General features: G+C 33.6%; 1 protein-coding gene and 1 long non-coding RNA gene across 3 annotated transcripts; one reads left to right on the forward strand and one right to left on the reverse strand.

Annotated features, from left to right (window-relative positions):
* Positions 1-9,106: 9,106 nt before the first annotated feature.
* On the forward strand, positions 9,107-31,986 carry LOC120178852. Its single transcript, XR_005521557.1, has 4 exons — positions 9,107-9,118; positions 9,457-9,461; positions 16,413-16,420; positions 31,843-31,986. It is a non-coding gene; the product is annotated as an uncharacterized LOC120178852 (long non-coding RNA).
* Positions 31,165-35,346, reverse strand: LOC120178850 (transcription factor MYB88-like). 2 transcript variants are annotated; one of them, XM_039184627.1, is made up of 12 exons: positions 35,162-35,339; positions 34,999-35,045; positions 34,840-34,896; positions 34,658-34,730; positions 34,314-34,369; positions 34,011-34,190; positions 33,737-33,921; positions 33,451-33,596; positions 33,138-33,280; positions 32,847-33,055; positions 32,587-32,732; positions 31,165-31,966 (listed from the first exon to the last, which is right to left on the reverse strand). In XM_039184627.1, the coding sequence occupies exons 1-12, from the start codon at positions 35,252-35,254 to the stop codon at positions 31,859-31,861; spliced, it is 1,443 nt and encodes a 480-aa protein (XP_039040558.1). In that variant the 5' UTR covers positions 35,255-35,339; the 3' UTR covers positions 31,165-31,858. The 2 variants fall into 2 exon arrangements, with proteins under 2 accessions (XP_039040558.1, XP_039040559.1); XM_039184628.1 differs by lacking the exons at positions 31,165-31,966; positions 32,587-32,732; positions 32,847-33,055 and having other exon boundaries at positions 33,134-33,280; positions 35,162-35,346.
* Between the last annotated feature and the right edge of the window lie 36,743 nt (positions 35,347-72,089).

Raw genomic sequence — 72,089 nt, forward strand, 5'->3', positions numbered from 1 at the left:
ATCTAAATTCGAAGCGAAAAAAATATAATTTCCATCTGGTCCGAACTCGACTTCCTTTTTTAGATAAAATTTGAACTAATTTGATTCGAAATAATATATTTATTAAAAATATTATTTCTAAATAAAAAATGAAGTTAATTGAAACTATATATAGAGATAGAGATATTATTGTAATTATCTCTAAATATATAAGGTAATATTATAAATTTTTTCGGGTGTGGTATTTTCCACCCTAACTTAAATCCAACTCGAACTCGATTTTTTTTGAAAAAATCAACCCAATCAGGTCGGGACCCATCGGGTTCATGCCCATCCCTAGGCATGCATTTGGTCGAGTCAAGTTAAAATTTGGCTTAATATACTTTTAAGTGCCTAAACTATACATTAAATTACGGTTTGGTGCCTAAATATATATATTTTTTTTGCTAATAATAGGTGCCTAACATTAAAACCATTACAATTTTAGGTACATGGGTCATAACCATCATTAAATTTGACCGTTAAGTGACACATGTCACACATATAAAAATTTTAAAAAATTTAAAAAGTCATATTATAATTTTAAAAACCCTATAATTTCTCAAATCTTAAAAACCTAAAACTTTAAAAACCCTAATTTTAATCCCTATATCCAGGTCAATCGTACCTTTTTGGCGTTGATGTTGTCATAGACCGAACCTAACCCTGACCATGCCTCCACCTGATGGCCAACCACATGAGGAATAGCCACATATGAACCTCAAATTATGATTTAAACAAACAATGACAAGAAAAAATAAAATTTGTGCACGACTCCACGGGCCACGAAGATGCAATCAACGACAAGGAAGGCAATGAGCAAGAAGGGAAGATGCGATCAACGACAAGGAAGGCAATGAGCAAGAAGGGATGGAAATGGTGATGTCGACGTTGGTGGCCATTGGTGGCAAGGAAGAAATAAGGGTTAGGGTTGGATTTATGTTTTCCCCCTCTAATTTTAGATATATTAGGGTTTTTATAAATATAATAAAATTTTTATTTTGTTTGAAATTACTAAAATATGACACGTAATGATCAATTTTAATGGCGGGTATGGCCCGACACCTAAAATGGTAACGGATGTAACATTAGACACCTATTATTAGTCAAAAAAATTAGGCATGAAAACGTAATTTAAGATATAATTTAGACACTTAAAAGTGTATTAAGCATTAAATTTTTTAAAATTATTTTAGTTAATGAGTCTTATTTTATAATTTAACTTTTATTTGATTTTTAATGAAGTTAAGTTATTTAAGTTTTTATTTAAATTTAATTATAAATATTTATAATGTTATGATACTATTTGATGACATTTTAAATGTTTTTTTATATCCGTATATAATATAAATATATATTTTTCATATGTGATATACATATATCATGTAAGTTGAGAGACTCGACTCAAACTTGAAAATCATCTCACTAATTATTAAAAAAAATTGAATTATTCAAGTTTTATTTTATAACTTGACTCGAATTTAAAATTTTTAATCGAACTAAGTTTATGAAATCACGAGTCAAATCAATATTTTTCATGTTAAATCAGAAAATTGAAATTTTAAATCGAGTCAAATCATGTTCATCCCTAACCAATGAATTTGGATGTTTTATAGTTCAGATGGGATTGGTTTGCCTCATTGCTTTGGTGGGGCAGAATCTAAAAATACTATCATCGGCTCCACAACGAAGTAGAGTACCCATATCATTTTCATGGGCTTACATATAGCCCAATTGAATACATAACCAACAAAGTTAGGGAAAGTTTGTGAAATAAATTAATTATGAAGCATGGATCTTAGGAAATTATTTAGATAAATATTATGAATGTTACAATATCTTTTGAATTTGTTGGAGTGAATAGTGGAGGAGGATTTTGTCGGAGGACACCAACGAAAGATATTGTCCGAAGATATTAACGAAAGGTATTGGTCGTAAGACCTCAAGTAGGAGAAGATGCAGAGAGTTAGGTTGGTCCATCTATTAATAAGTGTGACACATTATAGAGCCACAAAATATAAGAGCCTCATATTTTGAGAAAATCTGCTAACACAAAAAAATATTTTTCTTATTGTACGCAAATGTGAAGAAAATTCAGTGAAGAAAATTTAATCTCATATGTTTGATTTTTTTTTATTTTGTAAGAAACAATAGTAATATGATAAATTTTGATATTTTATAATTTTATCTCGTTATAAAATATTTTAGGGACCTCGTTTTAAAAAGTAACATATGACCTCCACATCTTTTAGAACAAACCTAAAATTAGGTGTATTGTTTGATGATTACTTATGCAAATACGTCGGCTTTGTTAGATACTCGCTCATGCATAATATAGGGGTAAGTGATCAGATATTCATGAATCATACTACTCGAAGTTATGTAGACCAAGTTCGCACTATATGGGGAGTCATGTGAGGGTTGTCTGATGTTGTATGGACCAAACAACATACCACTCTTTTGTATAATGCTTTGTGGATCGGACACCATTCTGCTCTAATACTTGATGTTATGTTGACTGAACATATTTATGGATTATTGGTCTGATGCTTAGTGGACCGGACCCTATGATCCAACTACGTCTATTTTGTGTTGTGTGATGTTCATATTATTAGTTATGCATGACATGTTATCATGAGACATACGGTGAGATGATTCATGATTATTGTTGCTCATACATCCATGTCTTTACATGTATAGCTTGAACTGTAGTAGGTTAGTTGTGTGTCACTGATCTTGTCAAGTTCAGAGTTTGAATGTTTTCTTTCACGTGTGGTTAGTTTGGATAACATCCAAGGAGCTTATCATAGAGGGATTCCAACACCAAAATGTTTTTGAAGTATAATACTTCTTATACTATGTATTCAAAGAATCTTAAAGGTTTTGTTTATGGCATGTAACTCTATTATTTTGATATATATGGATTTAAACTATAAAATTTAGTATTTTTGATGTATCTTATAGTTAATCACTTCAATAAATTTCGTGTTGTACTTGGATTCTTTGGATTTAGACATGATTAAATTTAATATGTTATAGAAATAATATACCCCATTAACACGATTGTTTGAATCTTAGACTTATAAGAAGAACATTTTCGTTACCTCGATGAATCGAGTGATCTTTTTCTTTATTCCCATTAGTAAATCCTATCCACAAAGTAGGAAAAGAGATGGAAGTGTTACATTTGCATAGGGTGTTATTAAATTAAAAACCCCCATTAGTTATTTTTTTGAACAATAACCCCCTTAGTAGGTTTGTTAGAAAAATAACCCCCAAAGTACACACATAGGACTAACTCCCGTTCTACCCAGCGCGTGAACATGTCTCGCGTTCTACAAGACGTGAGGTACCATGTAAAGCCCTAAATTGGGATGATATCACCGTCATTGCATGCCAACTTTTTTTCCTCATCATTGCTTTGTCTTCTTTCTCTCTTCTTGTCATCTTCTTTTTCCCCAAGAATTCAATAAAGGTATAAGCTTTAAGAAATCAAATATTCATTGTGAATTCTAAGGTGAGAGCAACTTCCTACATCTTCTAAGCTTCAATTTGAGCTCTTATTTGCAAGGTTTGAGTGATATACCCAAAAACAAGTTTAGTAGGGGTTTATAGAATCCTAAGTTCTTGTTCGTTTTATGAATTTTAAGTTGTAAGAAAACATTTCTAGCTTCTTTCTAAGGTTCAAAATGAGTCAACAACTCATTTGTTGATTTGATTAGTGCAAGAGCAAGAGGAGAGCTTAAAAGCTAGAGGCAAGGAAACACTAGTCCTTGGGTGATTTGAGGACGTTTTTCAGTCACCTAGCTTCAAGGTAATACGTTTCTAACTTGACCATATTGTATGTAGGTGATGGTATGTGCATTTTTGTAAGTTCATGAAGCATGTTAGAGTAAATTCATGGTGAAATTCGTATTGGTGTGTTACAAGCATGAAAGTTTACAACTTTTTAACTCTAAGACGCTAAATAAGACTTTAAAAATATTTGTTAGTCTTAGGGGAATAAATGAGTGAGATTTGGGTATGTTTTCATACTCAAACCTTAGAACCCATGTTTGTCAGTATCGAAACTGGAAGAACAATATTGATATTGTTCTTCGTGGAAGGCAAAAACTAAGTAATTTTTAAGGGGAATATCAATACCCCTTCAAGGAGTATCAATACTTGAGGTCCAATATCGATACTTAGATGGTTAAAATCAATACTGAGGTATTTTTGAAAACATCGAAGCTAAATATGGTATCCATACTCATAGGAGTATCGATACCCAGGGTAGAGTATCAATACTCCCCATAGAGGTATCAATACCATATTATTTTTCAAAATTCGAAGAAAATTTTGGTATAGATACAGTGGGCATGGTATCGATACCCATGGTAATTTTTGGGCAATTTTGGGTAATTGATTTGGGTATTCGGGTTGAGGTGTTTTGAGTTCGTATAAGCTATAAGTATTTAATACAAGTGAAAACAATCAAGATTGTTAATTTCTCACCTAGAAATCAAGAAAGATAAGACGACATAAGATTGGCCTTTGTGTGACACTCGGGAAATACTTCAAACACCTGAGTTACTCTAGCACTATGACGATCATCCTTTGTTGTGAGTATCTGAATATTGTTTGATGGTATGCATCTGATGCACATAAATTATGGGTTGTTCTGGTACGAAATCCAATGCACGTAAGTTCTAGAATCGTACCTTATGCTCGACTAGGTTTGGGATATGAGCTTCCGATGCATGTTGAATTCAGATCGTTACCCAACCTCTCAAGAATCTGTAATAAACTAAGAGCCCTAAGATATGATACATATAAGATTTCGATTCTTACCCCGAGGCTATCACATCTAGGTAGGCTAGTGTATGTCCGAGATGCACATAAATTCCCCCGACTACATCTAGGCCTATCTCATGTTTGTTTTTTACTTAACATGTTCATAACTTACACGCCGGCATGTTCATGTAATGAATGCATGTGGTATTGTTTAGTTATTCTTGTGGCACTGATCTTGTGATCTCAATGTATGAAATGTGCTTCTGTGCGCATGTTAGTATATGAATCGTTGAGGAAACTATCGCGTAAATACATTCCAGACCAAATGATTTGTAGAGTATGTCTTGAGTAATTGTTGAAGGCATGTATTTTATATGATTAGTACAATCAAGTCATTACTATATTTTGGTTTATACTCAATGTATGTATTTGTACATATTGAGAGACTCTCATATTTTTTAAACTTGATTTCAATTTCGAACAGTTTATGATGAATGATTTTGATGTTATTAAATGTTTTGAAAAGATAATTTTGGGTTAACCATTTTTAATGGTTTCGTGTGACATCGTAATCCATGGATCCTCGGGTCAGACTCGATTAGGGTGTTACATTTAGTAGTATTAGAAAGTCTAGGTTTAGTTGTTCTTAGGACCCACGGGTCAGAGTTAGTAAGTGCCTATGTGAGTACACGCCCCTAGAGTGTCAAGAATACTTAAGAGTTTGGAATGGCGTTAGTGACCTCTCTTTCCTTTCTAATTTTAGGATTCGATTATGGATGACGATGATGTTTATAGTCATGAGGGCCAGGAGGAGAGTCGTGCCTCATTGGTCGGAGATTTTGGTGATAAGTATGCCCCAGATTCTGAGCAGGAGATGTTTGCGAAAGCTGGAGTCGACGATGCGACCTTTTTCTGTAATATAACCTCGACCCTTAGGCAAATAGTTGGCACTATTTTGAATCTGTCCGATATGCCACCTCTCTCTCCTGTGCCACCCGTTCAGCCTGTTGTAGTGGCTCATGAGTCACCTATCAGAGGCTTCGAGTTATCAGACAATTGGCTTCTATGGATTTGGGGACGACGATCCTATCTCTATAGATTACTAGCTTAGAGAGATACTCAGCACGTTATGTTAGTTGCACCTCACTCTCGAGGGCAAGCTTGAGTGATTCACTACCCTTCTGAAAGGTGACATGATAGATTGGTGGGAGACTATTGAGATGGCAATGAGTCAGAGAGCCCCACTTAAGAGCTCTTCCTGATTGAGTTCAGGGAGAAGTACATTGGAGAGTTCCATACTAATGATCTGAGGGACCAGTTTCTACATTTGACGTAGGGTGACAAGACCATGCTTGAGTACGAGAAGGAATTTCTTTGGTTAAGTAAGTATGGGCCAAAGTTCATTTCGACGGAGGCTCACTGATATCAGAGGTTCAGGAAGGGCCTGTACTTGGATATTTAGACTTAGTTGGCAGTAGATCCCCCTCGTGTTTTTGTGGACTTGACTCGTCAGGCTAAGGTAGTTAAGAGAATTATGCTCAAGAAAACTCAAATAGCGAGTGACTCAGCATGTTAGAGTCAAGGGCTCCAAAGATTATAAGGTCGTCTCAACCATCAGTGAAGCGAGCCAATGGGCCATAGAGTTCAGGGAGACTGTCAGCATGGCCGTCTAGAGGGGAAACTGAAAGATCGGATCATAGAGGTAGATCTGACTCATATATGAGGCTTTTATCATCAGCTTGTGGTTTGAGTGCTAATAGGTCTAAATAGACACTAGCTCACCCAGTATGTGCGAGTTACGAGTGTAGACACCCCGAAGAGTGTTACCGAACGATCGAAGGTTGCTTCATCTTTGGGTCTTTAGACCATTTTGTCTGAGACTACTCCCAAGCTCAGGTCCTGTTTTATCTCAGAGATATGTGACATTCGTTTAGCATGGTTGAGGGTCCTTTAGTGGCATATCTGCTTTAGGATAATACAATAGGTTATCACCAGATTTCAGACCGTTCAAGAGCCTAGAGTAGCCTCGTACCAGTATGTCTTGCGTGCTAAGGAGTAGTGAGATCATGTGGATATGATTTCAGGTATCTTTATAGTTTTCTATATTCCTATCACTGCATTAGTAGATCTAGATTTCACCACTCCTATGTATGTTATGAACTTTCTCGAGAAAAGAATATTCTAATTGAGGATTTAGAAATAGGTCAGAGTGTCTAGTCCCCTAGGATTAGATGTATTGGCTGACAAGGTTCACCGTCGTTGCCCCGTGGAGCTTCAAGATAAAGTTTTCTTAGGCGACTTAATAGAGCTACTGGTTTGGGAGTTCGATGTGATCTTGGGTAAAGATTGGCTTACCAAGCATGATGCAAGTTTGAGGTGCAAGGTGAGATAACTCAAACTTCACAAGGATGATGAGACTAAGGTAGTGATGACCAGTGGGAGCTCGTTTTACTACCAAAGTCATTACGATGATTAAGGCTTAGAGGTTTTTGAGTCAGGGGTGTAAGGCTTTCTTAGCTCATGTTGTGGATATGTGGGTTTCTATTCTGATACTTGAATATATTCGTACCGTATGAGAGTTCTATGATGTGTTCCCAGAGGAGTTACCAGGGTTACCTCCTGACCGTGAGGTCGAGTTCAGCATAGACGTTATGCCAGGTTCAGCTCAGGTTTTCATTGTACCCTATCGCATGGCACCGACGGAGTTGAAGGAACTTAGGAATCAAATTCAAGAGTTATGGGATAGGGGCTTCATCCAACTGATGGTTTTGCCTTGGGGAACATCGGTCTTTTTTTTAAGAAAAAATATGGGTCGAAGAGCTTGTGCAATAACTATCGAACAAGTTGACTATCAAGAATCGCTACACTCTCCCTAGGATCGACGATATGTTCGACCAACTTAAAGGCACTTGTATGTTCTCTAAAATAGATTTGAGGTTAGGGTATTACCAGCTGAAAGTCAAGGATGCCAACATTACCAAGATCGTTTTCAGGACAAGGTACGACCATTACCAATTTTTTGTGATGTTATTTGGACTCACCAATGCCCAAGTGGTATTCATGGATTTAATGAACCAGGTTTTCCATCCCTACTTGAATCAATTTGTGGTGGTCTTCATCGATGACATTCTGGTGTACTCTCAGTCCGAAGAAGAGTATGATCACTATCTCCGTATTATTTTGCATATGCTTCGAGAGCGTTAACTATATTCTAGTTTGGGAAATGTGAATTTTGGTTGACTGAAGTGGCATTTTTGGGTCATGTTATCCCTAGAAGATTAAAATAGTGTTAGAGTGGGAATCGCCTAAAAATGTCACTAAGGTGCACATTTTCTTAGGCCTATAGGATATTACTGTTGTTTCATTAAGGGTTTCTCTATGATTGCAGCACCGTTGACCAATCTACTTCAGAAAAGAGTTCGTTTGTATGGAACCAGAAGTGCCAAGAGAGTTTTGACCGTTTGAAAGCCATCCTTACGCAAGCTCCCATTTTGACCCAACCAAAATCGGGTAAAGACTTTATCGTGTTTATGATGCGTTACTAAATGGATTGGGATGTGTCTTGATGCAAGAATAGAAAGTTATGGCCTATGAGTCTCATCAACTCAAGCCTCATGAAGGGAACTATCCTACCCATTATTTAGAACTTACCGCAATATTCTTTGCCTTGAAGATTTGGAGACACTACCTATTCAGGGAGAAGTATCACATCTTTACGGATCACAAGAGCCTTAAGTATCTACTCACTCAGAATGAATTGAACTTGAGCAGCGAAGATGGGTAGAGCTTTTGAAGGACTATGATCATAAATACCATATTGGAGTTGCGAGCTTTGCTAGAGCGTTTGATATTGACAGACACGAGTTGTCTTTTGGACGAGTAGAGAGTTGAGCTCGAGTTAGTCGGTGAGGTTAATAGGTTGCAAGTTTTAGATTACCGTTTAAATGCTCGAGTAGAACAAGTCCTTCGAGGTGAAGACCCATGTTTTGAGTTACGCGATGGACGTGTACTGTACTTTTGAGTACATTTATGTGTGCCAACCCACATAAGACTTCGTGACAAGATCCTTTATTAGGCACATTGTAGTCCCCTCTCGGTTCATCCAAGTAGGAACAAGATGTACCAAGAGCTTCGACCATATTAGTGGCTGGGCATGAAGAGGGAAGTGTTCGAGTTTGTCGGTAAGTGCTTATTATGCCAACAAGTCAAGGCGGAACATTAGGTTCCCTCAGGATTGCCACATCTGATTTAGATTTCGTAATAGAGATAAGAGAGAGTGGTGATGGACTTCGTAACCGGTTTACCAATGACGAGATTCTGACATGATGTTGTATGGGTTTTAGTGGATCGATTGACCAAATCTTCTTATTTTCTCCTAGTTCGTATGGACTACATATTAGAGAGATTGGCTCAGGTTTACATTTACGAGATTATGAGGTTTCATGGGTCCTCATCTCAATCATATCTTAAAGAGATTCGTGATTCACTTCTTAGTTCTGGAAAACATTGCATGGAACTTTGGGTACTGAACTGAATTATAGCACCGCCTTTCATCCATAGACAAACATGTAGTCCGAGTAGGTTATTCATATTTTAGAGGATATACTCAAATGCACCATTTTGGATCTTGAGGATAGTTGGAAGGATCACTTACTCTTGGTGGAGTTTGGGTTCAAAAATAGTTTTTAGGTAATTATTCAGATGGCTCCGTATGAAGCCTTGTATGGGCGCAAATGAGGAACTCGATTATATTGGACGAAGGTTAGCGAGGGCAAGATTATAGGTCCCGACTTGATCCAAGAAACTAAAGAAAAAGTTTAGTTGATTCAGAGTTAGTTGAAAGAGGCTTCTGACAGATAGATGTCGTATATCGATCTGAAGCACAAGGATATTGAATTTGTAGTGGGAGACAAAGTGTTTCTCAAGGTTTCCCCATGGAAAAAGGTACTTTGGTTTGCACGTAAGGTAAGTAGACCTTACGATTCAGTGGACTATATGCGATTTTAGAGAAAGCTGGGCCAATGGCTTATCATTTAGCGTTGTCTTCAGAGCTCGAGCGCACTCACAATGTGTTCCACGTCTCCCTACTTCAAAGATACCAACCAATCTGTCTCGTGTTATTCTCCTTGATCAATTCAAAGTGAGGCAAGACTTAACTTATGAGGAAGAACTGATCCAAATCCTTACCAGAGACGTCAAGGAACTATAAAATAAGAGGATACCATTAGTAAAGATTTTATGAGGAACCATGGTATTGAGAAGGAGACATGGGAACCCGAGGAAGATATGCGACTTTAGTATTCTTATATCTTCTGTTAGGTAAATTTCGAGGATGAAATTTATTCTTAGGAGAAGAGAGTTGTAATGTCCCGAATTTTGAGTTAGGTGTTTCGGGTTTGTTTGATCAGGCTTTGGAATAATTCTCCCTTAGTTTATGAATATTTGGACCCAAATAGATTTAATTAGGCTTAAAGTTAGCCCAACATCTTAAAAAGGGGTGTTTTTAATCTTGGGCTAAATGAGCAGGGGATAAGAGAGTAATTTGACCAATTTTTGAAACAAGGTTGAAATCCCATTAATTGGATGATATGATCGTCTGTTACATGCAATCTTTTTTTCCTTATCATTGCTTTGTCTTCTTCCTCTCTTTTTTACATATTATTTTCCTAAAAAATCCAACAAAGATCCACGCTTTAAGAAACCCAAGTATCCATTGTGAATTCTAAGGTGATAGCAATATCCTACATCTTCTAAGCTTCAATTTGAGCTCTTATTTGCAAGATTTGGGTGAGATATCCAAAAACGAGTTTAGTGGAGGTTTATAAAATCCTAAGTTCTTGTTCTTTTTATGAGTTTTAAGTTGTAAGAAAACGTTTCTAGCTTCTTCTTAAGGTTCAGAATGAGCTAACAACTCATTATGCTTAATTTGATTAGTGTAAGAGCAAGGGGAGCTCAAAAGATAGAGGCAAGGAAAAGCTAGTCCTTGGGTGATTTGAGGACATTTTTCAGTCACCTAGCTTCAAGGTAACACATTTCTAACTTGACCATATTGCATATAGGTAATGTTATGTGCATTTTGGTATGTTTACTTCATGAAGTATGTTAGAGTAAATTTATGGTGAAAGTTGTATTGGTGTGTTACAAGCATGAAAGTTGACACATTTTGACCTCTAAGACATTAAATAAAATTTTAAAAATATTTCTTAGTCTTAGGGGAGTAAATGGGTGAGATTTGGGTATGTTTTTGTGCTCAAAACAAAGCACTCAAGTCCGTCAGTATTGATACTGGAAGAAAAATATCAATATTGTTCTTTAAGGGGTATCGATACTTGAGGTCTAGTATTGATACTCAGATGATTAGTATCGATACTGATACGAATTCTGATGCATGTAAATTCTGGAATCGTACCTTATGCTTGACTAGGTTTGGTATGTGAGCTTCCGATGCATGTTGAATTTTGGTCTTCACCCGACCTCTCGGGAATTCGTAGTAGACTAAGAGCCCTAAGATCTGATGCATGTAAGATTTTGGTTCTTACCTCAAGGCTATCACGTCTAGGTAGGCTAGTGTGTGTCTGAGATGCACGTAAATTCCTTTGACTATATCTAGGCCTATCTCATGTTTGTTTGTTTACTTAACATGTTCATAACTTACGCACTGACATGTTTATGTAATGAATTCATTTTGTATTGAATATGTTTCCGTGCACATGTTAGTACAGGTGCAATGCCCCAAAAATTTATTGAAAGATTAAATTGAAATGATTTAAAAATACGAGGATTTATTAAATTAAATAATGAAAAACGAGGATGAATAGGATTCATAGCTTAGACTAAATTGTAAGAAATGATGATTAAAAGGATATTTTGGTCATTTGGATTAAATTGAATTTAATATTCAATTAGTGGGGAATTAAGATAAGAGATAAGATGAAGAGGGGAATAGGAAGTCAACCCTTTCATTTTCTTTTCTTCTTTCCATGGAAAACTCTCCCCTTCAGCTAAAAGATCAAAATCAAGCTCCCGAGTCTAGCAAAACGAAAGGCAAAGACAAAGTAGCTGAGTAATCAGAATTGCTTATTGGAAATAATAGCAAGATGAACCACGTGAGTGCATTTAATTATGTACGTACATGTGGTAATAGTTAAAATAATATATTTATTGATGTATGTATAATGATTACCGAATGGCACTTTGTGTGCTAAAATGATAAAGAAATCATTCTGAGTATATAGATTTCCATATGGAGCACTGAGTGTGCTAAATGATAAGGAAATCATATTGAAAATATGGATTTCCATATAGGGCATTTTAAGTGCTAAAATGGTAAGGGAATCATACTGAGTGTATGGATTTCTAGATAAAGCACTAAAGGTGCTACAAATATAAGGAAATCATACTAATGTATGGGTTTTAACATAGGACATTTCATGTGATAAAATGGTAACAAAATCATACTAATGGTATGAATTTTTGAATAGGGCACTTCATGTGCTAAAATGAAAGGGGAATCATACTAAGCGTATGATTTTCCAGATAGAGCACTGAGAGTGCAAATATTAAAAGGAAATTACTTGAATTGTATGAATTTCCTATGGAATGTATGGATTCCAATAATGATTAATAAACGAGGTTAATGGCATCAGTAATGCAGATTATAGTATATGCATTGGAATTAAAGATTCCTTGGAATATCAAAATATAAATTGTACGTAGAAATGTTATTTGTGATTAATTATGCCTCACTAAGTAATACTAACTTGTGTTTATTTCACGCGTAGGTTGAATACAACTTGTAAGGGGATACTAGGGCATTCAATCAAGGTCACCTCATCAGTAACCGTACGACATAATAGACTGTTTTAGTCGGCATGTAATAGATTTTAATAATATAAAAATGTTTTAAATAAATTTAAACGTATATATGTAAATGGTAATTTTATACTGATGAAAGTTTAAGTTTTTATGAATTTATATGTGTTTTATAGAAGTTACATTTTTATTCGAAATTTTTGTGCATCGGTACACTGTTCACGTACTGTAGCAATGCATCGGTACACTGTTCACTGTTTATCACACTGTACAACACTGTTCATCACTGTTCATAGTATTATTCATAACTATTCATGGTATTGTTCATACAATATAGTATTGTTCATGAAAACATATTTTTTTCAAATTTGTTATAACGAACATAATTCAACAATATATGATCGTATTTTATTATGATAAATTCAAATGTGTTGTTATTTTATAAGAACATCGTTTTAAAAAGTCAATGTGACACCTCATACTCGTATTCGGGTCGGGTATGGGTTGGGGTGTTACAAGAGGGATCGTTGAGGAGCCTATTCGAATAAGTACATTCCAGACCAGACAATTTGCAGAGTATGTTTTGAGTATTTTTAGAGGTCATGTATTTTATATGGACCATTGTACGATTGATTCATAACTCTATTTTGGTTTATACTCAATGGATGTATTTGTACGTATTTAGAGACTCTCATATTTTGTAAACTTGATTTCAATTCTGAAAAATTTATGGTGAATGATTTTGATGTTATTAAACGTTTTGAAAATGAATTTTTGGGTTCACCATTTCTTTGGTTCTGTGTGACATTGTAATCCATGGATCCTCGGATCGAACTATATTAGGGTGTTATACTCAATTGATGTATTTATATGTATTGGGAAACTCTCATATTTAAACTCGATTTCAATTCTGAACAATTTATGATTAATGATTTTGATGTTATTAAACGTTTTGAAAAGAAATTTTCGGGTTGACCATTTCTTTGGTTCTGTGTGACATTGTAATCCATGGATCCTCGGATCAGAATGGATTAGGGTGTTACATACCATACATTTTTATATTACCCAATTTAATATTATTTTTTAATACCTCACGCTGCCCAGGACGTGAAGTCATCGAGATATTGAATCGTCCTAAGAAATTTATCACGAAAAGTATTTATGTTCATCACGTTTTCCAAAAAGCAATGTATTTAGTTTTCCCAACAAACCATAAGTGCTTAATGGCATGTTTGGGGGCATGTTCGAGTATTTAATCTCAAATTTTTGTAACTTATAAGATTTTTCACATAGTATTGAAATTTATCTTTCAATTGAGGCTAATATAAAGACATATGAGATAATGTAGGCGGGTTAAAAATCATGGTAAAATGGTACCAAAGCTTATTTTATGGAATAATAAGAAGATACAAAATCGCGTTCAAAATGGATCCATGATTGGTTTTGTGCATACAAAACAAGCCAAAATGGCTCGATAGACATGGCTAGTATCGACACATACGAGACATTTTAAGCAGTGTAATAATCATGTTGAAAATTATTCGAAACAAAAGTAGTGCAATGAAAAAATACAATAAGGATGAGGGAACGAGCAAATGTGTACCATCTGTGGGTTTGATGCCTTAAGTAGAGGATGCAACTGGAAGAGAATGCCTTCTTAGAAACATTGTGGGTTTGATGGAGCCATGCCCACTACTGATAGATACATGTCATAAGCGATAAGTTGATGAAGCGACCAGAAGAGAATGTCTTCTTAGAAATGATTAATTTCTCAAGCGATAAGACGAGTGGCGGTGTACCATTTGTCAAATCAGCATCACAAGCGATAAAAGTTGTAGAGGATGCCTCCAGAAGAGGATGTTTTCGTAGAATTTCCCAAGAAGGTCGGGTCACTCATGTTTAATTGACTTTACAAATATACCATATGAAAGACAAGTTATAGAAAATTCACCCGAAGCAAATGTCTTTTATAAACATTGTTGGTTTGACAAAAAAGGTAGAATTTATGAAACAAGCATTTTGTCGAGAAGGTTATGTCTTTTATAAAAGGAATTCTCTTCGGGTGACATAACTTATAGCACCAATATTGACATAAGTTTAGTGCCAAGTTGTGCCACCAGGAGAAAAACCTCTTATAAGTATAGATCGTGTTAAAATTTATAATATCAGTAGAAGGAGGGGATATTTATAGTCAATAATCTCGCTCTATGCAAAATACGAGTTTCGAATAGATTTCTTACGTGTCAGGAAACTCACGCTCTGCAAAACACTAGTTCGGCAGATATTCCTGAGATTCCTGACGTTTTGATTTGACATGGCAAGTCTCGATTTAAAAGAAGCTAGAGAATATGTCTATAAAAACAAGACATGTGTCCATTTTGGATGAAATACCTTCGTAAAACAAATATTAAAGGTGGAATTTTCTGCAACTGTGTTCCATTCCGAAACTTATTTCCACACTTTCTTTAATGATAATATTAAGAAAAAATGGGTCGTAGATTTAATTTCACATGAGCTTAAAAATCTACAACACGAGTGATGTATTGTTGCAAGCTAAAGTTCTCGTGGGAAATATCGATATTGATAACTCTGTAAAAAGACTATATTTTTGTCTTTTTACTTAAGTTATTGGGTGTCTAAAAGCCATTTTCATAGCATTTTAGTTGTATTTAGTGCATTTAGGTCATATTTTCATGTGGTGGAGAAACTTTTGTTGTGACATATTTTTCTTGATAACACTGATGCTGCTGATAAGAAGGGTAGTTTGTTGGTGTTGATCGTGCATGTACGGAGAGCAACCAAGGAAATAATTTTTTTTTCGTGACATTTTGGAGCTGTAGGACTGAGAGACTGTAGATGTTAGCTATGAATGATTGTTGATGCTGATCGAGAGGATTTTCTCGTTGCGACAAGTTTTTCTTGAAATTCTAGACGTATAAGACAAATTAGTTGACGTCACGCGACCAATTGTCCAATGAGCCTAACGTGAACCACTACCCCCTACTGCTAATTTGGGACTACAACCAGCTTCCTTGTTGTCACATTTTGGGAATAAAATCAAGGGTAAATGAGGGAATTTCAAGGGTACAAAACCCTAGAAATTCCCCACTATAAAAAAATGATGTCCATATTTTAGGGATCCCTATAATTTCCATATTTTGAGCTTTTGGTGGCAATAACACAATTTTTTTTTTATCTTTTTCCTTCTTCCTTTTTGTGGTAACCTCCATAGCCGAGCTTCTTCAGGGTAGCAGCTAAACCCTCGAGAGAGACTAGCCCGTTGGAGCAGTCATGGTGGTGGTCTAGGCGTCACAATAGTAGCCCCGTATTGGGAGTTTCCTTCTCCTTTGCTTTCCGTTTTCTTATATTTGTTGGGCTTGTTTTCAAGGATTCTCTTGTTTGAACTTATCCACACCATGAACTAATTTATTTGGTGTTCAATTTGTTATGATTGATATTTTATTTCATGTTAATGGATGATCTTTAGTATGTTTATGTTTAATGTTGTTTTGTTCACTGTTTTAACTTTATGCATTGCCAATATTAGAGCTTTTGAGAGATTTCTATTTGCCATAGCCTAACATGCTTAGTCATTGCAAGAGCTTTCGAGATATAGTTGTTTTCTAAGTGTTGATTCCTAATATCGAGAGAGTTAGCTTAGATCTACGTGAACAAAGAAACTAATCTGGGATGATGAGGTTTTAATTTGCCTTAGAGATAAAGAGAGGGTTTTAATCGACTAAAAGGGATAACACTCAACTGATAGACTAGGTTCATAGTTTATGCCGAGAGGTATTGTCGTGAAAAAGTTTATTAGGTTCCTTACTAGAGATAGCCTAAGAACACTTTAGTAAATCCTGTCGAGTAGCATATGCATAGGTTAATCGATCATCCAGGCATAGAATAATTTCTTGCCATAGCAAGTATAGCCATTTACTCCATAGGTTCTTATTTTTATGAGGTTACCAGACCATTTCCAGAGCTAAGATAAATTCTTGTCGTAGCATATTTTTATTTTACTTGCTTCAATGTTTTCAAAATTTCTTGCCACGACTTAATTTTTCATTTGTTCATACCATTTCTTGCCACGACATAATTTTCCATTTGTTCATACCATTTCTTGCATGACATAATTTTTTTACTGTGTATACCCTTCTATATTTTACCTAGTGGCATCCCTTTGTTAAACATATTTTTAAAAACTTTCAATCCCTGTGGAGACGATACTCACTCACTACTATATTACTTGGTTGACTGTGTATACTTGCACATAATTGCGTGCCACATCATTATCTATTTACATGCTATCAAGTACTAAAGCACATTACATGTTGACCTTATCGAATACAAGAGACCTTCAGAAGTTGTTTAAGGCTTACACATGTGTAGGTGGTAGGAACATCAAGTTAACTGTAACATTTAAGAAAGAACCATATTCAACAAGCAATGGAGTAACTCGGTTATCATAAGACCATGAGGACAAAGAGCCAGTTCTGCTACGTATTGCCCGTGAACGTCAGGATAGAGAGCTTTAAACAACTCGTGTAGTTGTTTTATTATGTTTTTAAATTAGTATCAAAATAATTTTTGTGTGAGTATGATAATTCCCAAGTTATTTATGCATCAAACCGAATAACTAATTATCATATTATTCAAGGATAAATTAAACAAATTAATAATTTAAATTTGATTAATAATTTAAACAAATTTAAAAAACTAAAACATTATATTAAATAAATAATGATGCCTATGTCCACTCGTACCACCACTAACACCACTACCATAATCACCATCACCATCACCATCATTATCACCCTCATCTACATGGCCAGTACCACCACTTCCACTGGGACCAAGATCGATGTATAAATGCTTTGCGGCTGCGTATGCTCAACACTGTCAAATCCAAAGTATGTTGAGTTAATCGATCAGATGAATCGGTCAAGAGGGGGTGAATTGTCAATTAATATTTTGGTGGAAGCTTTGGCAGAAAATTGAAAATATTTACACATCGATTTAGAGTGGTTCAACTTTCTCAACCAAAGTCTACGTCCACTACCTTAGCTATCCACACTAAGGATTTTCCACAAATTCACTAATTGTCTTTCTTTTGAGGACAAAGAGTAACCTTACAACTCCCTCAAGAATTATACCCCAAATTCTCGAGACACTCTCTTCTCAAAGAGAAAATTACAAATTTTGCAAACTTACAAAAAAACCTCACAAGGTAGATTGTTTGTACAATTCTAGAACAAAGAAAGAACACTCAAAGATGAATACAATTGAGCAAAAATTGTGTTCTTGAAAGCAAAATGAATATTGAAAGGAATTTGGCTTGAATTGCTCAAACTTGATGTCTAAGGCTTTCTCTTTTGTTTCTCTAGCTTCTCTTGTTGATCAATGGCTTTAAGACTTGTTTAAATACCCCTTGAATGAATTTTAAACGTTTGGGGATGATCATGAATCAATACAGTCGTTGCGGTATGTTTTCCACTTCAAAAATCTGTTGGGAGTGTATGGGTATCGGTACCCCGTCATAGGGGTATTGATACAACCTGCATAAAATTTAAATATTTCGACCGTTGCAAACTGAGGGTATTAGTACCTCCCAAGGGGTATCGATACTCCTATGTAAATAAGTATCGATACCTATCATAGTATTGGTACCCATTTTGCATTATGTTTTTCTTGGAGTTAAAATCAACACTAGGGGTATCAATACCTTTGGGATAGGTATCGGTACCTCTTTGCATAGGGGTATCATTACCATGTGGGGTATCAGTACCCTTTTTGTATTTGATGTTTGAGGGGTATCAGTACCTCTTAAGAAGGTATCTATACCTCCCTATTTAAAACTCATTTTTGACTCGATTATGGTTCGAAATACTTTGTAAAAATTGTTTCAAAAATATTTTAAGAGTGTTTCACTCATTTCACTTAAGTAAGGAGTAAAATTGATATTTGAAAACTTGGAGTAATATTTGTGATATTCGATTAATTGAATCGAATATTATATTTGAAATTGAATATAAAATTTTAAAATCATTTTCACTTTATTTGTTATATCAAAACATCAAAATGTTTTCAAAAATCTCCTCCTTTTTGATATAACAAAACATTTTAGTAATTTTAAGATTTTATTTTTGAAAAATCATTTTGAAAATTACTCCCACTCCCCCTTACTATATTTCTCCCCCTTTTTGTTAAATAAAAAAGACTCTATGATTTTAAAACAAGTTTGCCAATTGATATATATATTTATATAGCTGTTAAGATCAAAGTCAAGAAAAATATTAGCCATTAGTCCATAATCAATACTCATAAACACTATGTAATGGTCATGTTTGATCTAAAATGTAAAGGATGCATAATTTAACATAAAAATTAAATTTAAGATCAAATACCAAATATCATTCAAACAAAACATCCAAATAAACACACATCCAAAACATTCAAGTTTAAATATCCAAATCCATCAAAATGTTTTAAAAATGTTTAAGTTCAAATTTCAACCTAAGAAAACTAGCAAGAGTACGATCAGTCATCCATAGGTGGATCGGGAGGAGGGAAGTGTGCTCACATAGAAGCCACATCTTGTGTAAGCGCATCGACCCTAGCATTGAATTTGTCAAAGCGAACTCGAGTTTCCATTTTTTTGCTCTAAGTGTTGAACCGTTAGTTGGGACTCTAAGGATGCAAACCTTAAGCCAAATGTCTCCATGTACGATCAAAAGTATGGAGGTATCGGACTCTCTTGCTAGGTTGGCTCATCCTCGAGCAAGTTTACAGGATCATTGACATCCCGTAGAAGATCGTCAAGGTCTTGAGCAGTAGACGGAGCCAGAGCAGCTTGTGAAGAGCTAGCACCAGGTGTTTTATGTGTTGAATGAACCCATTGATCCTTATCTCCAGTCCATCCCGGTTTACGTAAAGACGTAAAGTTGATTTCGGTGGTTAGAGGTATGATTGCATCAAGCTCTACCTTAAGATTGGTTTTCTTAAACATATTACTAAGAAGACATCCGTAAACTAAAGTTTTACATGTTTAGAAGAGACATTGTTTACGGTTTGAAAGAGCTCCCCAAAGATAATTTGAGGGAGATTTATTTTCTTATTTTTTGGATACAATGTATCCACCGTAAGTCAAGCGCTCTAAGAGTAGAGTATTTTTCTCCGGATGGTGTAAACCACCAAGAGATGATAAGATGAAGAAATCTTTCATGATAATCTAGAACACTCACACTAGACTTGGCTTTATAAGGGGTAGGTGCTAAATCTCGCTCGTTATCTAACCCTCGGTTATCTAATCCAAATGCACTAACGATATAGTCTAAGTTTATATTAATGTATTGGCCTAGGAGATAGGACCTAATACTTTCGATTGCGGTTCGAGACTCGTTTTGTACACATAACGTATTGGAGTAGAAAATGCGAACAAGTTGGTGATACACAACTGGTTCAACTTTAAAATGATTATCAAATTTCCATGATTTGAGGGTTGGGAGATATTTGAATTTCATGTCTATCATGGCTTGGAGAGACGGGATATGTTCTTCCCTAATATTATATGACTCGAAGTGGTTGACAAACCTAGAGAAAAGACCTCTACGTTAGGTTCATTAAAGCAAGAGTTTAGAAGAGTCATATCGGGTTCATTTGGATTGGGATTTGGTGGAGGAATATAAGGTAGATTTAGAGGTGGGTTTGATCGAATCGATGATGTCCTAGTGCGTTTAGAGTGAGTCATGGTTTACGAAATCGGAATAGGAATGAGTACCTGCAATTTAAGAACACATGTATGCAACACAATTAATCCCAAAACTCAATATGAGTCCTCAATATTCAAGGTTCTCTAAAAACTGACCTAATGGGCAATTTTGAAAAATATTTGAAAAATAAGTTTGAAAAATCATTATATGTATAATTTTCATTAAAAACAACATAATTAAATCAAAAACAACAATTTAAAAACAATTTTTTTCGAAAATTACCAAAAATTGAAAAATCTTGTGTTTTTTTTATGAAATTAGTTGTAGATTCTAGTTCTAAACTATAATCTATCAAATGCCCGATATCTATTTTGAACTAAACTAACTAAAACTAGTCTTATCTTCAAAAATCATTTTAGAAAATATTACCTTGAAAATTTGTATTTGAGTGGAATGTGTTGTTGTTTGCACTAATTTGATGAGTGTAGCAGGATTAGGAGTTGAAGAACTAAAAAATGACTTGTATTCGTTGATTTTGAGCAAGGAGAAGATTTGAGTGAGAGAGGAGATGAACGGCGACTTAAGAGTGCTTTTAGGAATTTAGGCAAGAAGATGTTATTTTAGGGATTTTAAAGCCTAAACCCAACAGGGGATATCAGTACTCATATAGGGCTATCGATACACATTCAAGGTGTATCGATACCTAGAAAGAGAGGTATCGGTACTGGGTGATAGGTATCGATACCTAGTGCACACAATTGTCAAAAATCTATTTTTAAACATTTAACATACAAAATTAATCAGCTCTAGTGGTATTGGCAACTCATATCACAAAAATTAACTATGTTCAATCAATCAAATCTATCCTTAAATTTTATTTGAACATATTATTAATTTTCACTAAAGATCATAAACTCTCCTAACTATTAGAATATAAGACATTCAAAATGTTATTTTTACATGCATTTTTCATTTGCTAATTAAAAGTGCTGAAAACATTTTAAACACTAAGTCAAGGCATGTCAATTAAACCTAATTATCTCATAAGTGTCCAAAATCTATCTTTATCTAAAGGTTTTGTAAAAATATTGGCTAATTGGTGCAAAGTATCTATAAATTCTAGAACTACATCTCCTTTTGTAAGATGATCTCTAATGAAATGATGTCTAATTTCAATGTGCTTAGTTCTGGAGTGTTTGATGGGATTTTTAGTGAGACAAATAGACTAGTATTGTCACACTTGATAGGTATGGTATCAACTTCAATTCCATAATCTAAAAGTTGTCATTTCATCCATAAAACTTGTGCGCAACAACTATCGGCTGAATGTATTCCACTTCAGTGGTAGATAATGCAACATTATTTTGTTTCTTTGAAAACCAAGAAATTAGCATATTTCCTAGGAATTGACAAGTACCAGAGGTGCTCTTCCTATCTATTTTTCATCCTCCATAATCTGCATCTGAGAAGGCATGCAAGCTAAAGCTAGAGTCTCTAGGATACCAAAGTCCTAAACTAGAGTGTCCTTAAGGTATCTAAAGATTCTCTTAATAGCTTGTAGATGTGATTCCTTAGGGCATGATTGAAATCTATCACATAAGTAAACACTAAACATAATGTTCGGTCTACTTGAGGTTAGATAAAGTAAACAACCAATAATAGACCTATAAAGTTTAACATCTACACAAATTCCAATTCAAACTTCTTGAGCATGTCCTTGATGTACTTTTCTTTGCTTGATTTGGAGCCCCAAGAAAAATGAAAGCTCCCCCATCATGCTCATCTCAAATTCATTTTGCATTAGCATTGAAAATTCTTGGCAAAGAGCATCATTAATATAACCAAATATTATATCATCAACATAAATTTGAACTACTGATAAATCTTTACCCTTTCGTTTCAAAAACAATGTTGTGTCAACCTTCCCTTTTGAAAAACCTTTTTCAATTAAAAAAATTGACAATCTTTCGTACCAAGATCTAGGAGCTTGTTTTAAACCGTATAGTGCTTTTGTCAATTTAAAAACATGATTTGGAAATTTGGAATCTTCAAAACTAGGAGGTTGTTCTACATACACTTCTTCTTTTATAAAACCATTTAAAAATGCACTTTTAATATCCATTTGAAATAATTTAAATTCATTGAAACATGCAAATGCCAACAACATTCTAATAGCTTCCATTCTAGCTACGGGAGCATATGTTTCATCATAATCTATTCCCTCTTCTTGAGTATAGCCTTGAGAAACATATCTAGCCTTGTTCCTAACTATGTTAGCACTTTCATCAAGCTTATTCCAAAATGTCCATTTAGTAACTACAGTAGATTTATTACTAGGCCTTTCAACTAATGCCATACTTTACTTTTCTCAAATTGATTTAACTTTTCTTGCATAGCCATAATCCAATTTTCATTGGTTAAAGCTTCTTTAACATTTTTAGGCTCTATGCATGCGATAAATGCAACATAATTACAAATGTCCCTAAGAGAAATCGAGTAGTTACCCCTTTGGATGGATCATCTAAAATCTCACCATCCTTGACATAGTTGTACTCTCTTGGGTATGAGACTTCCTTTCTTCAATGGTTAGATTCTTGAAGTCATCTTGAGTTTCCTCATCCTTCACTTCTTCATTTGATGATGGTTCTCCCACGTCATTTGTATTTATAATATATGTCATCATCAACACAAGAATCATTCCTCGGAAGGGGATTATCATAAAAAACAACATGAATAGACTCATCTACCACTAAAATTATTTTATTAAATACTCGATAAGCTTTGGAATTTAAGGAATAACCCATAAAAATTATTTCATCACTTTTAGCATCAAATTTGCCAAGATTTTACTTGTCGTTGTTTAAAATAAAACATTTGCATCCAAAAGGATGAAAATAAATAATGTAGGCTTTTTATTTTTGAAAATTTCATATGGAGTTTTCTTTAAAATAGACCTAATCATTACTCGGTTAATAACATAACAAACAGTATTTGTGGCTTCAGTCTAAAAATATTTTGGCAAATTATTTTCACAAAGCATAGTTCTAGCCATTTCTTCTAAAGTTTTATTTTTCCTCTCAACAACTCCATTTTGTTGAGGGCTTCTAGGTGCTGAAAAATTATGGCTAATCCCATTTGAATTACAAAATTCAGTAAACCCAAGATTTTCAAATTCAGTACCATGATCACTCTTAACACTTGAAATGGAGTAACCTTTTTCATTTTGGATTACTTTTAAAAACGTGATGAAATTTTCTAATGCTTCATCTTTAGTACTTAAAAATATAACCCAAGTATACCTAGAAAAAATCATCTACCAAGACAAAATCATATTGTTTTCCACCCAAACTAGTAGTTCTAATTGGCCCAAAAAGATATATATGGATCAATTGTAATACTCTACTAGTTGATACATCATTAATGGATTTAAAGGAAACTTTCTTATGTTTTCCTTTTGCACATGCATCACAGATTTTATCTTTGTCAAATTTCAGCTTTGGCAACCCTCTTACTAAATTGCCTTGAATTAGTCTTTGCAAAACCCTCATGCTTGTATGTCCTAGTCTCCTATTCCATAACCAACTATCATGCTCATCCTTGGCAACTAGTCATAAATTAGTCATATTTATCGAATCTAAATGCACCATGTATATGTTTCATATTCTATGACTAATAAGCATAATTCGATTAGATGCAATGTTAATAAATTTACAACCATTTGATTCAAACAAGACATTGAATCCTTTATCACACAATTGACTAATACTCAATTGATTATGCTTTAACCCATTAACGCATAATACTTTTTCTATTTATATGGAAGAGGTATTACCTATAGTACCTATACCTTCAATGTAACATTTTGAGTTGTCACCAAAGGTTACCACTCCTCCATTTTTGTTGTTAAGCTCAGTAAACCAGCTCTTGTCTCCAGTCATATGTCTTGGGCATCCACTATCAAGGTACCATGTATTTGAACTTGTATTTCGTGCCTTGAAGCAATGCTCATTTTCCTATAAACATAGATTAATTTTTTATTTTTGGTACACAAATTCTTTTGGGTTCATATTCATTAGTCCCTAAAAGTCTTGTCCCATTGGGTATCCATTTGTTTAGGACATCCTTATCCTTAGTTGTATTGAGCCCTTAGGAACCCATATACTCCTAATGATTTTACCATTTGAGGTTCTTTGAGGACCTCTATGATTGTAAGATTTTAAGTTCTTTCTAATATAGTTAGATTTTGAATTTTCTTCTTTTTCAAAATGTTTTGGTCCAACTTTATTGAAAGAAGCTTTAAGATCAACAATTACTTTTTTATGATCATCATAAACTCTAGAAAAAAGTTTTGCAAATCAGAATTTTTCTTTTCAAAATCATCGATTTTGACTTGCAAATTTTTAATCTTACTTTCGAGTTCAATGTTGGTCTTGGATATGAGATCTTTTTCATTTTTCAATTTTGAAATATATTTCTTGTATTTTGAAAATAATCTCTCATAATCCGAGGCCAACCCATTATATTCCTCTAATAACTCATCAAATGAATAATCTTCTAAATTAGATGAGTAAGAGGTTACCTGAGAATCCTCCCCGGTGGACATCAAGCACAAGTTTACTACTTCTTGTTCCTCTTCATCATATGATTCATCATCGCTCCAAGTAGCTACGTGTGTTTTGTGCTTTTTCTTTGAAAGACCCTTATTCTTGAATTGTGGACAATCGTATTTAACATGCCTAGGCTTTTTGCATTCATAGAAAATGATTGGGTCCTTCTCATTTGACTCATTTTTAAAGCCTTCATTTCGTTAGAATTTTCTTCCTCTATTTGGCTTCATTAATTTTATGAGTCCTCTAGAAAGCAAGGCCATTTCTTCATCCTCGTTGTCATCAGAATCACTTTCATCTTTGGTAGATTTGAAAGCAACACCAACGTTCTTCTTCTTCTCCTTCTTTTTGTCGCCCTTCTTCTCATGCTCTACCTCATCTTGAATCATCATTTCATGAGTGATGAGAGCGAGAGTTAAAGACTTTAGGTCTTTAACTTTGATAATTGCATTCTTCTTTGATTGCCAAGTACTTGGAAGAGAATAAATTATCTTCCTCACAAGTTTCTCATTAGGGATTATTTCTCTGAATCCCTTGAGACCGTTGACAATTATGGAAATCTATCTGTCATAGGCTTGATGTCTTCATCTGGTTTCATCCTAAAATTTTCATAACTATGAGTAAGAAGACTAATTTTGGTTTCTTTTACCTCATCGGTTCCTTCATGTGTGACTTGAAGTTTGTCCCATATCTCCTTGGCTGTTGAACAATATGATATTCTCACGTATTCATCTGGTCCAAGTGCAAAGAAAATAATATGTATTGCTTTTGAGTTGAGCTGGAATAATCTCGTCTCTTCTTCACTCCATATGTCTGAATCTGTGGATGGTTCGGAGTATCATCTCATCATGATTTTCCATGCTCTCATGTCAGTAGCTTGAATGAAGAAATTCATTTTATTCTTCCAATAAGTGTAGTTAGCTCCATTGAAGAATAGAGGCTTGTTGATGGGTTGAGAATCAAGAACGAAGTCAAAGTTTGATGTAGAGGCCATTGATGACTTGAATATCGATTGAACTCTTCTCGAATATACTCAAGAGGTGGTAAAACATTCAAATAAGTATACCTCTGATACCAATTGTTGAGTTAATCGATCGGATGAATCGACCAAGAGGAGGTGAATTGGCAATTAAAATTTTGGTGGAAGCTTTGACAGAAAATTGAAAATATTTGCACAGCGATTTAGAGTAATTCGACTTTCTCAAATAAAGTCTACGTCCACTACTTAGCTATCCACACTAAGGATTTTCCACAAATTCACTAATTTGTCTTTCTTTTGAGGAAATAGAGTAACCTTACAACTCCCTCAAGAATTATATCCCAAATTCTTGAGACATTCTCTTCTCAAAGAGAAAATTACAAATTTTGTAAACTTACAGAAAAACCTCACAAGGTAGATTGTTTGCACAATTCTAGAACAAAGAAAGAACACTCAAAGATGAATACAATTGAGCACAAATTGTGTTCTTGAAAGAAAAATGAATATTGAAAGGAATTTGGTTTGAATTGCTCAAACTTGATGTTTAAGGCTTTCTCTTTTGTTTCTCTAGTTTCTCTTGTTGATCAATGGTTTCAAGACTTGTTTAAATACCCCTTGAATGAATTCTGAATATTTTGGGTTGATCATGAAGTCAATAGAGCCATTGTGGTATGTTTTCCACTTAAAAAATATGTTGGGAGCGTATATGTATCGGTACCCCTTCATAGGGGTATTGATACAACCTGCATAAAATTCAAATATTTCAACCGTTGCAAATTGAGGGTATCAGTACCTCCCAAGGGGGTATCGATACTCCTATGTAAATAAGTATCGATACATGTCATGGTATCGGTACCCATTTTGCATTCTATTTTTCTCGGAGTCAAAATAAAATCTAGGGGTATCGGTACCTTTGGGATATGTATTGATACCTCTTTGTATAGGTGTATCGGTACCCTGGGGGTATCCGTATCCTTTTTGCATTCGATGTTTGAGGTGTATCGATACCTCTTAAAAAGTATAGTACATCCCTATTTAAAACTCATTTTTGACTCAATTATGGTTCGAAATACTTTGTAAAAATTGTCTCAAAAATATTTAAGAGTGTTTCACTCTTTTACACTTAAGTAAAGAGTAAAATTGGTATTTGAAAACTTGGAGTAATATTTGTGATATTTGATTAATTGAATCGAATATTATATTTGAAATTGAATATAAAATCTTAAAATTCATTTTCACTTTATTTGTTATATCAAAACATCAAAATGTTTTAAACAAAGTCTATTGCCAATGGTCGAACAGATGCACACAGAGGTAACATATAATATGGTTAGCTGGTACATGAGGGAAATGAGAATGGACAACGACTGCCGGATAGGAAAAATGTGTATGCAAAAAAACCTTCTGTCGTTGGTCTCATATGCTGAAATGTTAACGGAGTTGCCATATGCTAAAATGTCGACTGAGTCGAGTGAGTTAATGTAGGTGCCATCAGTGGTTTCTGATGCTCTGTAGGTGTATGTTATTCCCAATGATGAAGCTTGAGCATGTTTTCGTCTACCCGACTTGTACCACATTACATCAGGGGATGTTGATCAGTGAATGATTTTGAGGAGCCCTATAAATTTCTCGTGCTCGCTCCTCCTCGGTCATAATATGTGGCATCCCATTTTGCTTATACCATGACATGTAAACATCTAAAACATCGTAAGCCAAGATAGGTTTAGAAACAGGTTGCCTAACGAACTTCGACATCCATTACATCATTAAATCCACATGATACACCTCCCAATTAACATCCGTCTTCCCCTGTTGCGTCAGGCGATGTAAGGCGTTATCCAAGGTTGTTGGTGGTGGTTGAATCGTTTGGACACGACCAAATTGTTGCAACACGCGATCAACAAGATGGCACTCGACGATCTCATAGATTATCAATGGGACCACTGACATCTAAATGTACGAACTGTGAAGTATCTCATCTAGAGTACACACTCTAATAGCACCGTTAATATACGACGTTCACATGAACTACACAAATATTTTTAAACTATGTTATAAAGACTCGAAAAAAAATTAATATTTAATTTACAAATTAAAATTATAAAATCGATTACCTCATCTATCATCTTATCGATCGACAATCTAAAATCACATAGACTTTGCGGTAGGTGGGAGTGACTAAGTGCAACGGTCCACCTATAATTCATATAATAAAATATCATTATTTGTAAAACTAAAAAAACATGTAGTAATAAATATATAAACGTAAGTTATTTGTAATTACCTACGAAACAATAGAAATTGTAATGGGGTCGGTTGTGTAGAAATCGGCGCTAAAATGACATTCGAAACCAAGCCTACGATTATAACAACATCAAATAACCATCATCTGTTTGTTTGTTCGAATGAACAAATTTACATAGCTCCCAAAACTGAAAGGCCAACATTATCGATCCTTAACTCTTATTTTTAGCAGCCCGCAAATCGCGTAGATGATGCAACCACATCAGATGTACTTTGTTTCGAGATTTATCAGGCATCAAGGTCCCCCCAATAACTTTTAAAAATATGAGCGCGAGCGTATTGATGTAAAATAAAAATTGTGCGAATATATTAAAAATTTATCGTCAAAAAATTACAATAACATAAACTAAAACAAAATTGAAATATTATAAATAAATAAATTAAACTAAATAAACATAGATTTAAAAAATTGCTTGTTTAATTTCTGAAGCAACATCGACGGAGGGCTGCGTAAAATTGTCATCCAAAATTGTAATGTAGATCTTCTCTTCATCTAAATCACCATTTGTTAGAGCAAGTCCGAGCAGCATCTCACACAAGCTTAGCTAGTCCCCATGAGCCATATCGGTAATAGGATTTTCATCAACAGGCAACCCAAGATTGTATGCGACATCTTCAAGGGTAATAGTTACCTCCCCACAAAGAAAATAAAACGTGTGTGTTTTCGGTCTCCACCGTTCAAGGAGCACGTTTATCAATAGAGGGTGCAACTTCGTACCATCAGTTACAGTGCCAACGTAACCAAAACCAACTTCGTGCAAGTATGAAGTAATATCATCATCAGAGGTTGGGAAAAGATTGATAAAATACTTCAACGAACGCTCATATATCTTCAAATAAAAAGATAATTTTGAAACAAACAAACAAATAAACTTGAAATAAATAAATAAATAAATAATTTGAAATAAATAAATCAAACAAACAAACAAAATTATTAAAGAAATAAATAAATTATTCAAAATAATTAAAAAATTTACAACAAATTAATAAATAAAAATTATCGGTGGATTATCCCGCCACTAGGTACATACATGCGGAAGATCAACACTCAGTAGTCCCGCCGTAATAATATTAGAGAGAGAATACGTGAGAGACAATTTTTTTAATGAACGTGTGAAAAATTCGGGTGGGGAAGTCCTTGCACTGCCCCTAAAGCGAGGTAAATGGTACCTCGCGTTCTATGAAGCGCGAGGTACAATGAATTTTTTCAAATTTTAAATCTCGAAATTTCTACGAAATATTATTTCCCAATATCTCGAGGACCTCGTGTTCTGGGAAACGCGAGGTACTAAATAATCATATTAAATTGGGTAAACTAAAAAGTTCAAGGTACCTCATGTCTTGTAGATCGCATCTCACGTTCTGGGAAATGATAGGTACTAAATAATCAGATTAAATTGGTAAACTAAAAAGTGCAAGGTTCCTCGCGTCTTGTAGAACACGAGACATATTCACGTGTTGCGTAGGACGCGAGTTAGTCTTATGTGTGCACTTTGGGGTTTTTTTATAACAAATTTGCTAATAGGGTTATTGTTCAAAAAAAATTAATGAGGTTTTTTTATTTAATAACGCCTTTGCATAAGGGTGTTCAATCGATCGATTCGGTTAACCGACTAAGCTGAACCAACAAAAAAATCATTAACCAATTTTTTTTACCTTTAATCATTAATAGAACAAAAAAATTTCGAATTTTTTTAACCGAACCGAACAAAGTTCAGTTAATTTAGTAGGTTAACCGAATTAACCAAAATCTTAAATAATATATATTTTAAATTAAATATTTAATATTTTTTTCATTAATTCGGTTAATTCGATCAGTTAATTTGGTTAAAACCGAAATTTAAACACTCCTAAAGCTAAGTAATATAAAAATAATATATTAAAAATTTTAAAAATTTGATTAATTTAGTTAATTAACCGATTTCGAACTTGATTAACTGTAATCAAACTTTAAAAAAATCATTAACCGTTAATAGACCGAACATAAAATTAACCGACCAATTAACAGAAAAAAATTCAACTAAGTCATTTAATCGGTTAACTGATTAAAGAACACAACTTCATTTGCATATATGATTTGAATAGCCAACGATCTCTCTGTAATCATAACATAAAGTCCACAGTGCGTTTCCGTTTATCCTTGGGCCGACAGTTGTGCGTTATTTTGCATGATGGGTCAAAACGGTTTTTTTTGTCAATAGGATAAATCTATGATATTTGTTACAATGACTTGAAATTCATCATATCGAGATAACAAGTTATCATAAAAATATTTTTTATTTAATCTTTTTATTCTAATGTGATAAAATTTTAAAATTTTATATTTTATTAAAACTCATCACCTCGATATTATGAATTTAAATAAAAAAATTATTAGAATTCGTCATTTCGAAATGACGAGTTTCAACACTATAAAAAAATCATATATCCCAAAATAAATTTACCCGTCTAATTTTCCGAATTTGTTTCCCGATTTACCCTTTTGGGAAAAACCGTGTCAAACTGTCTAAACCACACCTTCCATTGAAAGACAAAAGGTTGAACTTCACTTTATTTTGTATGAGGTTCCCTCCCCTTTCTTTTTTGCTTTGATCATCATTATAGTTGTCTTGTAAGCCACTACATTTTCTACCTTCCAACCCCCATTTTTCATCTTAATAATAGAGTTTTCAAAACTCTTCCTCCTCCTCTTCCCTGCTAGCGAATGACAGGGTTGATTGGTTTTCATGTTTAGTCACACAGGATTGGTGTTCTGCGTTCTCTGTAAGTATGCTGCCTTGCTTTACATTGCCAACTGTTGCGGTCGTCTAAGATTTCAAATGATCGTATATTTTAAATATTTTTTATTAATAATCTATTTTCGCCTTCTAACGTTAAATCTCGCGTCTGTCCTTGACTGCATCATGTTTTCAGCTGTGTAACTTTAGATTTCATGGTGCATGAATTCAAAGAGAGCTTATACAAGGAAAAGAGCCAAGAGCTTAATTCCACACCAAAAGACAAAACACATCTTAACTCAAATCATATGGAGTTCCATTACATTAGAAATCAGAATAGAAAAACCACAAATTAAAAACTTATACTATACCCTCTGGCTGGCTCTGCACACCCCAAAACATCAAGGGCTTAACCCTCATCTTCTGTTTCTTTTTCTTTTCTTCATCTGTTCTTTATCATATGTAGGCAACTTGCCAATGTATTACTTACACTCTAAGGATTTCAGATAGTAGGTTCTGTACATGATTACAAGACAAGAACAAAAAATAGAGCTGAAAGATGCGATGAGAACACCCGAAACCGTTCGGATGAGACAAAAAACGAAAGAATCAACACACACTAACAAGCACACACTGGTTTTAATGCGAGTATTAAGGTAGTACTCTCTAGGAAATTAGAGGGAAAAATTAATGAAACTCATGACATCTTACTGGATGTGTACGAGAAGCTAGAATGCACCAAAACATTCTAACCAAGGTTTCTAGGTATGCAGATCATTTAAGGCCTTGTAAAATTCTAGGCCAAGACGGCTGCAATGCTTGGACAGAAAAAAAAATGGATGAAAACTCAAAATGGGCGATGTTGCCGATGGGAGTAAATGATGAGATATGTGGACGATAGACTGATATGTTTGCTGTGTAAGAGAAAATCATAGTTTTTTATAGACTATGGAGGAGGGCTCGTTTGCAAGGTGGTGGCTGTGAAAGATTATTTGGATTAGAAGCAGGGGACTCCATTCCAAGTGTCTTAAGTAGGAAGTTCCTTTCCTGAAAAAGAAACAAAAACTTGGTGGTCATTATGTATTGTAGTTTCATATGACATGCTTATATGCATGTGCATGCTTTCATGTCTAGTTTAGATTATAGAAAAGAAGAAACAATACAGGTAAAGACGATGAGCATTAACAAAATCCTAAAACATATTTTTTAAGGTAGTTACTTAGAAAAACTACAATCCAGACTATAACTTGTATGAAGTATGATTCAGTTAACTTGTTTCCTTTTTATAACTATCAAGGATCACTATGATCAAAGCTTACTTAGGCAATGACCAAGATCTTCACTTAGTTTCTTAGCATTTTTCTTAGAACTTAGACAGGCCACTGTATATATAGATGATGAGATCTAGGCAATAACTCTCAGAAATTTCCGGATGTGCTTGAAGTATAAAATACTCATCTGTCAATAAAATTTTTAATGATTAGTCAATTGGTTGTTGCATCCTTTAACTGCATAAGGTCACAACTCTACTAAAACTGCCGACGGAATCACGATATGGAGAAAGATAATAAGAGCTACTACGTGCCACTGCAATTTCTATTGATGCTACCGCTCCATCTATTAAATGGATCTATAGTTGGTATACGAGAGAGTTGAAGATAATTTACACTTTCTGAAAATTTTGGGCTGGGAATTCCTGCTGCTAGGGATCTGAAAAGTGGGTTAACTTGAACTGGGGAACTGAACACTGCACTCGATGAGGTAGAAGCAACTATCATGCTTGTTTGGACATCAGAGGATGTGATTATTTCAACTGTTGAAACATAAACACATTCAGTTAGAAACATCATTCCGGCTTATTTAACCACTGTATGGTGATAAACAAGGGATTCCAAGGCCTTTATACCAGATATAAGAATTTCATTACCATGATCTGTGTTTGCACTGGAAAGAGCCCTTTTTTCCTCCTCAGTCCCGCAACTCTGCTCTCCAATATGATCTGACATTATATCCGGGTGCAGTGCATTTATTTTCGATTGAGTTTTTTCTCTGCTTTCCCCAGCCGGATGAGGCATCTGTGTTGACCCTGTGCTATATTCAGAGCTGGATGGAGACACCTCATAGAGATCAGGTTGTCTACAAAATATCAATCGTCGGTTAGTATTGTGTAAGGAGTCTTACTAAATCTGAACTTCAAGTCAACTGATTTATCTCTTACCTCCAAGATGGTTGACTTCCCTCATTACTACTCCTTAAGTCCTCTAGCAAGTCTTTGAAATCTTCGATTTGAAAATCAATATCAGAGATTGTATATCTCAAGGTGTCATTTTCTTTACTCTGATTCAAAAAATCTTGGAGGACCTGAATATACATTTATTAGGATGAAGGTTAGGTACGTGCAAAGCATGTATTGGACAATATAAGCCCCGATACTTGAGATTTAGCAATATTAAGAAACCACATGTTGATGGTATTGGATGTTGAATTGTTTATAAACCGAAAACAATATAGAAACTAAAATTATATCTTACCTTCCAAGCATTTTCCAGACTCTGTTCTGTATTGTCTGTATTAACCTTCAATGCGAGTGAACTGAGCAGCTCTGCTTGCTGCATCAAAGCAGTTATCTTAGGATCATCCTTCTTGAGAAATGTTCCTTCAGTTCTATAATTCTGAGCTGCGAATGAAGAACAGAGAAAAAGAATGTATGTGTTATATTATGAAGGTTACAAAAGAATAGAAGATCGAATATATACAGTTTTGGCTACAGTGAAAAAAGATTAACTATCGTAACATCCATCTTTGCAGGTGATTTACCATCATTAGAGACCACATTGACCTTGTTGACTTGAGATTGCATCACCAAGTTATTAGCATTGTGGATATTTTGACCCAATACAGCAAATGGATGTCTTATCTGCTGATTGATTACTGTCCCAGATACCCTATGTGCTCTATCTCCAAAGTTGCAATTTTCAGCGAGATTGGGAATGTGAGATCTCCTGGAATGGAAAAAAGAAAAGATTTTCAACTCGAGCAATAGTTCCGAGTCCTTTCTATGTCGATACATTTGTACATTATGTTATGGTACCTTATTCTCTTAATAGGAGCAATACAATCAGTCGTTCCATCTGTATTGAACCCGTTTTCGAGTAAAGTTCTTTTGTTATTTGGATTCGTACATGAATTACTGTTCTCTTTGGCTAAGGCTTCATATTTGGCTCTCTTCTTGCACAGTGTGGAGAATCGATTCTTAACGGCGTTATCGGTTCTGCATTACCGACATGATCAGTAAAAGTTAACAATCTACAACAGAAAATGGAAAAATGATAGCAGAAAAGATACGACTTTTTGCCACAAAAGCCACATATATATAATATATGTATAAATATACCTGCCTGAAACCACCTTTGCTATTTCTGTCCATCTATTGCCAAATAGTTTTTGAGCCTGCAAATCACCTCAAGTCATCAGCTCAGAAGCCACACTCAAGGATCTACACCAACACTTTTCCAAACTGAAACTAAGTCCTACACTCCTACTTTTGAATGAAAATGTGTACCAGTAACATGCTATAGCCTGATACAACTGATCAATGAAAGCAACATTTCCTCCAATATATATCACTAGAAATAAGTTGTTGAAAAATTCATTTGAAGTTTACTTATCGGAAGAAGAAGAAAGTACAGTGGCTCCATTTAAACTTGAAGGAAAATGGAGGACAAACTTGTTGATTACCTCACATAAAAGCATATCTTCCTCTGGTGACCATCCTCCTTTCTTGAAATCAGAATTCAAGTATGTGTACCATCTGCGTTTTCATTGTGACAAAGACATCAGATTAGATCAACAAAAAGAATCAAAAACAAAAAGAGGATCAATGAACTTTTTGGAATCATCATGGTTTCAGTTTCACCAACCTCCTTCTGCACTGCCTTGTGGTTTTATCCTTGAATTTGGAGGCAATGATCGCCCAGCTGCACTCAAAGATTAAAAAAAACGTAGACAAACTCCTTCAATTTCATTTCATGGTTAAACAAAATGGCAAACACTTTGAAATGAATGAAACAAAGGCTCACTTTTGAGTTCCATGTAAACTGATTTGTTCACGAAGTATATCATCTTCCTGCAATCCATCGCATTAATAAGAAAACCCCCCAAAAAAACAAAGAATCAATCAATAAACAAAACAGAGGGTACATCAAAGAAGAAGAAAACCATTTAAAAAGAAGAAGAGAAAACCTCTTGAGTCCACGTCACGATATGACGCTCCTTCTTCTTGGAATCTTCATTGCCACCAGCTCCACCATTCTTCTTCTTCCTTGTTTCCTGCATATTTTTTTATTTCACTCAAAGTTCTGTGTTTCCCAGTCCTTGACGCTCCCTTCCCTTTTATTAAAACCCAAGTGGCGTATATACTCAAAAAGCCGACCCTTTTACAAACCCTTTATAAATATATATATATACACACACTTCCACTTCACTCTCTTTTATCCTTTTTTTTAACAACAAAACTCACTGTTGGGTTCAAACGGAATCCATAACTCTATGCTTGATTTCCCTCTTCTACTACATTTTTATTCCTCGGATGCTAATACTTAGAAACCAGGATCACAACGTCTTCACCAGTTAAATGCTGACTAAAAAGATTGGGCTTTGGGGATTCAAAAGTACATGTATATATGTACAATCGAAAAAGGGTAGATCTAAAATGGATAAAAGATTCAAACTTTGAAGAGAAAAATAAGGAAAAACGAAAAGATCTGTCCTAATGAAAGATACATTTTTGGAAAGAAAAAAAAACTTGGTGAAAAATGGGAAAATAGGGTTAAAATATTGATTTAAATCAACGGATTCTTGCGCGGGTATGAGGGAGAGTTTGAAATATTAAAAAAGAGAAATAAATAGCACCGAATTTCATGACGCTGTTGTTGGTGTTCTTAATGAATGCCCTGGATACTATCCCCCACTGTGCTCCTAAAGCAAAACCCTATTTCTGAGTATTATTTTATTTTATTACTATTATTATTTCATTTAATAATTTATCTCTCTGAATTATCAATTGTGATGATATGCATGAATCCTCATCTTCCTCGCGTTACGGTTCTTTTTTTATCTCATTTTCCATTTAAGCTCATTCGTTTTCTAATTTTAGAGGGTGAATTTTAGTTTTCAAATTTGTAAACGATTATCAATCGCAAGACATTCACGTGAAGAAAACGCGTGCCTTTATTGGATTTATTGCCGATGTGTCGGTCAACGTTGCAGGTCTTCATTGGGTAGTGTAGTCCACGTGATTTCTTTACCATGTTGCCAATTTTCTGACACGATTCGTTTTCCTTTTGAGTAAATTATGCGTTTAGTACCTAAACTATAAGTTTTAGTCCGTTTTAGCGCCTAAACTTTTATTGTTTCAAAATATACCTAAAATTTAGTTCTTATTTCATTTTAGTACCTATATTTAACGTTAAGTTTTGAAACATATTGAAAGTTTAAGTACTAAAACGGATTGAAATTGATAGTTTAGGTACTAAACACATTAAGTTTTTAACGACGGGTACTAAAATGAAACAAAAATTAAACGTTAGGTATGATTTTGAAATGTAATAAAACAGAGAAAAATTTATAGTTTAGGTATTAAATGCTCAGTTTACCCTATTTTTTTCTTTTTCTGTTGTGGTGTGTGTAGAGAATGAGTTGGGGTAGCATTGATGGCATGTTCACCCTTTGTTTGTTAGTTCGATAGATCATGTGAAGCATATAAATTCTATTTAGATCTTAGAGGGAAAATCCAAAATGAAAATCAAAACTAGGAAACTTGTCTCCTTGCTTCTTGTTTTGGATATTGAAAATATTACACAAAATGAATACAAACATCTCGTCTTTTTTCAGTCCTCTACATACTCAAGAAAATGACAATATACATTCCAAATGGAACATTTTTACCTTGAACAATCTAGTTAATAAAAGAACCAACTTTGTTTTCATAGGTTAAAGTACCTAAATGAATGACTAATTAACAAATGAAGGTATTGGGTTGTTGGTAAAATAATAATGTAAACAAGTTGATTGTGTTTTTATATTGGCGAGATACAAGTTTAGTGAAATATTTATATATTAATTTTTAAATTTATTTATATTGAGTAATAAGATATATAACTTACACGTATTTGTCGTAGTCGTTACCTGTTCGGTTTGATATGTGTTCGTGTAAATATATATTCTTGATATACTTATACACGTCTCTTTTAAAATTTTAAAATTCGTGCAAATAATGAAAGATTTATTTTTGTAGATTCTTTTATTCTTTTTTTTATCCATAAAAGGAGTCGGCCTCTCATTCGATTTTATTCACTCACTCATTCGTTCTCTTCATCTTCTATAATCCTTCACGAGTATTTTTTTTCCTATAAAGATTTTTGATGTCTCTTTTTTGACACTATTTATTTCGATTAAAAGTCTCACTCTCCTTCCTTTCAAGTAGAGTTTTATGATAACATATAGTTTGAGGAATTACATTAATACGAACGAAATTGTATCTAAGGCAATACAATAATTACATAACACAATAAAATTTATTTATTTATTTATTCCAGTCGGTACTAATATTCTCATTTTACCCTAAATTATTTTTCCTAACATATACATCATTCCTTCAATTAACAACCATCCAAAAACAAAATCCCGAGAGATTAGGATTACATGAAAAAGACATTAAAACTCAGAATTATCCATGAAAATAGTAAAACGAAATAGATATTGCTCAAGAGGAAGATACAACAATACATTAATGTATACGTATTTGGGTTATACAGGTGCATATGTAGCGTACCATAAGCGATAATTTGTTCGATGTGTAGTAGAAAAATATGGCTCCCCCTTCTAAGCTCATAGTGCATCAACACACAAAGTCTTACTCTGTGAAGTGACCCAAACCTAACTATATCCAACCCTATTCCTTAAATTTTCAACTTTATGGAACTGATCAAGTTGAAATATATTTACAATAAACCGTGTGGGCCTTAGCTTAGCCGGCCAATCTCTTCTTATTATTATAAAAATCCAAAAAAAAAAAAGCAATCTTTTTAGGCTGTGTTCATATTTCACTATGAATCCCCCCCAAGTATACGAACCCTGACCTTGTTGGCGTTCGAAGCCTGTTGAAACCCTAGATACTAACAATAACTGCTGCTGCTGCTCCTGGTTTGTCGAATTAGAAATTCGGGTAAGTTATATGTTTAGTACCTACATTATCAATTTATTTTATTTTAGTACCTTAACTTTGTTTTTTTAAATCATACCTAAGGTTTAGTTTAAGTTTTATTTTGGTACCCAACCATTAAAAAGTTAACAGAACCGCCGATGCATCGCCATAAGATAATGTCACATCATCTCTGAATGCCACAACATATCTGTTAAGTTTTTAGCAGTAAGATACTAAAAATGAAACATAAACTAAATATTAGGTATGATTTAAAAAAATAAAATTTAGGTATCAAAATAAAATAAAAGTGATTGTTTAAATACTAGACATGTAGTTTAACCGGATATTCACCTAGTCGTCAATTAAATGATATTATCAGCTTACTTTTTCTGTAGCCACGTGGATATGAAATTTGCTTGACATGTGGATCGAGCCATCCTATCTAACTTTCAAACCTTTAGAAATCATTGATGAAGTGGTGGGGGCCAACACTGGTCGAAGACAAACACACTTACAAATTGCGATTGGCATCGATATCTTTCTTGATAGCGAAATCTCCCGCCAAAAATGACGTATCGGTTCAAGCAAGACATCCCCTCTTGCGTGAGTCTATGTTTTATCTTATATATATGGACGATTCGAAGCAGAAAGACAACATATAAGATACCCATATTTCAAATTTACCCATCACGCTATAAATTATTTGGATATATATTATACATAGATTAAACAATAACAGTTCCCAAATATTTCATTATTGGTGAAAAAATATTATTGTTAATCTAAAGATGGGTGTTAGTACGATAATTTGTTATTGTTGTACTTCCTTCGGATATCCTTTGTAATCTTTATTGGTAGCTTTTTGTTTATTGAGATCTTTGAAGTTTTAAGGGATCTATAGATTCATATAGCAAGGAATGCTGTAGTCTTTTGACTTGATCGATGTCAGACTCTCCACTAGCAAGTTTGTTATATGATGATCAGATATATTCATATTATCGACATACGAATAGCAATTATCACCTTAAGTTTAACACCAATATTAAGGGCTTGTATATAAATTGTTATGCAAAGTTGAAGGGGCTCTCTCCCTAAAATTTTTAATATCTCTCCTTCTCAAATTCTAAGACTATTCTTCATTATCTTATCTAGCAGACTCATTTTCTCTTTCAATATCTACATAATAACTAATTTTATGATTTTTTGTCAAAATAAAAAAAGAATCACTTATTTCCATTGCAATATGCACTTTACTATCAACAACTACTAAGGCTACCAAGAGCTGTTTAAGGTTATTTCAATAGTGTTGGAAAGAATATGAAATGATAATGCGTAAAGAAAGATAGGGGAAGTGGAGGGGTGATATATATTTGTCCCACAGGCAGCCATCAAAGAACAAGACGACCCAAAAAAGATCGACCTTGTGGAACCCTATGTAAAAGTTTCAATTGCTAAATACCTCTCTTAAAACCCTTCTTTATATATAAAAAAATACAAACCTTTGGAAAAGAACCCCCCCCCCCCCGTATATACACACACTCCTCCCATAGATTATAGCCCCTTCTTATTTTAAAAAAAGAAGATAAAAAGAAATCTCACTCCTTCCTTCTTTATCCTCCCATTAGGCCTTAATTTTGTCAGTTTTCGACTCCATTGACAGAATGAAAACATTAACCTGTAGTCATGTGGATCAATCCCTTGTCTTGGTATGTATTGGCATTTCACTTTATAGATCCCTCTCGTGTACCTAATGATCATCGTTTTGTTTTATATATTTCTATTCATGAAATTGATTAACCGGGTAGAGGAGAGGGCCAAAGTTTCAATCCCCACAATGTGATGGTAGAGAGATTTTGTTAGATATCAACTTGATTACTTGTGTATAATAAAACTTGGTCGGCCATGGGGGAATTAGTGGTACTCTCAACATATTGGAGTTACTAAAGGCAACAGGGGTCCCTAACAAACAAGCCTCGTTCGTAAAAATTTTCCACATACCAACCGATTTTGCAGGAATAATTTGACTGGTCTAGGAAATAGCATAACCCTCCAAATGCATGCACTATATTTAGAGGTGTTGTACCTCCTCGTATGCCTCCGTTGTCACTCTTTCATACAAGGAGTCATGACTTCAAAACTTTCCCAAGATTCATTCGAAAATAGTCCTTCATTTTCTTTACTTAACTACAGTCTCTTTATATGATGGTTTCAATCCTATCATCAGTTAAATTTATTATCTGACGAATCAATTCTAAGATTGACACCAACCATCCTACTATCTCATAGATATATAAACCCGCTCAAACAAATTGAAAGAAAGGATCTTCAACCTCACACCCACTGTTCATCATTTTTTAAAATCTTTTTCTCTCAATTTTTTCGTATCACCGACTGCGACTCTTGGTTGAAGATGTAATGATAATTTGCACTAATCTCTTGAAAGAAAATCAAAATGAGTGGAGGATTAATTGAGAGGAGAGGCCCAAGTTCCGAAAGAGATTGATATGTGTGGGTCTTATTTTTCTATCTTTTTGATGAACTCTTTCATAATGGACAAGTAGAGCGCTCTCACAATCAATTGCTGCGAGCCATGTATCTCATACGCTCCTCCCTCTCCCTTTTCATCATCCTCTCTCTTTTTTTCTTTCTTTTTATCTAATTACAGTGTAAATTTAAAAGCACGTGGGCCTTTTATAATCTCCCCATAAAGGAATTGTAAAAATGATTTAAGTACAAAAATATTCAACCCTCTTATCATTACGTGTTTTTTGTTGCTTTGCTTTACCCTATTATAACCTAAGTAGTGCTTAAGCTATGGGCTCAAGATAGATACTTCAGTACTTGAATATACCCTCAATTACATTTGGTGTTTCCTTTTTTGTTGTTGTTTATAAATTAGGTTTTTTATCTTGAATTTTGAATCTTAAATATATTATTATATTATACTATACTTATATTTTAGTATTATCTTTGAATGATTTATATTAATAACAAATTAAGCAATAATATTGGATGTTGGATGTGGAAAAAACAAAGAAAATAGTATTTTAAGCTTTTAGCTTTAATATAAATTGAGTAGTGATCATTTCAAAAGTTGTAATTAGGAGCCTACAATCTTTGAGAAATTTGGTTTACTTTGGGGCCATGTAATGAAATTAGGGTACATCTCCTAATACCCACTCTTTTCCCCCTTATACATGGATGAAAAGTCTCACTTTTACGACCAGTTTTTCCAATTACAAGGTTCCATGACCGATCATTTTAAGTTTCAATTTTTGAAGGCCATAGCACAAAAAGAAACTAAAGGGAGACCCAATTTTAAAGTTAAAGGAAGGAAAAAAGATAGTCTAGAAACCTTGTTATAGTTAATTGAAATTGCCTAATCTATCATACTTCTAACCCTAATTTAAGTTTTGTTTAATTCATGGACTCCCGTGGTGAATAGAGCAAATTGGATTGAGGGCATCGTCTCTATGATAGACCTCTACAATATTCAAATTGGATTAGTCTATTAATAGAACAGATATTGATGATTATAAAAACATATAATCAATAAATTAATAAAGAATTTTAAAAAATATATATGCTTATATTCTTCCTTCCATTGTTGCTTGGTCATACTGTTTTCCGTAAAGAAGAAAAGGCAAATTGTTAATGCGGCAACTTTACCCGGAGCTGCCTTTTTGGTAGAGTACAATGCAAAGTTGAGTTTAATTTTATTTTATTTTTAACTAAGTAGTTCCTAATTTGTCTAGTTGTTTGTGCAGTGTGTCATAATGTATGCCAATTGATAAGCGATTTCACTAAAATTAATCGCTCCTTTTTGTTCTAAGGGTCCCAAATTTGGGATTTTCTTAGCGCTCCCCCTTCATTATTCAAAGCTAAGACTTAGTAAAAGGTAGACATGAAGGTGGAGAAAGTATGCTGGAAAAAGAGTGAGTTTTTACCCTAAAAAAATAATAATAAATAAAACTAGATCAAGAGTACTACCACTCTCTACCATTTTTATCTTAATGTTAATCATTATTCTTAAAGATTTATAGTTTTAGTACCTCTCTAATTAACTCACGGTTTTATCTAATTCTTGCTTCTTCCTCTAATAAATATCAATTTCCTTTGGTTATGATGTTATGCAGTTCTCTCCTATGATAAAAATGGTAGGTTATGGTTTTATGACAGTTCTCCCCATGATAAAATAGTTAAGTAAATGTTTAGTTACGTTGGTGGAACAACTGGGTTAGATCGACCGTTGACGGTTCACCTTTTCTGATTTAGATGGAGAACCGTAATCGATGCTTAAATGGTGGCAGGCTAGTATCAGGATACTTTGTTTCTTCTTATAAGGGAGTCAAGGAATAATGAATCTCCAACCCCTTTTTTGGTCTTTGTTGAGAAGTTTTATAGTGACTCCTAATACGAGTATGAGACATAGGATTATTATGGCCACTCTTAGGTTCACACGTCTGATTGAAGTGATTAACTGTCAATTGATTTTGACTCTAACAGTCGTGAATTCTCAAGGAGTGCTAAACTCTGAAAGTATTATGCCAAAGATGCTCGGTCTCAACTGCGAAAGAGATATAGAGACGGTACACCAAGTTATTTATACAATATTTGTCTACATTGAAGCTTTGCCCTATTTCTTGTTATACCAATCATTTACTCATATAAAAACAAACACTTCATTGGTGCAATCATATTTTGAGTCATCAACTAGCTAGGCTCGACAAAAGTGCATATTTGAATATCAGCTTCGTTGGTCAAGAGATTCTTCAGCTTAAAATGAAGCATGGGGTTGAAACGTGACATAGCCGAGGTACACAAATCTTGTTCTTGTTTAGCCTTATTCTTGAGTGGGAGAATATAGTCTTTAATCCCATTTAAAAGGAAATAAAAAAAGGAAGTGGAAAGGTCCCACGTGTGGAACAAAATTTGGAGCATATGCAGCACTAGTTTTTATCTATATATAGCTTTATGTGCATGTTGAGGGCTCCCTTTGCTTGGGATTCCTATATGTTTGTGGGGCACCTTTGTTTGATATTTGAGCCACCTTTTCAACCCTAGCCCCGATCTTCACTTCACTCATCTTTTCTATATTTATGTTAAAGCAAGCTGGCTCTTGTTAAAGGAGAAAAGGGTTTTGGAATCCTATGCCCTCCATCCTCGCGTGTCTTCCCATATTTCTCACCAATTATTTATTTTTTATTTTAATTTCGTGCACAATTCACTGTCTATGTTTGAAGTTCGAGATTGTTCTTATTCATAAAATTTGAATTTAAATTATTTATTTAAAAATATACTATATCTTATCATTATACTAAATAGTTTATCATGTGATAATAACTGAATTTGCTTCTTAGGAGTTTACCCTTCTTGACATGCCTAGCTTAGCTAGGTTCTCATATGCATGTTATGTGTTTTTTTGTTTCTTTGATTTTTTATGGGATAAATTACTTATTTGATACCATTTTATTTGTGTTTTTGTTATGATCACCAATTTTTTTTTCAAAATCATACCTAAAGTTACATTTTATTTCTATTTTAATACCTTGCTATTAAGTTTGATTGTTGACTTTACGAAAATAGTGACATAACATGATATCAGTCTCAAATCTTACATCTTATCAGATTGATCCTAATTCAAAATGATTCAATAAATTTTTAATACTTAAAAATTATTATTAATGTATTATTAAATTATTTCAAATTAAAATGAGAAGTAAAGTGATAATTTTTTAAATATTACAGATTTACTGAATTATTTTAATTAGCACCAATTTGATAGAAAGTGTACACATTATGGACAAAAACTATTGTTATACTATGTCATATCATTATTTTTTTTGTTACAACATATCATCATTTTTTTTAGTCCATGGTCAAACTTAACGACATAAATCAAAACATAAACAAAACGTTATTTTAAATATGATTTTGAAAAAAAAAATTAATTGGATGATTAAATATAAACATTAGAATAGGCGAGGTGCCACATAGACAGTTTACCCTTTGTTATCTGTAAAGCAAGATGATTAAATGAAAAGTGTCGTAATGAATAAGGGTACATATGTGGTCAAACATAGCATTTGACTCACTTAATCTTGCATAACAGTCTCCTCTAGTGTCAGTGTGTCACGTGAAAATTAAATTAACTTTCTGTTTTGCATGTAATTAAAGAACTGCTTCATAATGTATATGATTAATGTAATATTAATGTTGAGATACCACTTTAAATAATATTTTTTGGGTTTTAAAACCAATACAATACTTTAAATATTATTATTAAATCACAAACCAAATGACATTAGTGATTAAGAGATTTATTATTATTCCTAGAGTTTCCGAGCATGTCAATTGCTTAAAAGTCTTTGAACAGATACTATCATATATTAAGGGTGTTCAAAAAACCCAAAACCGTTAACCATAACCGTTAATCGGTATAACCGTTATATTTAACATGCTAATTAACTAAACTGTTAATACTAAACGGTTTCGGTTAACCGAACTACTAAAAATGATGGTTAACGGTTAAAGTTATGGTTACGGTTATGAATTTTGATAAACGGTTAACCAACAATTAATCGTTAATAAATTAAATTTATAATTATATTTCTAATTTATTATATTTTTACATAAATAACTTAATATAAGTTTCTATTATTTATAATTTATATATATTTTTAATAAAATTTGTATACAAATAACTTAATATATATATATATATATATATATATATATATATATTTTTAATAAAATTTGTATACAAATAACTTAATATAACTTAAAATTTGTATACAAATTTTTAAACTAAAATTATGATATTAAGGATTTGCCTGGATGGTTGATGGCTGAAATTCCAAATGAATATCTAGATTAGAAGGTGGGTACATGAGTTCAAAAATAGATAAAAATTAAACTAAATCTATTAGAAACATTAATATTGTAAATGAATGTAAGTGATATTTTACTATAGTGAACGATTAAACATACTCCAATTTATATCTATCATATTGATATATTGATAATAATATCAATTAAATTAATCTCAATTATTTATATCATGATTGATTGAGAGCAGTTGATGGGATAATCATCGCTCCTGAAAATTTTTATTTTTATGTAATTTAAATAGATTTATCCTCTAACATAAATATAACACTTCCAACCCGTATCCGACCCGAATACGAATACGAATTCGAGGTGTCACATTAACTATTCAAAGCATGTACGTTAAAAAAACATAGAAAATTTAAAACTTCTATTCTATAAAGTAATTCTTTTACATAAACATGTTTAAAACCTTAACAGACTCCATCAGAGCGTACATATTTAATGACTTATTTACATGCCAACATACTAAATTACATAACAGGACATACTTTACAAAATATTTCTGATCCGATCTTTGAGTGGAGATATGCTGCTCTACTAATCTGAAGCTTGATCTTCTGACTTATCCACACCTACGTGTAAGACACTTATACGCTAAGTCATAGACTTAGTGAGACATGTAAATACACAATGTAAATTAACAAATGCATGTACATATCATATAATACACATCCTACTTAAGTACATATTTAAACCCTTATAAACATGCTTATCATTATTTATTTTATTATTATTGTTTCTTTCCTATCATATGAGCATATACTTGACTTAAACATATTATATAATCTTTAAATCAACTCAATGCATGAATCATTACTATGATCATATCATCCACAAACACATAGCATCTCATATCACAAACACACATTTGCATTTATAATCATTGTTATCATATGAACCTAAACTTATCACTTATACGTGTCATATATCACATATACCATTTCACGAGGAACACACATTTATTATAGCAAGTTATTTATTATCTTTAAAGCCCATACACTCTTTTGAGAACTTAAGGTATGTGAGTACATAGAGGTTGTGCACATATGCTGTCACCACAGCTCGTATAAATCCCACTAGGGGGCGTAGAATTTGTCCCGTAGGACCACTATGTCCCGAAGGACCACATAGAACACATATGTCCCGTAGGACCACGTAGAACACATGTGTCCCATAGGACCACGTAGAACCCTCGACTCTTGGCATGCCAACTATACCTATAGCTCTCATAACACATGACATGGACATTATCTGTTATATCATTCACATCTTCACATAGACACATAGTTTACTTTCACATAGCATATTTCCATGTAATTCACATTCACGTATCACGTAGCTTTTCACCTTTACTTGTATTCTTTTTCACATAGCTCATAGTCATGATTCTTATCTCATAACATATATTCACACATATACATGTTCTCATACAATCCTTTCATAAAATTATAACATTTAACCTAGCTTATTACACTAACATGTATTCACATCACTCATTCAACATACATAGCATATCATGTAACCTTTTAATAGAAACACATATGAGTCATATCACTTTCACATATATTTTATCATATATCTTATCTCTTATGATCACATAACCTATTATCACACATACATGCATTTACATAGTTCACATATAAAGATGCATTCAACAATTAGACATATGCATTTATTAATATACAATACATCTAACACCTTATCAATACATGTTTATGCTTCAGTACTATATCACATGATATCATAATTAGACTCATCGCTATTCTTAATTCCCTAACATAGCATACACTTAATATCATGTACTCACCTGGTCTCAATGAACACTCTTAAGCTCTTGTTCTTTCTTGCGTATCTTACTCTGCCGACCTATCCAAACTTTGCTTTCGATCAATGTCTATACAATCATGTATTGATAATTATCAGTATCCAATTGATATACTCTAATCTATAATTTCTTAGACTAAAAGAAAGATTTATTTCTATTTTCCCTTTGAAATGTATCGGTACACACTATAGTGTATCGGTACATTCCTTAACGTGTGTATCGATATACTACCTATGTATCGATACACAAATTACATTCGAAAGTTTTCCTGTTCAAGGGGGTATCGATGCACTCCCTAATGTATCAGTACACTTTGAACGTCTTCCCAGATTTTACTCTTGATGTATCGATACCTATTGAATTTGTACTGATACACACCAGCCCATAAATCAAATTTAAGCATGAAATTCACTTCATTTTAGCTCAATTGTGTCATATTTCAACCCCTTTCATATCCTTAACTTACGCACACTTACTTAAACTAATTAATACTCATTTACCACCTCTTAAACCTCAAAATCCTATTATCTATATGAAATTCAAGAATTACACCAACTTTGCAACATGTTCTAAATCCAATTTTAACATTTCATATTCCTTAATTAGGTTAATGACAAGTCAAATTCATCAATAAAACTTCAAAAACCTCTTTATATCAAGAATTCATTTCTCAACCCTTAATCAAATTTCCTTTCTAATTTTCTCTTCTTAATGTTTTAAGCTTATATAAGCTTACCTTAAGCTTATATAATACCCAAATACTCCAACCCAACTTATAAATTCAAGAAATTAACCAACTGAATCAAACTTACCTTATAGACTTGAGCTTGAACCCACAGGAAGAAGAAAGCAAGAAGAAGAAGAGGAGCTTCCAGACAACTCTTCTCCCTCCCACGTGTTTCACTCATATATAAGGGGGAAAATATCTTTTAAAGAACAAATACCATAATACCCTTTCAATCTTTCCCTAATTACAATTTAATCTAATACTGAAATATTCCTATTTAAATCCTTGAACTTTTAAATTTTCCTAAATTGATCTTCAAATTTCAAAAATTCTCATTTTAGTCACTGACCCAGATTTCAGGATGTTACAAATCTCCCTCCTTTAAGAAAATTCGTCCTTGAATTTTCATTTCATAACAAGATAAAGCAATCATTTAATGATACTTCACAAATCCTGGTTTATTCTTACCATTAACCTTATACTCATATAAAGTCCTCATTCGATACTCAATACATATATTTTCTACTCATTTTATAAACAACCTCCACACAACTTATTCACTTGGAAACAATATTCTATTAATTCTTAACAATTCATTACTTATTGTTTCAAATCAAATCTTTCAATTGTTCTACTACTTGTCACTTAAAAAATACTACACTGAATCCCAAATCTATTAAAACCAACTACTTTACCATGTTATTGAGGTTTACCTGCAAGAATCTATGGATCCTCAACATCTTCATCGGTTCTTAAATTATAAACTCGAGCAGTTGGTTGCATATCATGTTGAGTGAATGACTCAGATTGATTTCTTCTACAACCTCTACCTCTACTTCTCTGAGATACCGAAACAGACCTCTCTCTCTATATCATCTCATTGGTTATAAGTGGATAATCTCGAATAAAATGTCCAACATCACTGCATCTAAAACAAGCTCCTGAAATTACTCTACAGACTCCTGTATGATTTTTTTCCACAATATGAACACTATTGAGATTGACTGAGATTGATCTTCTAAAAATAGAAGCAGTTGATTCCAACATATCATGTGTTGAAAAATCCAATTCTCTATTTTTCTTTGATGGCGAGGAACTCGACGAAGCACCCATTCTCTTAGACTTCTGAACTTTCTGTTCTTTAAATCTCTCAGTCTGAGCTATTTCTAGAATTTTAGCTCGATTAACCACTTCTTGAAATGATGATAAATTCAAGGCTATCAATAACTCTCTTAATCTAGGGTGCAGATCCTCCACAAACCAATCACATATATCATTCTCTGTCGGAACAAGTTCAACAGCAAAATGACTTAACTTATTAAACTCACATTCCTATTCATACATTGTATAATTCCCTTGCATCAAATTCAAAAATTCTTGTTTCCTCTGTCTAATATATTAGTCCCCAATATAGTTACGCTTGAATTCTTCAAAGAAGAATAAATAGGTCACTTGATCACTTATTAATCTCATGATGACATTTTCCCACCATATTCTAGCTTAACCCCTTAACAGTGAAACTATTCCATCTAATTTCTCCACGTTAGAACAGTGGAGTTCATTCAACATTATCCTGACATCGTTCAACCAAAGATTCGTAGCAACCAGATCTTCCTCAGCTTCACCCTTAAACTCAGGTGCTCTTAAACCTTTCAATTCCTTAGCTATATTCATTCAAGGAGCTGGGGGTGCAGAGGGTTGAAAACGTGATAAAATAGCGTTTAACGTTCCAAAAAATAACCCTTGATCTCTCACTGGTACTTCTGGAGGTGTTCGTTCTTCACCCTGCCTGGCCAGGGCAGGTGAATTGCTACTACCCTCATGTCTATTACTTCTTCTTTCGCTTCGAGGACTTCCACGATCATACATCTAATACATAACCATATAACTTTATTAGGAAACAACATACTCATGACTTTATCAGATTAGAAATTTTAACTTTTTGTTGGCTTGTATACATTTTCAAAACACTTTTAACTTCGGTTTAAACCTAGAATCGGCTAAACCTTAGCTTTGATACCATTAAATGTAACACCCCTAACCCGTATTTGACCCGTATACAATCGAGGTGTCACATTAACTATTCAAAACATGCACGTTAAAAAAACATAGAAAATTTAAAACTTTTATTCTTTAAAATAATTCTTGAGCATAAACATGTTTAAAACCTTAACAAACTACATCAGAGCGTACATATTTAATGGCTTATTTACATGCCAACATACTAAATTACATAACATGACATACTTTACAAAATATTTCTGATCCGATCTTTGAGTGGAAATATGCTGCTCTACTATTCCGAAGCTTGATTTTCTGACTTATCCATACCTACGGGTAAGACACTTACACGCTCAATCATAGACTTAGTGAGACATGTAAATACACAATGTAAACTAACAAATGCATGTATATATCATATAATACACATCCTACTTACGTACATATTTAAACCCTTATAAATATGTTTATCATTATTTATTTTATTATTATTGATTATTTCCTGTCATATGAGCATATACTTGACTTAAACATATTATATAATCTTTAAATCAACTCAATGCATGAACTATTACTATGATCATATCATCCACAAACACATATCATCTCATATCACAAACACACATATGCACTTATTATCATATGAACCTAAACTTATCACTTATACGTGTCATATATCACATATACCATTTCACGAGGAACACACATTTATTATAGCAAGTTATTTATTATCTTTAAAGCCCATGCACTCTTTTGAGAACTTAAGGTATATGAGTACATAGAGGTTGTGCACATATGCTGTCACCACAGCTCGTATAAATCCCACTAGGGGCGCATAGAATTTGTCCCGTAGGACCACTATGTCCCGAAGGACCACATAGAACACATATGTCCCGTAGGACCACGTAGAACACATATGTCCCGTAGGACCACGTAGAACACATATGTCCCGTAGGACCACGTAGAACCCTCGACTATTGGCATGCCAACTATCCCTACAGCTCTCATAACACATGACATGGGCATTATCTGTTATATCATTTCACATCTTCACATAGACACATAGTTTACTTTCACGTAGCATATTTCCATGTAATTCACATTTACGTATCACATAGCTTTTCACCTTTACTTGTATTCTTTTTCACATAGCTCATAGTCATGATTCTTATCTCATAACATATATTCACACATATACACGTTCTCATACAATCCCTTAATAAAATTATAACATTTAACCTAGCTTATTACACTAACATGTATTCACATCACTCATTCAACATACATAGCATATCATGTAACCTTCTAATAGAAACACATATGAGTCATATCACTTTCACATATATTTTATCATATATCTTATCTCTTATGATCACATAACCTATTATCACACATACATGCATTTACATAGTTCACATATATAGATGCATTCAACAATTAGACATGTGCATTTATTCATATACAATACATCTAACACCATATCAATACATGTTTATGCTTTAGTACTCATATCACATAATATCGAAATTAGACTTATCGCTATTCTTAATTCCCTAACATAACATACACTTAATATCTTGTACTCACCTGGTCTCAATGAACACTCTTAAGCTCTTGTTCTTTCTCGCATATCTTACTCTGCCGACCTATCCGAACTTTGCTTTGATCAATGTCTACAGAATCATGTATTGATACTTATCAGTATCCAATTGATATACTCTAATTTATCATTTCTTAGACTAAAAGAAAGATTTATTTTTATTTTCCCTATGAAGTTTATCGGTACACACTATAGTGTATCAGTATATTCTTTAATGTGTGTATCGATACACTACCTATGTATCGATACACAAATTACATTCGAAAGTTTTCCTGTTCAAGGGGGTATCGATACACTCCCTAATATATCGGTACACTTTGAACGTCTTCCCAGATTTTACTCTTGATGTATTGGTACCTATTGAATGTGTACCGATACACACCAGTCCAAAAATCAAATTTAAGTACAAAATTCATTCATTTTAGCTCAATTGTGTCATATTTCAACCCCTTTCATATCTTTAACTTACATACACCTACTTAAACTAATTAATACTCATTTACCACCTCTTAAACCTCAAAATCCTATCATCCATATGAAATTCAAGAATTACACCAACTTTGTAACATGTTCTAAATCCAATTCGAACACTTCATATTTCTTAATTAGGTTAATGACAAGTCAAATTCATCAATAAAACTTCAAAAAACCTCTTTATATCAAGAATTCATTTATCAACCCTTAATCAAATTTCCTTTCTAATTTTCCCTCCTTATTGTTTTAAGTTTATATAAGCTTACCTTAAGCTTATATAATACCCAAATACTCCAACCCAACTTATAAATTCAAGAAATTAACCAACTGAATCAAACTTACCTTATAAACTTGAGCTTGAACCCACGAGAAGAAGAAAGCAAGAAGAAGAAGATGAGCTTCCAGACAACTCTTCTCCCTCCCACGTGTTTCACTCATATATAAGGGGGAGAAATATCTTTTAAAGAACAAAGACCATAATACCCTTTCAATCTTTCCCTAAATACAATTAATACAATACTGAAATATTCCTATTTAAATCCTTGAACTTTTAAATTTTCCTAAATTGATCCTCAAATTTCAAAAATTCTCATTTTAGTCATTGACCTGGATTTCGGGATGTTACAATAAACTCCTTGCACTCGTATCTATACTACACATTCTCTATTTTTTTTAATAACTCTTAACATTTCGACATTGATCGTTCACACCCTTGACATCTAGAGTGTTCAAACCCGAGTCCTCTATAAATAATTTTTTTTGGGTTAGACAATACACCACTACCTACTACCATGTCCACACGATACTTTGCAAAATCAAATCACAAGAATTATATAGTTAATGGTCCCTTAATAGATCTTATCATTAAGGCTATGATTCTCGTTTAATATTTAATCAAACGCCAATGCAAATCATACCCCTAGTATGGGGCCTTGCTCCATTCCTATTTTTAATCTGGTAATTGTAATGTACAAAACCGTCAATGCCATTTATATTAATTAATTTCAATTCACAATCCTTAAAAGAGCTAAGAGCCAATATCCCAAGTCCCCATCATAGGAAGATGTTTGCACTGTTATATTCATTAGATGGTGTCACTGTTGATAATACCGAAAAAAGAAGGGCTAATATTCAGTTTTTTTTAATCTGGAATATTTTAATACCTGCAAAGTGGGAATTGCATATGAATTTACATTCGGTCACTCTGAACTGATGTCTCACTCTTTACCTACTTCCAATAAAGATGTGCTGTATAGAACAGCTCACCATACACAAAATTGCGAGATTTTATATAAATAAATGGGAACTGAAAAGGAAATTTAGAGTGAGTACAACTTGGTCAAAAGTATACTCATCTCTAATGAATTGATAACCCCAGCCTTAAGAGAGGATGGGCCATTTTTTCCCTCCTTTAACTCTGCCCGAGTGAAGTAGGGATCACTACATTTGATAACCAAAGCACGGGGCTAGCTAGTCATCAACTTTGGAGCCTATAACCAAAGTAAATATGCCTATCAAAACTCTGTGCTACCCCATCCACTTGAACCATCTCCATGCATACACTAAACCCTTTTTTTTCTTGTCATCATTAAGATATCTGTCACTGTTAGTATTGTTTGTATATACGAGTATATGATGTCGATGATGTAGCTAACAGTAGTCTTATGCTTCAATAATTATAATCTGTCACTGTTACAATTGTTTATGTACATATGACGTTGATGCTGTAGCCTGTAGGTAGCAATAATCTGTCCCCCCACATGCTTTACATTTTACTATGTTCCACGGGTGTGATAGTCCAATGCCCTTTCAAGTATTTAATATGTTTTTATGATGGGTACGGGACGGATAATATTTAAATATGTATCGGTGATGTTTATCTTGAAGGGGTATGATTAAAATTAATTGGGTTGAGATTTTGAGAATATGTATCAGGGACAACATTTGTTCTACATGTACATGTACATACCTAGAATTATTTTGAGATTTAACTTAAAAATGATAAGAAAAAATGATTTTGAATAAGAAATTGAGGTTGATTTTGAAGTCTGAAACATCATTGATTTACGATGAATTTTCGGATGGGATTGGAGTATTTTTAGGTTGAGATGTCTTCTTACGTATGAATTGTCTTTCAGTTATCTTTCTAACACATCTTGAAATATCCCAATCAAACGTCAAAAGCTCAGGAAATGTCTGTTTTAACAAAGATAATGAAAATAAAAAACTGAAATATCAATCGAATTAGGATGAATTTTAGTGTTATTTTAAGAGGTAAGCAGAAGCATGCTCACTGTGAGTGTGGTGAATTAATTGTTCTGTCTTACTCTTTTGCATGATTGCTTACTTTTTTTCACATTTATCTGTCAGATTCTAATAAGTAAATCTCATTTGTTTGGAGCAGCATTTTTTTCAAAGTTTTACTTTCTAACTGAATTATTCACTTTGAAAGCCCTTAAGGGGACCCCATTGCACCACTCAATACGAGGGCTATGAGGCTTAACTGTAATGGAGCCAAGCTCCAACCCCATGTGTGTCTCTTGTCATGATGCATATGGACCAGCATTGGTCTAATCCTTGGACAAAACCAGTACAGATATGGCCTATGGGGTCTTCTACACTATTCTCTTTGGGCTTTGTTGGACATGTTCAGCCCGAGTCAACTCAACAGTATGACCTTGATTTAATATGTCAACAAAATTAGCTGTCCCTTATTCCCATATGTAATAGGGTAGGTAAGGGGAGGTAGGATAGTAGGCTGCCCCCAACGCCAGGTTGAGAGCAACTTTCGTGAGACCTCCAAATTATGAAATGTCCTCCATGAGACTCGATCTCACGACTTCAAGATTAAGAACCTTGTACTCTACCAACCCCATATGTCAACAATATGTTTTAAATTCAAGTTTAAGAAGTTAATTACGGTAAGTTAAAGGTTGATTAGATGTAAATAACGAACTCAATGGAGTCCCATATGTCATACATTAGATACGGGTGTCTCTTGAGAATGGCACAAAATGACCTTTTTCACTTTTATTTGAAAAAAACAAAGGCTACGCGTTGTTAAAAGAATCACTGCACAGCCTGGGATGTTGGATTCAGACAAATCGTTCTTGAACTTGATAGCTTGGAGGCGATTCGGATTTTGAAAGATGATTACACTGGGATGTATTTCTTCAAATGACACATTGATGATCTCCGCAATCGGCCTTGGTCTGTTGTTATTACTCACACGAGCAGAGAAAATAATAAGTTGGCTGATTTGATAGTTAAGAGTGCTAGTTCCGAAACTGTGGAAAGCTTACGTTTGGATGACCCTCCTTCATGGGTTCTTCCGGCGTTGCAGGCCGATCTTGTTTCTAATTAACTGTGGTGGTTGCTTTTGTTGTTCGATATTGATATGGGTACTCTTTTCTTCCATATAGGTTAGGGTGAATTTTAACGACACCCCTATCGATATCCACCTATGTATAATCCCGTTTAATGAATCTTACATTTCACTAAAAAAAAAATCACTGCACAGTTCTTGGGCCTAATTGGTTATGTTGTGGCTCATCAACAATTTTAAAAGGTTGTATAATGCAACGTAGGGTAGACTGAGGGACAGGTGTAGACAGTTGTTCATAAAAATTTAAAATTATCATATATTTTAATTTTTTTAATATATATTTTTTATTAAAAAACTGTTTTCACATATCTTGGAATTTTATAAATTTAAATTCATCCCTAAAATTTTATAAGTTTAAATTCGTTCCTGACTTAAAATTATGCATGCAAAGTGCTTCCAGGCGTAATTTTAAATCACTGAATATGAAATAGTACTATTTGTGTATATCACGTACAATCCTGGGCTCACTCGATCTTCACCAAACGGAAAAACTATCTCAGCCATTACACCATAGAACTAGGAGCCAAGCTTGGAAACCTCCCAATGCTGGAACGGTTAAACTCAACACGAATGGTGCGGTCAACCAAAGCTCGATGGAAGCAGTTGGAAGTGACATCATACTTAACCATGAAGGCGATTGGATCGTAGGGTATACTCGTAATATCGAACGCTGTTCGGTCCTACATGCTGAGCTCTCTGGGTACTCCTGGACGGTCTACAATTAACAATTAAGAATGAGAAGGATAAAGCTGAAGCAATCAACTTGCTCATTTTCCCTAGCCCAGGCTACGAATCAACGTTGATCTGGAGAATACGTGATTTCTTGCAACGGTGCTGGACGATTAAGCTCACGCTCATACGTAGGGAAGCTAACGGCGTTGCTGATGCTCTTGCTCGAAATAGTTACATGATGTCAATGAGGTTGTCTGAATTGAAGAGCCCGCCTGTTGCTTTCCAACCGCTTCTTCAAGTAGATAAGCAGACTTGGAGAAGAACCCCAAATACCTACTAAATTTTTCGCTCTCTTTGTTATAAAAAAAACCAAAAAAAAATGCTCTTATTGTAGCAGCTACAATAAATTCAATGACATTTAAGATCTTCAAATTACTTAAATGTCACCTTTAAACTCAGAAATTTTTTTTAGAATAAATTATACCTTTATTATCTAAACTTTTAATTTTCAAAATCATACCTAAAATTTAGTTTTTATTTCATTTTAGTACCCATATTCAAAATTTAACGTTAATTTTTGAAAAATAATTAAATTTTTAGGTACCAATATGGACAAAAATTGATAGTTTAGGTACTAAACGTGTTAATTTTTTAATCATGAGGTACCAAAATGAAACAAAAACTAAAAGTTGGTTATATTTTTTGAAAAAATTAAAAGTTTACGTATTAAAATAAATAAAAATAATAGTTTATATACTAAATGTGTAATTTATCAAAAAAAAGTTAATATATTTTTTTAGCGATGATACCGTTAAGTTATGATTGATGCTGTAATTGTTTAATGTTATAACGGTGATGCCGTGATGAAGTTATGTTTCCCAACTGTCTTTACTAAATACTTCTCTTATTCCAAAGCTCAATTTTAATATTAGTTTCGATGTTCCTGCGAATTTAACTGTAAATTTAAACTTAAAATAAATACTACTTTATAATCACCTACTTAATAAAAAAATTGTAAACCTTCATGATTAGGGCTTTGTAAACATTTAAATAGTTTTTTAAAATCTTATTTGGGATTTACTCATCCTTTTTGTTTGGTGGGATTTAAAATTGAATTTCAGAATTTGGATTTTTTGTTCCTATTTCAAAATTTGCTATTGAATTTAGCCCGATTATTTTCGGCTATATTTTGTGTAGTTTTAGGTATTAGATTGGATTGAGTTTTGAACCCAACTAAATAAATTTTTTTCATTAGATTTTGGATCTTTTTATTAGTATTTCTCTTCCTCGTTATAGCCAGAGATTCTAGGTTTAATTCATATAATATTAATTATCAAAAAATATCACGTTATTATTGTAACACCTTAAACTCGAATGACCTAAAGTGTCACATTGGGCTGTCGAGACAACCCTTGATTTTCAAAATCTGTTAATTTTCTTTTCAAAACATACCTAGTGGTACCATAATAGACGTAAATAACAGTTATAAAAACACTTTTATAAATCGGAGCTCCGTGACACATTATTTGAAACAAAAATAATACATACTTAGAGTTCGATGAATCAAATACATTAGTAAGGTTCTATTAATACATATGCCCACTAAAGCTACAATACAATAATATGAGGAAGATGTTGGAAGTCATGCTGCAATGGTGCTCCTCGAACAACTCAAGCTAATAACATGCGAATGAAAAACATCTGAGCGCTAAGCTTACAAAGGGCCTCGCCATGGGTACACCTCTATTGGGTCTCTACTCACATTGACAGTAACTGCTTTGCATTGTCTAAATGTGACACTAACACTGATGTGCATTATTTGAATGCAATATTGACTCTGATCTGCATTATCTGAATGCAACATTGACACTGATGTGCATTATCTGAATGTAATATTGCTAGTATATGGTCTCGTATAGCCATCATACAATAGTTAACTAAGAACTAAGTGTCATATAGCATCAATAAATTTCCCACTAAGTTACTGAATGATCTCCTAGTCTCACAAGCCATCAAATAGATAATGGAGGGGGAACTCGGTGTCACATAACATCGGTACAATTCCCGCTCGACTAAAGCATTGGCTCGGTCTCACACAACCACCAAGCCAAGCTTTAAGGATATTTATTGTATTGGACTGATGCAACTACACATGTATATCTGAGGGCCCTAAGGCACACAACACTGAAAAAGCCCAACTAGGGCAATTGAGGTAGCCTAACTACACACTAGTGTAGCTCGACAACTAAGTGAGGTCAATTCCTCACTATTTTGGCATCTCATTTGTTCTCTTATCTAGAATGTTATGCGAAGTTTATTAGTATGTTATTTTTGATAATTTATTAAGCGACTTTATTATGGTCATTAACATTTAAGGGTATTTTAGTCATTTATATCTCTAATGAGGTCTCTATGTGTTTCATTATTATACGATAATTATTGTGTTTACTGTTTATTGACTGTAATACTAGCTAGCCGGATACCTGACTCGGGTTCATTACTAGGTTCACTAATGTTCTTGGAGTACATGATTTCTCTATTACATAATCTAACTTACTTATTGTACCACTTGTTGGTACATCATCTACAATGATCCTCATTCTTTTTTTTATTTGATACTATCATATTCTAGTTTCCTAAATAGAAAATTTTGGTTGTATTACCTAAGATTATGTAAATATGTTAGTGATTGTAGGTTCTAACTTTAAGGGATTACTTTAGCTCACACATTCTTAAAATCAATCTCTTTTCTAGTTTAAGAGTTTCTTAACTTAGGCTTACTACATCTATATATCATGTGTAAAATTCCCATTGTAAAATTACTCGAATCAGGCCATTTTGACATGGTATAAAAACTTTTTTAGCTCGATTCTGGGAGTTTTTACTCATTTTGTTGGTAGCCTCTTATATCTCATTTTGCCTTTACATGGTTGGAGGCATTAAAACCAACAACATTGAGGCTACCTTAGAAGTCTCGAGTAATGGAGGAAATCACTCAATTTCAGAAAGTGATTTGTAAAATATTAAGTCAGTTTATAGACTAAATGGGTAACCAAAGGCACAAGGGTAGGTACACATAGCAAAGCATCAGAGTGGAGAGAGCAATTATCAATAATCACCTGTTGAGTTAAATAGAGAAGAGATTGAGAAGCTAAAGAGCATTCTAGAATCACTGGAAAAACAGTCTGTTGAAACATGTTTTATAATATTTTGATATAAAAAATTTAGGCAAAATGTTTTTGGACTTGGTTGAATTTGTTCAAAGTCCATTAAAATAGAATTTGAGGACAAAATTATTTTTTAGGGTACGTAGTACCGATACTGTTCTTACAGTATCGATACTATATGAACAATACTGATACTATTCATGTGGTATCGATACCAAAGGTAAGAGAAGTATCGATACTCTCTAAGTAGTATTGATACTACCATGTGTTTTCCAAATTGCTCAAATTCCAGAATGCAAAATAGATACTGATACCCAAAGGGATACCGATACTACTTTACACGGTAGTATCGATACCATGATCATAGTATCGATATTGGTCAAGCCCAAGACTATTTTATAAAGGAAGTACCAAATACTCATTAAAGGAGTATCGATACTCCCTATCTAGGAAGTTTTATTTTGCAGAATAATTATCCCCAACAGCTCCAAATCATCCCCATCGGCTAGAAACAACCATAAACACATTCCAACATATAAAAACAAGTTGAGGACACTTGAAGAAGGGTTAGAACACCTACCCAAGCAATCAAAGAGAAGAGAAGAGTTTTCCATTCTTATTTTCCTTTCTATTATAAATATTAGTGTTTTAGTGAGAACACCTACCTTTTAGAGGTTTTCTTATTTACATTTCTTATCCTTTGTGTAAATGTGATTGGTTCTAGTTTAGCCATTGAAAAAATAGGGAGTTGTAAAGGTTATCTCTTGATCCTGTAAAAAGAAAGAACAAATTAGTGAATTTGTTAGAAAATCCTTAGTGAGTAGCTAAGGTAGTGGATGTAGACTTGGTTGAGAAGTCGAACCACTATAAATCCTTGTGCCAATTGTCTATCTTAATCTCCATACTCAATAAACTCAAAAACCAATTTAACCCCTCTTGGCTACTATTCGGTTGTTCAATTGAGCTTAATCGAATACCTAACAATCAGTATCATAGCTTGACTCATTAGAAGGTCTAACAACCAAGAATATGGTTTCCAACTTCGGCTCATTCCACATGGAAAACTCCCAACCGATCGACAAGCCTCCATACTTCTATGGAGCAAACTACCATCATTGGAAGAAATTAATGAAGCTATTCATCCAATCCAATGATCTTGATGCATGGGAGATGATCGAAAATGACTACTCTTCTCCAAAGAAGAAGATGAAGGAGTGGAGTGCCCAAGAATAGAAAAAAAGCTCAATTAAATGCCAATGCCATGCACATGTTGTTTTGTGCATTTGGTCCCGATATCTATGAAGGTGTTTCTTCTTGTTCAAATGCCTAGGAGCTTTGGAATAAGCTTGAAAACTTCATGGAAACAAGAAAAAGAACCAACAAAGGTGGTGTGTGTAATAGCTCTTAAAGAGCCCGAGGTATCTTCTAACTCTAGTAAATATAATTCATATTCTTTTAATGAGTTACAAGATGCATACGATGAATTATTTTTGGATTTTGAGACCATGAACTAAAATACAAGAAAATGATTTCAAAATTTAAAGTTGAAAACGATTTTCTTTTGAAAGCAAAATTGGACTTTGAAAAATAAAATGACATTTTGAAAAATAATTTAGAGCTTTCAAAGTGAAAACTGAAAATGTTGAGAAAGAATGTTTTGATTTAAAAGTTAAGTTTGAATGCTTAACAAAAGAAAAAGAAATCATTTTAAATAATTCATCTAATTTCATAATGAAAAATGCTCATATTGTCATTATCATGGTCATAAGGAACATACTTGTCCTTTAAAGAAAGGAAAACGTTTTAAAATTAGACAAGTATGGATTCCAAATGGAACAAGGGGCACTGAAACTAATGTTCAAGGATCCAAAGCAATTTGGATACCAAAATCCACATAAATATCTCTGTAGGTGTGTGGGAGAAATGAGGATGAAAGTGAAGATATTCAAATGCTCTAGCCACACTTGATATGGAATGGGTAACCACTAAGCTTATTTTGATTATCTTACATGTAAACACTATTTTTTATTTGTTTTGGTTTTTTATCATTATTTTATTATGTAAAAATAATAAAAATATAGTAGTTGGGGTTATTAATATCTCAATCCCCATGCATCAATCATTCTCCCTCTTCCCCAAAAATTTGGAATGAGAAGAAGAGTTCTTGGACTTTGTTTTTCTCTGCATTTTTGGTTTTTTTTTCTTTTTCATTTTTTTGCTTTTGGTTTTCGTGGGTTCATGGGTTGCAAGTGGTGTGGCCACCGTTGAACAGTGGCCGGCGTGTGAGAGAGGCTGGTTCGTGGCCTAACAGCGCCAACTGTGGATGGTCGGAGGTGAGCGCGTGGGGAGTCCTTGGTGGGGGCTTTAGTCAAAAGAGAAAGAACGAGAGAGAGCTTGGTCTTTTGGATCTTTGATTTGGCCTCCCTCGATTGGCTCGGTCGCCAGTCAGAGCAGGGGTTGGTCACTAAGGTGGTGGCCGGCGTTGAGGGTTGGTTTCAGGCCTCTCGGGGGGGTAGATAAAGAAAGGGGAAGAGAAAGAACGAGAGAGAGAATTTGAACGGGGGGAAAGAGATTTTGGCTGGTCCTCCTCCGGTCTAGGTAGAGGTCACCGGTGGGTGGTCGGTCATCTGTGGGAGGGTCGACGAGTGGCGGTTGCGTTGAGTTTGTGAAGCTTGAAAGCTTCTGGGCAGTTTACGTGAAAGGGGGATGATATGTTGTTTGTATAGAAAAAGGGTAAATCACACATAAGGTCCCTGGTTTCTAGGAGCTTTTACTTTGTTCACCTATTTTATAGGGTTAATCATCAAATGGTCCCTGTAACTTTAGGCACAATTTTACATTTTAGTCACTAGTTTTAGGGTCAAATTGCAGTCCAGGTACCCCTATTTTTTTTCGTGTTTTTGCATTTTGATCACTTGACCTTTCATTTCTAATTTATTAGACTTTTATCATTCTATTTTATTTTATTTTAATTTAGTCACTATTATTATTCTGATTTGTTCGAATTTAGCTACTGGTTTTTACATTATTTCATTTTAGCAATTGATTGGATTCTGTTTTTATTATTATGATTTGGATGTGATAGTTGCAATTTATTCATTTTAGTCACTTTTTAATTTTTGATTTAGTCACTATTATTTTAATTGTTTTATTTTAGTCACTGTTATTAGATTTTATGCAATTTAATCTTTGTACTTATTTTATTTTTATTTGTTATTTATGTTGTTTACTTTTACTGTTTTTTATTATTACTTGTTGTTTATTATTAATTGTTTTGCTTCATAACTTTAATTTTTTAGATTTAGTTTTAAATTAGATTAACATTCGAATAAAGCTTAGAAATTAGGATTTCACATCAGTTTTAATTAGGGAGCAAGTCGAGTCGAGTTTTCGCATAAGATGCCCAATTACTCAAATCGATTGCTCGACTTTTAAATTTGTTTAATAATTAATATTTTCTAAAAATACTTTAGGTTTAATAATTTAGATAAAAATTAGTTTTTTAATTAGTCCTCAAATTTAGAAATTATAATTTAGGTCTTTTGATCTTTTAGAAGTCGGTTTTTTAGATCTTGACCTTTTTAGTCCCGAACTTCGATTAGTATTTTAATTTTGACATAATTAAATAGGTTAAATAGAGCCTTCACTTTTAGATAGATTTTAATATAGTCCCCCTAATTTAGGGAATATTCTGAGTCGACCCTCGCGTAAATGCTCAAGGGACCACCTCAGGTATTCAATTCGATAATCGGTTTAAAAATCAAATAGGATTAATTTAGAACCTACACATCTAGGTTTGAACCTTTAAGTCCTTTAATTTTCATAATTTAACAATTTAAGTTAGAAAAAAAGCCTTAATTTACTTTTAGTTTAATTAGGATGAATAAAATTTTGTCTGATTGCATTTTATTTTTAACACTAAGGAACTATTCACTTATTAAGGAATTAATAGTATATGTCCTGCAATGATGCTCTAGGGTGACTACTGGTAATTCCCGAAATAAGTCGCATCTTTTTCAAAGAATGCATCATGTTTTCTAAAAACGAGGCAATATTCGGTTATTAGGCACAATAACTGATCTCCAATATTTACGCTTGGGGTGAATGCTATTGGCCTTAATAAACGAATACCCTTTTCAACTTTTCGCATCCGTAATGATTTTCAAATTAAATAAAGATTGAACTCAAAATTTTTGATTTTAAATATAGGGTAATCAACTAGGTACCAATTTTTGGGCGCTTGTGGGGGTGTTAATCCTTCCCCACGCATAACCGACTCCCGAACTTGATTTCTAGATTTTCATAGACCCTAAAATTTAGTATTTTAATAAAAATAAAATGTTTTATTAAAATAACCCGATTTTTATGGTGTCCAAATCGCACCTTAAATGATTGGTGGTGACTCCTCACATTTCGAAACGTATTTCAAAGAGAAAACCCAGGTGTTGGTATCGATCTTTCCCCACCCGGGCGAAAAACGGTGTCGACAGTGGCGACTCCACTGGGGACTTTATTTTTAAAACAAATTAAGAGTCGAGCCACAAGTTGGTTACCCTATATTTAGGATTTTTGGAATTTATAAGTTCGATCTTTTTTTTAAATTTATTGTTCATTGTGTTATTTCAAAAGAAAAAACTTCCTTGTGTGGGTCTGACAAAGTATCTCTGGAAAGCATCCTAAGTTATCTATCCGGATATCAGATCTGAGTTACGCTTTTAGCGGTGTGGTCTCCTAAGTAGAATCTATTCGCAAGTTTGTTATGGGCCATAAACCTTAGCAGGTTGTAAAAATGGCGTGGGAATCCTTTGCTAGAATCCAACCTCATATAGAGAATTTAGTAGACCTACCCCGCTAGAGCCAAGTGGATAACCTAGGAGAACTAGAACACATGCGGTTAGGACTATTAATTTTCTTTGTATGCTTTATTTTTCAGTTTCAACTTTGAGTCATATTTAACTATTTTTGCTAAGATTACATTTCTTTGACTAATCATATCAACTACTGATTCTTTTTGTCTTTTTCTACTAACATTGATTTCGTTTTGTCTGGTTTTATTGCATTTTTGCATGAACATGACATATCATTCAAAGGTATTGATCCCTTAAATAACTGATTTTTTAGAAGGTTCTTGAAAAACAATGACAAAACAATGCCTTTCGTTGGGATCGGTAGAATTTTGAAGATGCTCTACTTAGATCGAGAAGTGCCAAGAGAGTCTACCTACTAGGAGACAAGCCAAACATCTACCCACTGAGATAACAAGGTAGACTCAAGAAGATTCGAACTTGAAGCCAACAGTTGAAGACCACAAACCAGCTCGAAAGATTTATGAAAGTAGGAGATGAAGTAGAAGCTTTGAAGACGACACAATACCAGATGTTCGCAGGAGCTAGATAACTTATAGATTGACCAGATTTTCACTTCCCCAGTGTACCGAGACATTGTCGGTTTTTCAAGAATTGTTCAAGGAACAATTATTTTTTGGATTCCTTGTTGCATTTGCATTTCACATTTTGCACGGTCATTCTGCATTTACATGTGCATCTTTGCATTAGCATATATACATTGTACATTACATGGTATACATTGCATATCAACTTGCATTAATCATTGATCCTGGAAGTAACTTATGGGGACTCTTGTGATAAAAATTTTAAGGTAATATGAAGTCGCTCCACTTGTTCCTAGAAGAGGTTGAGAGCTATGGACATGATGTTAGCACCGTCTGAAGTTTGAAGCAGGTTGTTGAGATCCATGGGGCACTGAAAAGCAAGGCCCAGATTTTGTTGACCCAAGGTATTGACCTTCAACTCGTAATGAGACATTTGGGACCAATTAAAAAGAAGTTTTTCCACCCACTGTGAGGCCTTATGGCACTGGCTTTGTCATGTTTGAACTTGTTTTGTTCTTTGCATACTCCATAAATATTTTATTTATTAAACTTATGGTTTTTTAGGTATGAGCAATAAATCAAATTTTAATCTTGTAATTCTTTGAATATCAAATGAATAAAAGGTTTTTTACTACTTCATTAATTATGGATATTTGACAAGTGACAAGATTAAACCTTCTATGCCCCATCCAAAGTCAAAAGAACCATTGCTTGATTCCTTACCCGAAATAACACACATTTACTCCCAAAAGACCGAACCTTCCCTCTAATACCATAAAGTTATACCCTTATCCCCCGAGGCTCCAAAACCTGTACTTTTACCTTCCAAGACAGAAATAACCTTTCCATAATATACTTTTTCAGAATTACGACTTTAAAGTCACGCATTTCACTTCCTATACACAGAACCAACATTCATTTACCAACCTCAATAAATACTGGGTGCAAAACAAGGACCTGCAAAAAGACATAAGGGAGTGTTACGAATCATGTTTTTGCAAGAGAATTCGAATAATTGGGGCATACTAGGAGCGAATGGAAGAAGAATAAATAAAGGGAATCATTGAAATAATTCTATCATGCATTAATTACATTGTTTTCATGTAAATAAGGTTAATCCTGAATACTCGTCCCCCTGGGGATACCTCTTTTACAAAGACTTCCATGTATGAGATAATGAACGACTTTGTTTAATTTATCCTTTCAAATATATATATCCCTTGTTGTCCCTTTAAGCCTATAGTATTTTTCTTCTGATTCAACCCTAACCAAGGATCACCCTCCACACTGAGGGGCAAATGTGAAAGACATCTGCTCACATGAGTGAATATCATCAATCAGATTTCGCTATAGAAGCAAATCAAGATGAAATAAAGTGAGAAATAACAAGATACCATGAAGCGCTTGAAGATCAAATCATGTTGACGACACAGAGAGAAAGAAGAAAAGATATAGAAAAAAAGACATAAAAAAAAACGAAAAAGGAAAAAAAGAGAAAAAGGAAAAAGAAAGGAAAAAAAGAAAAAAAAAAAAGAGAAAAAAAAGAAAAGGAAATGAAGAAATAAAACCGATCAAATACGTCAAGACGAGTGGTTCAAAGATCTAGAATCAATTCTCCAGAAGATCAGAGAACACCAAAAGAAAATAAAAAGAAAATAAAAGACATGCGAGAAGATTCAAGTCGAGTAGGACAAGATTGAAGACATCAGAACGAATTGATCCTTGGTTCGTTAAATTGAAACACTTGTTTGTGCCTATTTATCCATTTCTTTCATAACCGTGTGCCCTGACCTACATTACGTGCCTGAAAAGTCCCTTCTAATCTTACATGGATTTCTAAGTAGAGAGACTATCTTTAGATTTCATTCCGCCCCTCAGGGTTAATTTTATTTGAAAAAAATAGTTTTCTAAAATCTTTAATGCATGATAGGGAAAAATAATAAAATAAGGGTTTAGGATGTAAAATTTTAGATGAAGTCCCAAAAAAGAATTCAAGTTGAAAACCTGAAAAGGCAGCTCGAACACGAAGATTGTCAACCACTACACAGAAGGATGATCTTATACATCTTTTGATAAAGCATTGCACAGTCCAAAGGCGCTCACGAGAGCTGAGAACCATTAATCATTTCCAGAAGAGAAGTATGACGACTGCTTCATCAGATCAATGAACACCAGAATCAAGAACGCAAGAAGCCAACCTGAAACACATTACCTCCCCAAATTAACACGAAACACATTAAATTCCCAAGTCAGCCTAAGACTTTTATCAGCATTAATCTTTACACTTTTCTAATGTATATAATTTTTGAAGGATTAAAAGAAAATTTTCCTTATTTGATATTCAATGAAATCTTATTTTACAATTTGTTTTGATTGTGAGACGGAAGAAAATGATAGCACTTTTGAAATTTATTCAACAAAATTTTCACATTTCTCAAATAAAAAGAAAGAAAGAATTTTCAAACAGGACAATCTCTCTGGAGAGTTCTAGCCTGGAAATTGACAAAGGTCACTCAGACCTAGAAGCTTAGAATCAGAAAGTGGGGCAAATAATTGGAATGTTATGGAGTGAGAAAAGTATATTTTTTACAAAGAAATACGATGGTACACCGTGGTGTGGGAGGAATGAATATGAGCGGATCAAGAAGAGAACCAATATTGCATGAGCACCTTTTCACTGTTATTAATCAAGAAAAGCATGCATTACACAAACGTGAATTTGAATCTTTGCATCAAACATCCATCATCTTATGCAATGAAAACTTTAGTTTTTCCCTCTCACGAAGGTACCATTAAGATTTCTCTTGAAATCCTGTCTTTTTCGAAGACCATTTTCTTTTCTTATGATGACCTTCAAGATAGTTGCATTCATATGCACATTTTTACAGATCTCTCAGAAAAGAGTAAAATTAAAGGCAACCAGACATCTTCAGCAAGAAAGAGCAATCATCTTCAGATTTAACATTTTCAAGCAAAGATAAAAAAATTTATCTCACTCGAGATGGTTTTTCTTAAAACCAACTTCGTGTCGCTGGAGACAGTTTTCCTTTGAAACAAAATTTATCTCACTTGAGATTGATTTTCTCAAAACAAGTTTCGTCTCACTAGAGACAGTTTCCCTTGAAACAAGAAATTTTATCTTACTTGAGATGGTTTTTTCTTAAAACCAATTTTATCTCACTGAGACAGTTTCCCTTGAAACAAGAAATTTTATCTCACTCGAGATGGTTTTTCTTAAAACCAACTTCGTCTCGCTTGAGACAGTTTTCCCTTGAAACAAAATTTATCTCACTTGAGATGGTTTTTCTTAAAACCAACTTCGTCTCGCTTGAGACAGTTCTCCCTTGAAACAAAATTTATCTAACTCGAGATGGTTTTTCTTAAAACTACTTTGTCTCGCTTGAGACATTTTTCCCTTGAAAAAAAAATTATCTCACTCGAGAGAGCTTCTCTTAAAACATGTTTCTTATTCATTTTCATCCAGATGTTGAATATTTGACAGGAATTCCAAAGTTGGCAGAGGTTTCATTTCACAATTCCATTTTGTCGAAGAAGATTTCAGCAAATAATCAATTCACTCTTCATTTTTGAAAGAAGTGGATCTTAACAAAGATTCAAGAACCTTCGGGGTACTTCAAACACCAAATTACTGACACGTGATAATCTTTTGCATGTTTGAAAATCTTCAAAGAGAAGATAAACTGATCAACATTTTCAGTTGAGAGTTCATAATGAGAAGAACTCATTTGATGAGGGAGAAGAAGTTCATAATGAAAAGAACTTGTTCAACCCAACACCTCACTCGAGGGATTAACATTTTAAATGGAGAGTTCATAATGAGAAGAACTCATCCGACAGAGGGAGAAGAAGTTCATAATGAGAAGAAATCATCCGAAAAGAGGAGAAGAAGTTCATAATGAGAAGAACTCATCCGACAGAGGGAGAAGAAGTTCATAATGAGAAGAGTTTGTTCGACCTATCACTCGATTACTATATTTCAAAACAATGATGCCTCATTTGAGGGATTGACATTTCCAATGGAGAGTTCATAATGATAAGAACTCATCCAACGAGAGAGAAGAAGTTCATAATGAGAAGAACTTGTTCAACCTTGGATCAACATTTCCCATAGGGAGTTCATAATGAGAAGAACTCGTCTAACGAGGGAGAAGAAGTTCATAATGAGAAGAACTTGTTCATCCTTGGCTCAAATTTCCAGTAGAGAGTTCATAATGAGAAGAACTCATTCCAACGAGGGAGAAGAAGTTGATAATGAGAAGAACTTGTTCGACCTTGGATTAACATTTCCAGTGGAGAGTTCATAATGAGAAGAACTCATCCGACAAGGACGAAGAAATTCATAATGATAAGAACTAGTTCAACTTTGGTGATTCCATCATAGAAGGAAGTGGATTGACATCCCCAATGAAGAGTTCATAATAAGAATAACTCGTCCGATCAGAAGAAATTGGAGCTCAAGATTTTAGCAGTTCAGGCTAGATAAAAAAATTGGTGCATACTATCTTTGCTCTATTCCCTTTCCACAACAATGAGCAAAGAGGGGCAGTTGTAAACACAATTTTTTTATTTGTTTTGTTTTTATCATTATTTTATTATATAAAAATAATAATTAAAAATGTAGTAGTTGGGGTTATTAATACCCTAACCCCCATATATCAATCATTCTCCCTCTTCCCCAAAAATTTTGGAATGAAAACCATATTTCTTGGACTTTGTTTTGCTCTGCATTTTTGGCTTTTTTTTCTTTCCTTTTTCATTCTTTTTGCTTTTGGTTTTTGTGGGTTCATGGGTTTCAGGTGGTGTGGCCACCGTTGAGTGGTGACCGGCAAGTAAGAGAGGTCGGTTCATAGCCTAGTAGCGCCGCCTGTGGGTGGCCAGTGGTGAGCACGTGGGGGTCCTCGGTGGGGGCTTTAGTCAAAAGAGAAAGAACGAGAGAGAGGAGCTTTGTCTTTTCGACCTTTACTTTGGCCTCACTCAGCTGGATCGGTCGAAAGGGTTGGTCACCAAGGTGGTGGCTGGCGTTGAGGGTCGGTTTTAGGCCTTAGGCATGGGGAGAGAGAAAGAATAGGGAAGAGAAATAACGAGAGAGATAGTTTGAACGGGGGAAAGAGATTTCAGTCGATCCTCCTCAGGTCTTGGTAAAGGTCACCGGTAGGTGTAGGTCGGTCACTGGTCTGGTGGCTGACGTGGGAGGGCTAGCAAGTAGCGGCCACATTGAGTTTGTGAAGCTTGCTTTTTGGGTAGTTAAGGTGAAAGGGGGATGGTATGTTGTTTGTATAGAAAAAGGGTAAATCACGCATAAGGTCCCTAGTTTCTAGGAGCTTTCTGCTTTGTTCACCTATTTTAAGGGTTAATCATCAAATGGTCCCTATAACTTTAGGTGTAATTTTATATTTTAGTACTAGTTTTAGGGTCAAATTACAATTCGGGTACCTCTATCTTTTCCGTGTTTTTGCATTTTGGTCATTGGACCCCTCATTTCTAATTTATTACAGTTTTATCATTCTATTTTATTTTATTTTACTTTAGTCACTATTATTATTCTGATTTGTTCGAATTTAGCCACTGATTTTTACATTTATTCATTTTAGCCACTGATTGGATTCTGCTTCTTATGTTATTATGATTTGGATGTGATAGTTGCAGTTTATTCATTTTAGTCACTTTTTAATTTTGATTTAGTTACTATTATTTTAATTGTTGCATTTTAGTCATTATTATTATATTTTATGCAATTTAATCCTTGCACTTATTTTATTTTTATTTGTTATTTATGTTGTTTATTTTTAATGTTTTTTATTATTACTTGTTGTTTTTGTTATTTTAATTAAGTTTATTATTAATTGTTTTGCTTCATAGCTTTAATTTTTTAGATTTAGTTTTAAATTAGATTAACATTTGAATAAAATTAGAAATTAGGATTTCACATTAGTTTTAATTAGGGAGCAAGTCGAGTTTGGTTTTCGCATAAGATGCCCGATTACTCAAATCGATTGCTCGACTTTTAAAATTTATTAATAATTAATATTTTCTAAAAATACTTTAGGTTTAATAATTTTGATAAAAATCAGTTTTTTAATTAGTCCTAAACGTTAGAAATTATTAATTTAGGTCCTTAAGCTTTTAGATATTTTAGAAGTCGGTTTTTTAGATCTTTACTTTTTTGTCCGAACTTTGATTAGTGTTTAATTTTGACATAATTAAATAGGTTAAATAGAGCCTCCACTTTTAGATAGATTTTAATTAGTCCCCTTAATTTAGGGAATATTCTGAGTCGTCCCTCGCGTAAATGCTCAAGGGACCACCTCGTTTATTCGATTCGATAATTGGTTTAAAATCAAATAGGATTAATATTAGAACCTACACATCTAGGTTTAAACCTTTAAATCCTTTAACTTTCATAATTTAACACTTTAAGTTAGAAAAAAAACCTTAATTTATTTTTAGTTTAATTATGATGAATAAACTTTTCTAATTGCATTTTATTTTTAACACTAAGACATTGTTCACTTAGTAAGGAATTAATAATATATCTCTTGCAATCATGCTCCGGGGTGTACTGGTAATTCCCAAAATAAGTCGACATCCTTTTCAAAGAAAGCATCATGTTTTCTAAAAACAAGGCAATATTCGGTTATTAGGCACAATAGCTGATCTCCCGAATTTACGCTTGGGGGCGAATGTTATCGGCCTTAATAAACGAATACCCTTTTCAACTTTTTGCAACTGTAATGATTTTCAAATTAAATAAAGATCGAACTCAAAATTTTTGATTTTAAATATAGGGTAATCAACTAGGTTCCAATTTTTTTACGCTTGTGGGGGTGCTAATCCTTCCCCACGCGTAACCGACTCCCGAACCTGATTTTTGGATTTTACAGACCCCAAAACTTTGTATTTTAATAAAAATAAAATGTTTTATTAAAATCACCAGATTTTTATGGTGTCCCAATCGCACCTTAAATAATTGGTGGTGACTCCTAACATTTCGAAACACATTTCAAAGAGAAAACCCCGAAGTTGGTATCAGTCTTTCCCCGCCTGGACGAAAAACCGTGTCGACATTGCATAATTGGTTGCTCATTTAGTTTAAGCATGCATGAGTTTTTGATTTTATGTAATTTTTATGTTTTTCATCTCATGTATGTTGAAAAGTGTGTTATGATGGATATTTTAAAGTTTTAATGGTTTTTCATAATTTTTAGTTCATCATAATGAATTTTGGTCAAATTTGGTTTTAATGTTTTATTTTTACAAATTTTAATTTTTAACCTTAATTTAAATGTTTATGCAAGTAATTTATTGCAAATGATATCTCTCTAACAATTTATATTAATTTTTCAAATGCATAACATTTTTGGATAACTTTATGCACAAGCTTAAATACAACAATTAGTATTGCATAAAGTATATTAGACTTGGATATATTGAATTTCTTGTGCTTCTAACATGTTTGTTCATATTTGTTGAAATTTAATTTTTTTTAAGTGTCAAGCTTTTAAAGTCAATTTTTTGTTTGTAATGCTTTTATTGAGGGAGAGCTTTGATTTTTCAAATGATTTTAATGCTAAATTTCTTACTTACTCTCAATTGTTGTTTTGAACCTTTAAATTTGAATTCTTTTTTATATAACAAAAAGAGGGAGAAGTATGAGCTTGAAAAAATCAATTTCAAGAATGGAAAAAGGGGGAGCTTTAACATTTTCAAAAATATGTCTCTTTTTCATTAAATGTTTTATTAAGGGGGAGTTTTGCCAAAAATATTTTTTTAAATGTTTTGTTATATCAAAAGGGAGGAGATTGTTGAAAAAT

This window comes from Hibiscus syriacus, unplaced genomic scaffold (assembly GCF_006381635.1).
Source record: "Hibiscus syriacus cultivar Baekdansim isolate YM2019G1 unplaced genomic scaffold, ASM638163v2 tig00112383_pilon, whole genome shotgun sequence".
Classification (NCBI taxonomy): domain Eukaryota; kingdom Viridiplantae; phylum Streptophyta; class Magnoliopsida; order Malvales; family Malvaceae; genus Hibiscus; species Hibiscus syriacus.

Excerpts from the sequence above, each read along its gene's own strand:
- LOC120178850 (XM_039184627.1), bottom strand. The coding sequence starts at position 35,254 with ATGCAGGAAACAAGGAAGAAGAAGAATGGTGGAGCTGGTGGCAATGAA. Across the intron at positions 32,733-32,846 it reads CAGTGCAAACACAGATCATG|TTGAAATAATCACATCCTCT; the intron begins GTAATGAAATTC and ends ATGTTTCAACAG. Across the intron at positions 31,967-32,586 it reads GCCCAAAATTTTCAGAAAGT|GAAAGGAACTTCCTACTTAA; the intron begins GTAAATTATCTT and ends TTTCTTTTTCAG.